Source organism: Triturus cristatus, chromosome 2_1 (genome assembly GCF_964204655.1).
Source record: "Triturus cristatus chromosome 2_1, aTriCri1.1, whole genome shotgun sequence".
Classification (NCBI taxonomy): Eukaryota; Metazoa; Chordata; class Amphibia; order Caudata; family Salamandridae; genus Triturus; species Triturus cristatus.
Genome location: NC_140581.1, coordinates 525,750,907 through 525,822,995, shown reverse-complemented (window position 1 = coordinate 525,822,995; position 72,089 = coordinate 525,750,907).

Below are 72,089 nucleotides of genomic sequence, written 5' to 3'. Positions count from 1 at the left end.
CCCTATGGCCATTAATGGTCACCCACTGCCTATATTTCTTAGTGTTACTAGGCAGAGGGGTTGGAGGGACCATTTCCACGTCTCCTAAAGAGACCAGGGACATTTCTGCGGGACCCCACCCACCGGGGGCACCCATCTCATCCCCTCCCAGGGCTACACTCGCTACCTGACGAGGGGGTGCACGCGGCGGTGCATTCGAATCCTTCATGGGACACTGGGGATCATAATAACGGTGTCCCACCTGCTTACAGGCATAGCAGGTCATGGGGCCCCTGTGAACAGGTTTACCTGTCGGGGCCTCTGGCTTCTTTACAGGGGGAGGCTGGGAACCCTTCCCTTGGTTCCCTTGGGGACTACTTTGGGGCCCTTTCTGAAACTCCCTCTGTTTACCCCTGTCCCCCCCACTCTTCTGCTGGGGACCCTGCCCACCCTTGGCTGAGTCTCCCACTGGACCCTTGTGGACCCTGGTACTGACCCAGCGGTCCGCCTCCTCAGCAAGTTTTCTAGGGTTAGATAGCTTGCTATCAACAAGGTGCTGGCGTAGCTCTGGAAAACAGTTATTAGACAAGTGCTCCCAAGCAAACAAATCATAAAGAGCATCATAACTATCAACCTTGCTACCCTTTATCCAACCATCCATGGTTCTGCAGAAAAAAGACACATATTCAACCCACGTAGTACCAGGCAACTTCTTACATTCTCTAAAGGTTTGTCTGTACTTTTCTGGAGTTAAGCCATATCTCAGCATTAAAGCATCTTTCATATGAGTATAAGACATCCTATCCTCAGCAGGAAGGCTCAACAAGGTATCTCTCCCCTCGTTTGTAAAGCGGCTCCACAACCCCGTTCCCCAATCCTTCTCAGGGACCCGGTGGGCCAACAATGCTAACTCATATGCTTTAAACCATTGGCTAATATCTTCATTCTTACTGTAATCCTTGATCACATCTTTAGGAAAATAAAACCTACTTTCTGCAGGCACAGATGGAGTGCTGCCACCAGAGGGATTCAACTCTAAACTCTTAGTTTTAAGCTCCATCTCCCTCACCATCTTCTCACGTTCAAACGCTAATTTCTCTCTCTCAAAATCTAATCTTTTGCTCTCCATTTCAGCTTCTCTCTTGCTTCTTGCATTCTCTAATTCCAACTGCCCTCCTAATTTGAGTTTTGCCATTTCCAACTTGTACCCCCTCTCCTTCTCCCTGTCTTCTAATTCTTCGGGGGAAAGGCTCCTAGAGGACGCACTACTGCCTGGAGATGACACTGGCCCACCGGTGGGCTCTTCCTCTTCCTCTTCTTCTTCCTCTTCCGGTACCACCACCGGATCAGAGGGATTTCTGGCCTCTAACCAGGCCTTCAGCGCTTTGAGGAAGCCCTCTTTCTTTGAGACACCTGTGGTAGGAACTTTAAACTGCTTGCAAAATCCTTTTAGATCTTTTAGCGTGTAGGAATCTATCTTCTCCTTATCAAATTCCCCCACAACATTCTCCACAGGTGTAGCAGCTCCGGCATTCTCCATGGTCAAAACTGGCAGTGTTTAAGAAAATAAGCTCCAGGAAAGCGGAGAACAAAAATAGGATATCCTACCAAACGGACTGTGGCTGCGTTATGGTCTGCTTTCACTATGTAGCGTACACTAATCACTGCACATGAGTCATAAATGCAAAGTTCAAATCCTCACCGCTGACCACCAATGTTAGAACCGGCGGTCTCTAGTTGGCAGAGGTATACACTTCTGACAAATAGGGACCAACCAACTCTAGTCAGGGCAAGGGGATTACACACTCAGATAACCCCTGCTACCCCCTTGGTAGCTTGGCAGAGCAGACAGGCTTATCTCAGAGGCAGTGTGTTAAGCATTTATGACCACATACAGTAATAAAGTGAATACACTACAGATGGACACGACACAGAAGTTATTATAAAAATAGTATTTTTATATAAGGCTTAGCACAAGACCAAATAACGACAAAAATATACCACAGTCTTAATAAATACTCTTTGGAAGGAAAAATAATAGTTCAAGTAAGGTTTCTTTTTGGCAAATAGTTCTTTAGCAAAGTATTCTTCTGAGCACAGTTCTTTGGCAACAATGTAACCCCCACAGGAGTCACACGACGTCGAGTCTACAGGATTCCCAAGGTTCGGCGTCGACCGCGAGGAGCGCTACGTCGAGCCTGGAGTCGCAACAGACCCCACAAGTACAGTACCTTGAGAAACGAAGAAAACGATGATCCACGGCGTCGAGATGTCGGCGTCGAGGTCGGCGTCGATCGTGCCTCGGAGTCGGGTCAATCCGCAGTGGTGTCGAGGGATGTCGGGCCGGAGCAGCGCTCACGGCGTCGAGAAGGGCGTCGAGTCGATGCGATCAGCAGCGGCGTCGGGACGGGGTCGCTTGGAGGTAGAGCCGATACTCACTCCTCACTGGCGTCGATACCGGCGTCGAGACGGGGTCACTTGGAGCCGGGGCCGATACCCACTGCTCACTGGCGTTGCTGCTGGCGTCGAGACTGCAGATTTTCCCTCGTGTACTGGAAACAACACTTCCCAGCAATTCAGCAAATGGTGAAGTCCTTTGGCCCTGTGACTTCAGCAGGAGACTGGCACTCTTCCAGCCCTTGGAGATTTCCTAGCAAGTGTTCAGAGAGTACACACCAAGTTCCTCTCTCCTTGTTCCTTGGCAAAAATAAAGAAGCAGCTTTCAGGTTCCTCCACAGCAAAACAGCACTCTGGCAGAAAGGGGAGGCAAGTCCTTAGATCAGCAGGCTTCTTGTCCTTGGTACAGGTTTCCTTGTCAGAAGTGATCTGAGTTCTTGGTTCAGGGGTCCTTCTCTTATACCCCTTTTTCCCTTTGTTCCCTTTGTCCAAGCAGGGCGATTCCCACCATCTCAGGTTTGTTGTGGGTGTTGCCAGGCAGAGGCACCTGGCCTATTCACTGAGCAGGGCAGAGTCCTCAGCCGCCCAGCAGGAGGCGGAGCCAGTATTGTCACTGGCAGGAGCAGGGCTATCAGTCGCCCAGCAGGAGGCGGAGCCTGTATTGTGTCAGGCAGGGCAGGCTACTCTTCCCTCACTCTATGTGTAAACGCCCCATTCACCCCACACTGACTCACTCAGACCTCTGGGGCCACCCAGCCCCTGACACACACACCAAACCAGCAGAGACCGGTAGATAGTTGGACAAGAAAATAGCCACTTTCTAAAAGTGCTATTTTCAAACATAGAATTTAAAAACCATCCATCCTAAAGGGTGTGTTATTAAATTCTGAGTTCAGGGATACTAAACTTGACTTGCTACCATGCTCCCTGAGTCAGATAGATTATAATGGAGTTAATAATCAGTCTGCCCAGTCTGGCCTATTGGAGGCAGGTAGCCCTTCAATAGTGAAAAACGAAAATGGCTGTGATTCACTATTAGGTCATGCCACACACATCAGGGCATGACCTACCTTTTACCAACAATGCACCCTGCCCTAGGGCCTACCATAGAGGTGTCCGAAATGTGGCAAAGTGAAGGTTTAGAGACTGGTAAGTAGGTTTCCTTACCAAGTCGACATGGCAGTCAGGGACTGCACGCAGGCGCTGCGGTGGCAGGCCTGAGTCACATTTTACACGCTGCTTCTGTGGGTGGCACAACCAGTGCTGCAAGCCCACCAGCAGCAGTTAACTTACACGCCCTTGGCACACTCAGTGCACTAGACTAGGGACTGAACAGTAAGTCAACCAAGCCAATCATGGTAACACCAATCAATGTAACAATTTAACATAGGGAGCACTTGCACTGTGGCACTGATCAGCAGTGGCACAGTGCCCAAAGCAATAATCCAGCAAAAACATCGTAAACGGAGGAGGCAAACAGAAAAAAATGGAGGAGAGACTCATGCCAATGATGCCAGGTCTAACACGCCTCATCCGGTTCATCTCCCCATAGGGGATATTATTTACAACATGATTTGGATGAGCGCTTAGGAAGTGTAATGTGCTGTTACATGCAGTCTCTTTCCTGTGAGTACGGCTCTGGATTTGATTGTCATGGACATAAAAGGTGACATCAAGGAAGTCAATAGCTTCCTTGCTGTAATCAATCGTGAACCTGACATTAAATGGGTTGTCATTTAGGTAGGCATGGTATTCCAAAAGTTCCGGGGCAGACCCATCCCATAACATGATAACATCATCGATGTACCTGCCCCAGAAAATGACATGCTCCATCCACTTCGCAGCATGGCGCCCCCAGGCATGCCCCCGTTCAAACCAGCCCATAAAGAGCCCAGCAAAAGCGGGAGCAAACCTGGAGCCCATTGCCGTTCCCTGAATCTGATGAAACCACTCTGAATCGTGCAAAAATAAATTTTTTGATAGGATGATGTCCGTCATCTCCAAGAGAACCTCGTTATGCAATAAATGATCTAAAAAACATTGTAGTGCCTGGATCCCAAACTCTTTTTTAATACACGTATACAGACTAGTCACGTCAAGGGTAACAAACATGAGGCTTTCTGACCAAGTTAGACCCTCAAATTTGCCCAATATGTCCTTCGTGTCCTTGATGTATGCAGGAAGATTTTGGACCAATGGTTGGATATAAGGATCCACATACTCAGAGAGTCTTTCAGTGCGTTTTTCACCACGGAACCCTGCCTGATCTGGCACTTACTCGCCTTGATCGTGAGGCCTGCTCTCCGCAGCACCATCAACACTTCCCAGAAGTGGCGCAGGTGTTCTTCCCAACTGTCGCTGAACACTGCAATGTCATCCAGGTAGGCGGCACTGAGCTCTTCCAGTCCAGCCAAAACTTGGTTGACCAACCTCTAAAAGGTGGCAAGGGCATTCTTCATTCCAAGGGGCATAACCCTGAACTGGTAGTGCCCATCTGGTGTGGAGAATGCTGACCTCTCTCTTGCCCCATCAGTCAAGGCGATCTGCCAGTACCCAGACGTTAAGTCAAACGTGCTGAGGTACCGGGCAGCCCCTAACCGATCGATGAGCTCATCAGCTCTGAGGATGGGGTGCGCGTCAGTCCTCGTGACTGAATTGAGCACTCGATAGTCCACACAGAACCGGAGTTCTGGCGTGGCACCCGGCGCAGCAGCCTTTGGGATCAAGACCACTGGGCTGGCCCAAGAACTGTTAGAGGACTCAATCACCCCTAACGCAAGCATCTTGGGGACCTCCTCCTTGATGCAAGCTCTCACCCTGTCAGTCACCCTGTAAGTTTTGTGCTTAACAGGAGGCTGTCTCCAGTGTCCACATCATAGACGCACCAATCAGTGACGCTGGGAATCAGGGAGAACAGATCAGAAAACTGTCCCAGCAACTGGTGACAGTCATTCTGTTGCTCAGGGGTCAGTATGGAAGAGAGGTTTACACCATCCACTGACCCATCTTGCTCTGTTGCAGACAGGAGGTCAGGAAGAGGCTCAGTCTCCTCCTCCATTCCAGCATCTGTCGCTAAGAGCATGCCCACTTCGGACCTCTCTAAGTGGGGCTTCAGGCAGTTGACATGCAGGACCCGCAAGGGGTTCCTGTTAGACCGCAAGTCCACCAAGAATGTAACAGGACTTTTGCACTCCACCACCTCGAATGGTCCGGTCCACTTACCTTTGAGTGCACAGAGATCCACGGGGGCCATGACCCACACTTTCTGACCAGTCTGAAGCTCAACCAGAGTGGTATTCTGTTTGTACCACCGCTTCATCGCCTCCTGGCTGGCTTCCAGATTCGTCTCAGCGAGTTGTCTGAATCGCCTAGTCTGGTTCCTGAAGGCCAGCATGTAGCTATTTACATCCTGGGGTGGTTTCCTGGGAGATTGCTCCCAGCCTTCCTTGCCAAAACTCAGAGGTCCTCTCACTGGGTGACTATAGAGAAGCTCAAAGGGGCTGAACCCTAGAGACTTCTGTGGCACCTCACGGTAAGCAAAGAGAAGGCATGGTAAGAGGACGTCCCACTTACCCCTCATGGGTTCTTCCAGATCCATAATCATGCCCCTGAGGGTCCAGTTGAACCTTTCAACCTTCCCATTACCTTGGGGGTGGTAAGGAGTGGTGAACTTGTATGTCACACCGCACTCCTGCCACAGGGACTTCATATACTTGGAAATGAAGTTTGTACCTCAGTCAGACACCCACTCACTAGGGAACCCCACACAGGAGAAAATTCCCATCAGTGCCCGCCACACCACGGGGGCCGTCACTGTCCTGAGACGTATGGCTTCCGGGTACTGGGTGGCATGGTCTACCAAGACCAGGATGAACCTGTTGCCCATGGCTGTCTTGGGGTCCAGTGGCCCCACAATGTCAATACCCATCCGTTCAAAGGGGGTGCTGACCACAGGGAATGGCAGGAGAGGAGCCTTTTGCTTCCTCCCACTCTTTCCACTTGCCTGGCAAGTCTGACAGGTCCTGCAATGAGTGTCTGAACTCTTGCGCATTTGGGGCCAATACAAGTGGGTGACTAGCCTCTCAAAGGGCTTGTCCTGCCCCAAATGTCCTGCTAAACGCGCATCAAGAGCCAGCCCCAGTAGGAAGGCTCTGAAGCGCTGGGGTACCACTAGCACAGGGGCTGACCCAGGCTCAGCAACCTTAGGCTCACTATTCAGGAGACCATTCTCCCAGTAGATTCAATGTGATCCAGACTGATCTATTGCTGCCTGGTGTGCAGCCTGCTGCCGCAAACCTACAAGAGAAGGGCACTTCTTCTGCTCATCGCAGAACTCTTCCCTGGAGGGTCCTCCTTCCAGCTGCCAATGGGTCATCTCAGGCAGGTCCCCCAGTTCAGGTACCTGTTCCCCTGTAGACTCCAGGGCATCCCCCTCAAGGTCTGCCTCCTCCTGGACCATGGGAACTTCGGGCCGGTTTCCTGCACCCCCTGCTTCTCCTCTTTAAGGTAGGTACCTGGGCCTCCCTCTCAGGCTCCAGCTCCTCTTGAATACCCTTACTGGCTGCCATGGACCGTGTGGTCACACACGCTCACTCAGGCAAGCCCAATATCTGCAAATGAGCACTTCACTCTACCTTAGCCCAAGGGGAGCTCTCCAAATCATTCACCAACAAACAGTCAACAGGCATGGCATGGCCGGCCTCACAGCTACTTGAAGAGTACCAGAGACACCCCCCACTCAAAGGGAACCAGAGCCACCTTGCAGTGGCTCTCTGTGTTGTCTGCGGCAACAACTGGGTAAAATGCATTAGGGATCACCTGCTCTTCAGACACCAGGTGACACTTGACAGCTGTCACACTGGATTCGGTGTCTCTCAGAGCCTCCACTCTATGGCCATGGATGGTCACCCACTGCTTGTACTTTTTAGTGTTATCAGGCAGTTGGGTCCTGGGGACCATCTCATAGTCTCCTAAAGAGACAAGGGACATCTCTGTGGGCCCCCACTCACCTTGGGCACCCATCTCCTACCCCAGGGCTACACACGCCATCTGCCGGGGTGGTGCACCAGTGGGTGCTGTCTTTCCAAACTGTGGGCCCCGGGGATCAATAGACTTATGGCTCACTTCACCACACTTGAAGCACCTCAGGGGTACCCTAGAAACAGGATTACCTGTCGGGGCCCCAGGCTTCTTCTCAGGGGGAGGCTGGGAACCTTTCCCTTGGTTCCCTTGGGGATTAATTTGGGGCCCTTTCAGGAACTCCCATTGTTTACCCTTCTCCCCCCACTCTTCTGCTGGGGACCCTGCCCACTCTTGGCGGAGTCTCCCACATGACCCTTGTGGACCCGGGTGCTCACCCAGCGGTCCGCCCGCTCAGCAAGTTTCCTAGGGTTAGTCAGCCTGCTATCAATCAGGTGCTGGCGTAGCTCTGGAAAACAATTACTTGACAAGTGCTCCCATGCAATTAAATCAAAGAGCGCCTCAAAATCATTCACTTTGCTACCCTTCACCCAACTATCCAATGCTCGGCAAAAGAAAGTTACATACTCTGTCCATGTGCTTGACTCCATCTTTTTGCAATTCCTAAATCCCTGGCTATGCAGTTCAGGAGTCAACCCATACCTGGACATCAATGCTTCTTTCATGTGGCTATAAGAATTGTGGACCTTAGAAGGCAAGTCCAACAGTGTATCATGCCCCTCACTAAGGAACCGACCCCACAACCCCGCTCGCCAATCCTTCACAGGGATCCGGTGGGAGGACATGGCTACCTCATAGGCCTTGAACCACTGCCTAATGTCATCATTCTTATAAAACTCTTTAACCACATCCTTAGGTCTATACACCCTTGTTTCAACAGGCATGGACGGTGTGCTGCCACCAGATGGAGTAATCTCTAAGCTCCTAGATTTCAACTCTAACGCCTTCAAACTTCTCTTATGCTCCATTTGCATCCTCCTTTCCTCTAGGGCCAATTTCTTATTTTCCAATTCCAACTGCCCATTCAACTTGAGCTTGGTCAGCTCCATCTCATGCGTCCTACTCTTCTACCTGTCCTCCAGTTCCTCTGGGGACAGACCCTTGGCAGAAACCATGCTACTTGTTGGGGAATGTGCTCTCCTCCACCTGGACCCAATGGCCCTTCCATCGGCCCTTCTGCTTCTTCAACCCCCCTCCTCATTCTCAGCGGTATTCCTTGCTTCCACCCAGGCCATCAGCGCCTTTTGGAACTCATCCTTCTTGGAGAGACCGGTCATAGCAAATTTAAATCTCCTGCAGAAGTGCTTCAGCTGTTTCACATTGTAGCCTTCTAGTTTCTCCTCTTCCCAATCAAAATCAACAGATGCGATGGATGCTGCTTTACTCATGGTGACTAAACTGGGCAGTTCTTGGCAAAAATAGAAAATCCCAGAAAAAACAATCTACCAAAAGTATGTGGTCGCGTTTTGGTCTGCACTTACTAGTAGTGTTCACTAATCACTGTATATGAGTCACAAATGCAAGTCCAGAATCCTCACCGCTGCTACCAGTGTTAGATTTGGGGGTCCCTAGTTGGCAGAAGTAGGTACCTTGGACCAAATAGGGACCCTTGAGTCTAGTCAGGGTGAGGGAGTACACTCCTAAAATAACCCCTGCTCAACCCCTTGGTAGCTTGGCACGAGCAGGCAGGCTTATCTCAAAGGCAGTGTTCAAAGCATTTGTGAACACATACAGTAACCCAGTGACAACACTACAGATGGACACCACACAAGTTGTAGTATAAAAATAAGTATTTTTATATAGACATAACACAAGACCACAAACAACAAAAATCCACAATACTGTACTTTAAAAATGGCAGAATGCGACACTTTAACTTCAATGTACCTTTGGATGCGTAACGCTATACAACGAAAGTGTTGCAGGGAAGGTGATGCATCAGTTCCTTACACGCAAGAACGGTGATGCGTCGGTTCCCTGCTGCTGCGTAGGGGATGCTGATGCGTCGGTTCTTCAAAGCCATGATGCGATGAAGATCCAGTGCAATGAAACAAAATGGCGTCTTCTTCTTGATGTGACAACGATGCGTGCACACCCGATGGCCTTGCGGCAACTCAACAGATCTTCTGAGCTGCAACAGGCCCTGCGACACGCTTCTCCGGTGATGCGACAGCGTCTGCTGCGACGGCGACACTCTTCTCCAGTGATGCGAGGCGCTTCTGCGATGTGATGCGACAGCGGCGACACCCTTCTTCAGTGATGCGATGATAGCGGCTGCGGCGGCATCACGCTTCTTCTTCGTGCGTCGCGCTTCCAGCTCCTTGCGACGTGCAGTCCCTCAGAAGGCCAAGGCACTTCAAAATAACTCAGGGGAGCTGGGTGGTGAAGTCCGTTATCCCTGAGACTTCAACAGGAGGCAAGCTCAATTTCCAAGCCCTTGGAGATCCTTCACAAGTTGATGAAAGTAGCACAAAGTTCCTTTCTCCTTTCATTGGCAGTCAGGCAACCACTGCAGGCCAATCCCCCAAACAGCACTCAGCTTAGGGATAGTCTCCTCCTTCAGTTTCTCTCTGGTTCCTCTCCTCAGCAAAGGTTCTTCTTGTTTCCCAAAAGGGATCTAAAGTCTTGGGGTCTGGGCCCCAGTATTTATACTCTTATTCTCTTTGTTCTCTGAAGGCAGAGAGGCTTTTGCCCAGTCCAAACCAGTTCTGGCCAGTCTTGGAACACTTTGTTTACAGGACTCCTTCTTTCCTTTGACAGTGTGGGCCAGGGACATCAGACGCACCACAGGAGGTGAAACCAGCATTGTGGAAGGCAGGCACAGCCCTATTCAGGTCCAAGGTGCAACCCCTCCCACCACTCTACATGCTGATCTCTCTATTCAGCCTTGTGCTGACTCACCCTGTCTCCTGGAATCCCCCAGCCCCTGTCACTCAAACTCCAGACAAGGATACTTAGGCAAGAAAATACCTACTTTCTAAAAGTGGTATTTTCAAACAGAGAATGTTAAAATCAACTTCACTGAAAGATGTATTTTATCATTCTGAGTTCAGGCATACTAAACTCGAATTTCTTCCATGTTCCCTGGGTCAGTTAGGATTATAAGATGTTATAATCAAACTGCCCATTCATTCTGGCCTATGGGGAACAGGTAGCCTTGCAATAGTGAAAAACGAAAATTGCTGTAATTTACTATTAGGACATGCCACACACACCAGGGCATGTCCTACCTTTTACTTACAATACACCCTGACCTTGGGTCTACCATAGGGGTGACTAATATGCAAAAAAGGGAAGCTTTAGGGACTGGCAAGTGGGTGCACTTGGCCAGTCAACATGGCAGTACCAGACTGCACAGAGGCTCTGCAATGGCAGACCTGAGACATACTTTACAGGCTGCTTCTGTGGGTGGCACAACCAGTGCTGCAAGCCCACTAGCAGCATTTGATCTACAAGCCCTGGGCACCCTTGGTGCACTGTACTAAGATCTGACCAGTAAATGAAATAAACCAATCATGGAGTCACTAATCCATACATCAAGTCAAGTCAAAACCACTTTATTCGATTAATTAAAATCATAAAAGTAAGCTATACAAGTACAAAGCATTAAAAATCTTAATAATAGTAAATATACAGATAAAAACTATTCCAATAACATTAAAAAATTTATAGTCGACCATGACCAATTTAATCAGTTAATGAAAATTCATTTGTCAATAACTAGGGGGGGTCAGTATCTTGAACAGTTTTTAGTCTGACCCTCCTCTCTCTAACAGACGCTGCTAAAAAGCTGGCAACACAGAACATGGTTAATGGACATTCTAATAGAGCTAAAAACATTAAGGCTGGCTTACACTGAACAAAATTCATATTTTTCATCAATGGAATAATAAACTTTTTCCTAGCCTGTTTAAAAAATGAACAAAAAAATACAAAATGCAGGGTGTCTTGAAGGGAGAAATCATCACACTTGCAAGGTGCAACATCTTCCGGTCTACTCCAGCCCTCCACATCCCAGAGGACCATATGTATTTGGTTAAACCGCAGTTTGGTCAATAACCATCTGTGGAAGGGATTGGAGACTGTTGACAGGTATAGGGACATCCCTGAAGACGGAGTTAACAAAACGTGCCCCCTAACCGAAGATTTACATAGCTCAACTCCCTCCCGCTCGGCCTCCTTTAATTTAATAAAGTTAGATTTTACCCACTCTAAGTCAGCCTTACATAGGGATTCTGGGTTGGAGAAAATATCTGGTCTCCCCAGGTATGCAGCTAACATCTCAATGTTAGCCAACCACTGAATTTTGTTCCTGTTGTCTAATCTCATACAGTCCAACAAGATTTTGTGGTTAAGGGTGAGATTCAGGTTTAACCATATTTTGATCCAAAGCAGTAAAGGTGCTAATGTAATTATGTCTGCTATGTATCCAATCCCAAGTTCCATATGGACTGAATAGGAAGCAGTTGAGTGTGGAAGGCCAAGAAGAGAGCGCAAGAATTTATTTTCCTCCGTCTGGATCACATCATGTTTGATGTAGCCCCAAATAGGGGCCCCATACCTTACAATAGAGATGGTTTTTGCTTTGTAAATGGTTAATATAGCCTCGACCGGTTTTCCACCCAGTCTTTTTGCAAAAACAAGAACTGCCGCAGAAGAATTTCTTGCGGAGTTAACCTTTAGTGACAGCTGAGGGGACCACGAGCTTTTGTCATCGAAGACTACTCCCAAATAGGTGAATGCCTTCACTCTCGAAATGTCTTCTCCCCCACAAAAAAGGGGCTTAACATTATTCTTTGTAGGGCCCAGCGACATTACATGGGATTTGCTGTTGTTAACTACCAGGTCCAGGCTTTTCATGAAGTCTCCAAACGCGACCAACAATCTTTGCAGGGCCAAAGGGGTCCTGGCCAGGAGAATGGCGTCGTCCGCGTACAGGAGGACCGGGATCGGGGTACCTCCCATGCGCGGAATGTCCGGCGTTGCTGCCAACAAATTTTGTTCCAGGGCATTTATATATAATGTGAACAACATGGGGGCTAATATGCATCCCTGTCGTACCCCTCTACTAGACTTAAAGCTGGACGTGCATTTCCCCTCGGTCGTCATCCTAATACAAGCGTTCAGGTCTTTGTGGAGCTCGGCGAGGAAGTGCACGAGGGATACATCAAGTCCCATTTCCAGGAGCATTGTCCACAGCTTACACCTATTGACAAGGTCAAAAGCTGTGGACAAATCCATAAAACCCAGATAAATGGAGCCCCTGGTCGCCTTGGTGTATTTAGCTGTTATTAAAAGAAGATTCAAACATTGGTCCTCTGTACTCCGCCCAGCTCGAAAACCATATTGGGCATCTGACAGAATATTATTGTCAGAGGCCCACCGGGTTATCCTAGCTAGGATGACTTTCCCCAAGATTTTTATAGAGGAATCCAGCAGGGATATGGGCCTGTAATATCTGGGGTCTGCCCTTTGACCCTTCTTAAAAATCGGTATTATGACCGACCGGGACCACGATTTAGGGAAACCAATGCAGGCTGAGTGGTTAAATACATTTGTCAGTATATTGGCCCAGAACAGAGGGTTGGCTTTATACATATCAGTAGGGACTCCATCTGGTCCAGGGGCCTTTCTTCCTGCAGAGTCTTCGATCGCTTTTGTGACCTCTCCTATGTGAAACCTAACTGGCGCAGGGATAGATTCAAGGGCTAGTCCCGTGAAGGTTTCTAATTCAAGGTGACTACCATATATAATTTCAAAATGGCTCAGCCAGTCCGCCTCTGCGATATTGGTTTCCAGCACACTATTTTTAGCATTAGTAAAGAGTGGTGTATTTATTATTGACCAAAATTTTGCACTATCTTTTAGGGTAGCTTTATCCATAAGTTCGACCCAGGCATTATGTTTAATTTCTTCTTTCCTGTCTTGTAACGTTTTTTTGTAAACTCTTCTGAGCTGTGACACCAAGCCTTTATTCCTCGGACATGCCTGAAGAGCTTTTTTGAGATCACTGTGAGATTTAGTACATTTATGATTAAACCAGCCCAAGACTGAACTGTCAGTGGCTGGTCTACTTTTACATGTTAGCTCTTTTGCCACTATAGAACAAATAGCTTCATACGAGGATATTACTTGTTTCCCCGTGGAGCGGTCATCTCCACAAATATCCAGATCCGAAGCCCCAGCTGAGGTAATAGTATTAAAAAACTCCTCTGGAATTACCTTGCTCCAGTTTAACCTCCTCCCCTGATCCTTTGCCTTCAAATCAACCACCGTCAGGTGAGGGGAGCAAGAATTTAAAAAAGAGAAACCATCAATCAGTTCAATTGTCACTGGGTTATGGTCACTAAAAATTGACTGTATAGCATTATATGAAACAACAAATTTTAAAAGACTAAGAGAAAGAAATATGTAGTCGATTATTGTATCATTATCCCTTCCTTTAAAAGTAGGAACCCGTGTCCTTTGATCGGGGAAACCTGGTTCGTACAATGCGTTTTCAGATAAGAGTTTTTCCAGTGCTTCCCCCTTGCTTGAGTGCTCAAAGTGTTGCGGGGATATAAAATCAGACTCATCATTGTCAGTTATCAGACAGTTGTGACTACATAAATGCACGTTAAAATCGCCTAACAAAATATAATGACAAAAAGTGGTTTGCTTTAAAGTATAAGTGTTTAAAAAATTCAATAACCAAACCAAATGAACATTCGGCGAGTCCCCTTGCTGGGAATTATAACAATTCACTAGTAATAATTTCGTATTATTGGTGAATTTAAATTCCAGGATAAGAAAATTATTGGAAAGACAAGTTATCCTACTAACTGTCCCTCTTAGTTTCACCGATACCAAGACCACTAAGCCCCCTATAGCCCTTCCAGACACAGGTTTTAATGCTGGGACAAAAAAGGATGTGTAACCGTTCAACCAGAAATCACAGTCAATTTCCCAGGTCTCTTGGAGTGCCATAATGTCGTAATCTTCCAAGAAACTTAACCAAGAGGAGTTATCTCTCTTTGAACGTAAACCCGCCACGTTCCAGGTTAACAACTTAATAGTTGTCCCCTTGGAGTTTCCACGTGACGTTTCACTACAATTATTGTCAACAGGGATCGTAGGTACTTGGTCTAATTCCTGCGGAACCAAGAGGGGGCAGGACTCATCCCCTGTACCCTCAGCAGCCTTTTGTCAATCACACGTGTCCAAGGAAGAAAAAACCTCAAAACGATTTCGCGTGGGGATGTTAGACCCATACTTAAAGTAATTTTCTCCTCCAGGACACTGGATGACAGACGGAGGCAAGGCAGTCGGTGGAATGAAAGTACTCGTTTTTAAACTATGCAGGGGATGTCTAGGTGGATGATTATAAAAGAAGCCTAGGCGATGCACCTGGATGCTGTTTACGTCTTGTACCAAAGAAGCGGCCCTCAGTAAGACGGTAGCCACATGTTGTGGATGTCTAAAATTAACTATTACGCATTCACCTATGCAAGATTTTTTTGTGGACCCAATCCAACTCACTCGTCTGGTAGTTAAGATGTCGTTAGCAAAATTTAGTGGAAATCCACACTTCCTGTGCAACCAAGAAACAGTTTTACGTTTAAGGGAGTCATGTGAATCTAAGTCACTATCCTGGGACGGGACATTGGTTAATATCACAACATAAGGGGAACATGCCGGGGGTAAATTTATGACTCTACTTTTCGTTTCTTCCTGTCTAGTAGAAGCCGCAACCAACCCCCTTGATACTGGTATAACAATTCTTTGTGCGGAGATGGACGCCGGTAAAGAAGGTATGACTGGGAGTGTAGTAATGGGGGGCTGAGATATCTGCTGTTGATTTCCTACTGTAAGCTCATGCCCAGCTACACCCGTCACCTTTTTATTTTTGCTATCTATTGATTTTAGATGTTTAGTTAGCAGCCCTCCTAACTTATTGACCTCTTCGACCACCAAATCAAGTTTCCGGACTAGGGGTTGCACCAGCTCTTCTAATTTGGATTCTAATATGACCTCTAGGGAACTAAGTAGTTGGGCAAATTGGTCAGGGCGTAGAGGGCTGTTTGTACCATCACTATCAGCTCGAGAATTTGAGGGCACATCTATATTAACCTGTTCTAGTTCGGTGATGTCAACCCTTTTAGTGGATTTAGCCCCCCCCCACTTGCTTTTTTGCTTCCTACAGTTCCTAACTGGTCTACCAACATGGGTGACATCATCATTAGTATCACTCAGTATATATGAATCTAGGGGTATAGAATCCGAGTGAACCTGGGCTGTAACCGTAGAAGCGGCTGTAGGGGCCTGGACGCAAATGCCATGTACCAACGGGGTCTCTACTGTTGTCAATGGAATTTGGATATTTCCTGGGGGACTAACCATTCCCAAAGAGGCCCTTCTTTCATTAATTATTTTATTTACCTTTTTCACCAGGTAATTATCAAGAGGACCTATCCCTGGCGTCGGTGTGTCCCTTGGCCCTATAGGCATTGTGTACCCGAACAAATATAAGAATTGTCCAGCACGGCAAAATGAGCAAAGGCAGAATAACACTACAAAAGTTCAAAACCAAATCAACACTTTACCGAAGAAAAGTCCTCTCGATCCAGGAAGTCAACGATCAATGGGTATGGCTCAGCCCAGCCCGGACCAGTCCCAGACTGTCACAGACTGTCCCGCCCTTGTCCCGGGCTTCTCCCGGCGCCACCCGCGCGCGTCCCGCGACGCGGAGGGAGCCTCGTTGATTTAAGCGCCTCCGGGCGCGACGGCGGCCGGAAGTGCCCCAGCGCCGCTAAGCAGGCTGGGGGATGTAGTGCAGCCCCTCCGCCGCGGATGTGAGGTCGCTGGTAGGGCGCCAAACAGCGTCGGTGATCCTGGCGTGGCAGCGGGACTCCAGGTGCCCCAGGTACATGCTGGTGTGTGCTCCCCCGCTCCACCGAGGGAGCCTCGATGATTTAAGCGCCTCCGGGCGCGACGGCGGACGGAAGTGCCCAGCGCCGCTAAGCAGGCTGGGGGATGTAGTGCAGCCCCTCCGCCGCGGATGTGAGGTCGCTGGTAGGGCGCCAAACAGCGTCGGTGATCCTGGCGTGGCAGCGGGACTCCAGGTGCCCCAGGTACGTGCTGGTGTGTGCTCCCCCATACATCAATTTACAATAGGGAGCACTGGCACTGTGGCACTGATTAGCAGTGGCACAGTGCCTAAAGCATCTAAAACCAGCAAAAACATATGAGGCAACAGCAAAAAATGGAAGGGAGACCCACGCCAATGGTGCTAGGTCTAACAGGAAGTCATCATCTTTAGGAACAATACCTCACTGTGTTATGATTCATGGTGACCTGCAGAGCTCATTACTCCCCTTGACCCAACAGACCATACCCGATGCCTTGGCATCATCCTCGACAACAAGATATCCATGCAGAAACAAGTCAACGCAGTCTTTTCTGCCTGCTTCCACACCCTTTGCATTCTCCGCAAGATCTTCAGGTGCCTACCAGTCAACACCAGACCCTCATCACCAGCAGAATGGAAACACGCTCTATGAAGGAATCACTATATGCCCCTGAAGAGAATCCAAACAATACAGAAGTCAGTGGCGAGACTCATCCTCAACCTCCTCCTCCACATCTCAAGAAACTACAAAGGCTTCTGATTTGGAAGATATGTCAGATCAAGATGCTGACCCATGCCTACGAGGCCCTGTGCAACGAAAAACCAGCATATATCAACAAAAGGGTAACCTTCCATCAACCACCCAGACACCTCTGTCCAGCCCGTCTCTCCATCACAGACACTCCACAGATCTGGCAAGTCAACAGCAGGGAACGCTCCTTCTTGCACCTAGGAGCCAAGGCTTGGAACAATCTCCCTCTGCACCGTCACTCCAGCAATTCAGAAGAGAGCTAAAGACTGGGTTGTTTGATTAACCACCTACACACAGCAGCGAACAGCTCTAGCACCTCGAGACCTTCCAGGGTGATTTGCCACGTTCTACAAATGATTGTTTGATTAACAGTGTTTCTCTAAATGTAGAGCTGCTAACAGAGTTCCTGGTTTTGGAGAACTGTCTTTAACTCTGATGTTTTACTCCTCTTAAGGTTACTGTATGGGTCAGCATCCTGTGCTGACACAACTGCAGGCGTGTAGCTTGGTTAGTGAGATTAGGGGGGTGTAACCTTCAGATTTCCCAACCATTATGCTAGCATATAATGTTAAAATATATTATGAGAAGCAGGACACAAGGGGGGCTAAAGAGGCAGTGGAAAGAGAGAGGAGTGTGGATTCGCAGGGGTACTTAAAACAGAATAGTTTTCAAACTTAAGGTAGAGACATGAGAGAAAAAGTGTGGGCGTGTTAAAATCTAGAGTGAAATCCAACAAATATCTCAACATACCCAACTGAAACAACCTGTACCCAAATATTTCCTACACATTACATTTTTTAGGGCATGGTATTACACCCCAAGACCCCCTCTTGAAGCTATTTCCCTGCTTGATAGCTGCAGTGATTGTTTCTTCTGTGTCATATTAATGCCTGATGTTGAGTGTGACTGGTTCTGAAACTTTAGAAGTGTTGCAATATAAGAAAACCAATGTAAAGTTATGTCTGTGGTGAAAGTCAAGTCAAGTCAAAAGATACTTTATTTGGCCACTAAAAGCCATGAAAGCAACATTTAATAAGGGTGCAATAGCTTAAAAAGATTCTGCATGTACATTTAAAAAATCTAAATCGCACGGGTAGAAATAGATAAAACTAACAATACAGACAAAAAGGGATAAAAAAAACAGTATTAAAAACCAACACTAAGTGCTTTAATAAAAATAAAATACGACAGATAAAGTGCAGAGATAGTGAAACATTGGCTTAATAGACAGGCTAGATGGTTACCATGACAGGTACAAAACAGCACATAGAATTCCCAGTGCACATTAGACGATGCAGCCTGACTACAGCATAGGCAACCGCTTCCTATGTCTCAGAGCCCCTATTTAAAAACTCACTACCCCAGAGCAAACCATGGGGAGGAGACCATTTGTAGGTATAGTAATGTGGGCCTTACTTGAATGAATTGGGCCAATTCTGAGCAGCGGGGGGTATAAACGTTTTGCACAGGGGGTCGTAAAAGGATAAAATGTAGTGCATACTGCTTTGGAAAAGGCTAATAGCCAAGGTACCAGGTTCAATCGGAATCGGGTTAACACAAATCGATGGTGGACATTAGTAACCTGTGATAAGTAAAGCTGTACCTGGGGGCTCAGACTCAGTGTAATGAACCTTCTCACAGTGGGCTTGGCTAATTCCTTGCCTTCCCTTATCCCCTGCCGCTTGGCCAGAAACTGATGTTTGATGTCCCTGATGGCTACTGGACCTAAGGGCCTGGAGTTGGAATACAGACCGGGGCAGCCTAACAATGTCATTTGCTCCATTATGTACGTTAGCCAAGGAATGGTTAAGGACCCTTCATGTGCAGGGAAATCTGCTACAACAAGTTGGTTTAAAGTAGGGGTGAGATAGGACCAGATTCTCATCCAGCGCAGCAAGGGCGCAACGGCAATAAGGTCAGAGATGTACCCCAAACCAAGCTCCTTGTGTTAAATCACCTCGTGTGGTGGGGGACAGCAAGAAGTTTGCCCCCTGAATATCCCTTACATCTTTATAACCTCAGACATCGCTCCCGTACGAGGCCATAGGGATACATTTTTCTCTGTACACCTTGAGCAGGGCAGGAACGTGCTTTGACCCCAGCCTTTTTGCAAAATCCATAGTAGCCCCTGCTGCTCTTGTCAAAACATTATTTTTGTGTAATCTTTGCGCAGGCAATGTCCCTCAGTCCTCAAACAACACCCTCAAATAAGAGAAGGTTGACACTTTTGTTAATTCTGCCCCCTTACAAAAGAACTTGCACCTAGCAGTGTTTCGGGTACCTATAGTCATGGTATGGGATTTCAGAAAATTAGTGGCTAGATCAAGTGAATAAAATAAAATATATAAAAAGATTTAAATGTTTTTGAAGACCTGCAGAAGTTCTGTAGAACAGCACTGCACCGTACGCGTACAGGAGTGCAGGGATCATCTTAGAACCAGCTCTCGGGATGTCTTTACAGCAGGATGACAGGAGGTCCCCTAGGTTATTGATATAAAACATAAACAGCAGGGGGGCCAAAATGCACCCCTGCCGGACCCCTCTCCTGACCTCCCAGGAGTCCTTCACACCACCGTTCCCATTAAATCTCACCACCGCAGTGTTGTTATTGTGGGCGGCATGTAGGAAGGCCACCAGATAAGAGTCCAGACCCAGATCCCGGAGAGTCAGCCACAGCTTGGATCTATTTACACGGTCAAATGCTGACATTAGGTCCATGAAAGCCATATGCAAGGTACCCTTCTAAGCAATTGTATATTTACCGATCACCAGGTGCAGGTTAATAGATTGATCAAGCGTCCCTTTACCTTGCCTAAAACCATACTGTAAATCAGAAATAACATTAAAATTATCTAGCCACAGTGATAAACGATCCAAGATCACTTTCCGCATGATTTTGGCAGCCGAGTCTAAAAGCAAGATAGGTTAGTAACATTTGTGGTCATCCCTTGTGCCCTTTTTTAAAATAGGAATGATAATAGTCTTGGCCCAGGAGGAAGGGAACCCACACATACAGGCTGCATTGAAGACCCGAGCCAAAATCCTAGCGCAGCTAGGCTATGGTCAGCCTTATACAGGTCCGAAGGGACCTAATCCGCACCCGGAGCTTTCCCCCAGATGTAGACTGAATAGCTTTATAAAACTTGTCTGTGCTAAAATGAAGTGGTGCGCTAGCTGAGCCAGTATCCCAATGTACCTCAGGGCCTTCTAGTCCATCAGCACTGTACATTCCTGTACAGAGAAGAGGGGCTATTAACTATGGCCCAAAACTTTGAGCTATCAGACAGTACACTTACTTGACCTCAGCCTCCCAAACCTGTTTCCTAATGAGCTTTTTCCTCTGCTGGACTGCAGACTTATAGGCCCTCCTACAAGTCCTGACCTCAGCCTCATCTCTTGGGACTAGTTTGAGTGCCTACAATAACATACTATGAGCCTTAGTACAGGTGCCATCAAACCACCTCTTGCCCTTGGACCCTTTAGCCCTGCTCTTAGTAGTTAAACTGTTGGCTTTCTGTTTGGTCAGCCTGTCAAAAGCATCTAAAACAGCTCTATCCTGCGTGTTAGCATCCATACATAGTGAAATCTCTGCGGCACACTCAGCATACAAGTTATCCATAAAGCGTTCCGGTATCACCTTCTCCCACTTCAGCCTACGTGCTTGATCTTTAGTGCTAATGTCTGAGTTTGGGACGCTCCTGCCCTCTGCCCCATGTACGGTGGTTGAGTATACCAGTTCCAATGTAAGGAGATTAAATTACTGTGGGTGCTCCAAGAAACGCTCAGTTTATCAACTGCCAGGACTAAAGGTGCAGGAGAGCATTATAAAATCAATAGTGCTGGTGCAGCCCCTACCTGAGTAAGTGGGGACAGGAGTGTTCACCTCTGTTTGCTCTAAGCAACACAGATTATTACCTAAGAGGAGCCCTTCTTTGTGAGTGCCTGAGGCCGAGTGTTCAAAATGTGTGGCCAGTGGTAAGAAATCTCCCTGGTCCTTTGTGACAATACAATTGAGGTGACATTGGTGAATATTAAAGTCAGATAAAATTATAATCTCATAATAACAGTGTTCCCTCTCCCCATATTGTTCGAAAAACCCCTCTAGAGCTGCTAAATTCAGTCTTAGAACTTCTAGAGAAATAATTGTAGAAATTGACTACTAACAGGAAAGGGTGATTCATAAATAACAGTTCTACTGCTAACAGATGGGGAGACTGGCACTCTATTAATCTAGTTTTACAGTCTAAGTCAAGTGAGACCAATAAAAGGAGACCCCCCTTGCTGTGCCCACAGTTGAAGAGATTGTGTGCTTAAAAAACGAAGTAATTTGATATTTAAAAGTGACAGGATAAGAGGGAAGTCTGCCGTAGCACATCATCACTTTTTTATCCTAAGCCTGCATTACGCCAAGACAGTATCTTTATACAAGAGGGACCAGGATTGTTAGGTGTTGACTTAGGTGTGGGGGCGGGCATTAACTTGGGGGGTGAAACAGATATATTAATGATTGACACCATAGACCTAATGCCCTGTGGCTCCATCTGGACTGATGATAGTCAGTCGTTCTCGTCAAGCCCTTGTATGCTTGAAAATGGTTCGACTCTATTAACCAGGGAGAGAACAGGTCCAGTGTTACTACCCTGGGCAGACTTAACTGGTCTAGGAGCAGGCTGCCGGAGATGATTTGGAAAAAGCTGGTTAGGAGGGTAAAAATACTGAAGGGGGACGATTTAGAGCTACTCCTAAACTGACATTCAATGAGTGCTTTAGTTTGTACAGGTTGTCTAACATTAACAATGACGCAGACCCCCTCCATGTTTTTCTCAATCCTAAGACCTACCCATCCCACTCTTCTGGCCATAATAATATCGGGAGATAGATTTTGGCCATTAATCATATTTGTGTTACACTAGTGAGTGACCTTATGCATGAGCTCCAAGGTGGATTCCTTTGAGCTTTGCGAAAGTGGAGGGACTCCCAATAAGACTACAACCAAAGGGGCTGATTCTGGGTGCAGGTCTAGTATACCCTGGCTACCGACTTGTGTCATGGCAGGTCTGTCTGAGGTAGACATATGAGTTGAGCCCCTCCTGGATGGTCAAGCCCCTCTGTATCCATGTAAGCTCCCTATTATGGTGAGGCTCATAATATGATAGCGTGGCATAATATGATAGTTTCAGTTTGCATGGTATGATGCTGCAGTATATTGCTGATCTTGGTGGTGTATTTTGGTATAGATATACTGATGCAAAGCCATTTGTCTTACAGTATAGATAAAACTAAGTGAGAATCCAAGAATACAGGTACGCATTTTTATGGGCCTACCATACATAATATGTAGCTTATATGGATCCACTGTAGAGATGTAATCAATCACCTTTTAATAACATCAGTGATAGGATTTCACTGCACCACGTCCCTCTTCACCTCCTGTGACACACTTGACTATAAAATTATCATTATATGGTCACGACATGGTCATATATATAGGTTTATGATATAATATTAGTAATATTGTAACAATGATTTGCATTAAAGTTGAATTTTACAATGCACCATTTTAGGAATAGCTATAAGGAAGGTTTCCACACATGTTGTAATTGTGTGGTGTTGCAACACTACACTACAACTATATTTATGTTATTTTCCAGCCCTGATGAAGTCGTAGGGAACCCCTTAAATGACAAAACATATGTTGCGTGGGCAAAGAAAGAAAAAGACAATTAATGACCAAGAAGAATACATGAATTTTGTCTTATAACGTGAATTGTCTGATTGCATTAGGTGTGTGCTCAGGCAGTGCATTCTGTTATGGAGAGATCACTCGTAGAACACCTGCAATTTTTTAGATGAGTCCAGCCGCAGTGGGAGTGTGCTCCCGCCCCAATGGGCGTATGCTGCAATGCATTCTGGTATTAGCAGTCTTTACAGAACAATAAGATCCTTAAGTGGCTGTATCATGAAATATAAAATCCCCAGTGGGTAGATGAAAGCTGGAAGTGCTAAGTATGCTGCCAATACTTAGTTATAGTTAGGACCTAGTTTCCGTAGGAAAAGCATTTATTGATTCGACAATATCTTTGGTGCTGTTTGACGAATCTTTGTGAAATTTTCAAAACTAATGGGGCGCGTCGGTCAGCTCCTGTCTTGAATGTTTCGGGGTAATTTGTCAAGCAGGGGCCGAGAAAAAAGGAGGGTCCCAAAACTCATTTTCTCCACGTTCATTTCCATAGAAAACTTTGGAAAAAGTTACAGCCCGAACTGCTGAACAGAATTACATCAAATTTGGCAAAAAGGTTGCCTATTGTTCGGAAAGCAACCTTTCTTTTAAATTGTGTAAATCTGTTCAGTAGTTTCTGAGAAATTAAAAAATAAAACAAATTATATATCTGGCTGCCATGGTAGATCCGCGAACTGTCCCGAGCACGAGCTTTAGTCTGATTGGCTGCCAACACTTCAAACCAGAAAGTGTTGGCAGCCATCTTGTGACTCGGTTGAACTGAGTCACTAGACAAAAGGTTAGAAATGATGAAAAGGGGACAGGGTACAAACACCCTTACCCTCTCGGCCTGCTCAGTGGGTCCCACAAGGACCCGAGGGGAATAAAAAAACATATTTTTGCCCCCCCCCCCACACTGCCCGGGGACCACCATCTCCCCAGGGCACGTTTAAATTAAGGGTGGGGGTCCATTGCGGACCACCTCCCCAGGGCTATGTTTATGTTGGGAGGGGGTCCGCACTCCTGGAGCCCATCATGGACCTAAGGACTGCCACCTCCAGCAATGTCCAGGGGTGCCCACCCCCAGGACATTGCAGTTTGCTATGGCAGGGTGGGAGAACGGCTCCCGCTCTGTCATAGCAAACTCCTGCTTTGCTTCATATAAGTGATGCAGGAAAACCTTTTCAAATGCTAATTACTAACTATAACGTTTCTGAAGCCTGTGTTTTTTTCAGTGAAGGAGTGCAGGAGTGCAGCTCGTGTCTTTCTGTTGCGGAGAGGGATTGGAGATGACCCAGCATGCTTGAGTTCTGCCTATCGAGGCGCCCACCAGGGGGAAAATACTTTTTAAGAAACTTTAAGAAGCTGAAATTGTAATATGGGTGTGTTGTTCAGGCTCGTGATGCCTTGGCCCCTCCTCTGAAGAAGGTCAATGTGACCGAAATATATTAGGAAACGCCAGCATCAAAATAAAATCTTTACTCACCGTAAGGAGTGCAGCTTGTGCCTTTCTGTTGTGGAGAGGGATTGGAGATGTAAAACGTCTTGGTCCTGCCTTGAGCCATGCACCACCAATAAAAAGAGCGCCAATGTACTGCCCAAAATCAGACCTTTTTCTTTTTGCTTGCGGAAGCACAAGGGCAGTTGGCAGCCACCAAGGATTGGACTTTGGTTTGGACCCCAGCAGTAAGAAAACCTGACTGCATGGGGATTACGGTGATTAGAATGTAAAAGGCATCGCCCACTGAAGGGTTATAATTGTGAGACTGTCAGCGCACTACATGACCCAGCATGCTTGAGTTCTGCCTATATATATATTATCTACTGGCGGTCGCCAGTAGATAGTTATAGTTACAACCTAGTTTCCATAGGAAATCTCAAAATTCTATTTTGAATACCTTTGGCGCCGGTTGACGAATCCTCGCGAAATTTTCAAATCTAATGGGGCGCTCCGTTCAGCTCCTACCCTGAAAGTCTCGAGGGGATTCGTCAAGCGGGGGCCGAGAAAAAGGGGGGGTCCCAAAACACATTTTCCCCATGCATTTTTCCATAGGACCTTTAGTCGCAGCTACAGCCCGAATGGCTGAACAGAATTACGTGAAATACGAGAGGTAGCCATAAGGTCAAGGAAGTGCCTTTTACAGGTCTGGTGTAAATCTGTTCAGTATTTCCTGATAAAATAGCATTTAAAAGCATATCAATATCTATACGCGCGCGAGCTCAATTCTGATTGGTTGTTAGATGTCGGTAAAAATTCGAATCGGTCGAAACCAGGACGTGTCGGCCGCCATTTTGTCTCTCGCAGTCTGAGGGGGAGAAAAAAAAAGGTGGAGAACGTGAAAAGGGGGCAGAGTGGACAGTTCCTGACCCCCTAGCCTTGGTCAGGGGGTCACAGAAGGACCCCCAAGCGAGAAAAAATATTATTATTTTTTTTTTAAATCGCGAGGTGCGTGCACCGTGCGCGCTCGGCACGCACTGCGAACCGTAGGCGCTTGGTGTGCGAAGTGCACCGAGTGCCCACAGCGCGCGCACTGCGCGCGAAGTGCACCGTGTGCGCACGGTGAAAAACCTGAAAAAAATATTTAATAAATAGATAACTTAGCATTTAAAAAAACTTACAAATTCACTGAAAAAACCATAGGTTTCACACATGTTATAGTTACAAATTAGCATTTAAAAACCCTTGCAAATTCACGTAAAAAACCATAGGTTTCACACATGTTATAGTTAGCTGGACATTTCACTCGTAAAAAACCAATGAACTTCCCCCATCATAGTTAGTGCAGGCAACTATAACTCACGCGACCGCAATCCTCTGCTGATGACGTCAGATATTACATCACTGATGACATATGGGTCTTTATGAAAAATAAGTATTTGTAATATATGTATAGCTAAAGATTAATGGAAGAAGACATGGGTAAATAAGTGTCTAAATACAGTGATGTAATATCTGATGTCATCAGCAGAGGATTGCGGTCGCGTGAGTTATAGTTGCCTGCACTAACTATAACGGGGGAATTTCAATGGTTTTTTACGAGTGAAATGTCCAGCTAACTATAACATGTGTGAAACCTATGGTTGAAAGTAAGTGTTGCCGCCATACGGAACAACGGAACAATGTGTCTTCTGTCAGGATATTTCCAGCTCTCCAGCAACCTTCACTCGTTGCAGTAACCTACTGAGGTAACATTTTGATGGGGACTATGGCGGCAACACTTACTTTCAACCTGAATTGTCAATAATTTTAACTCAATATACCAGCATGCATTGTGCATTGATACGCCCACTATTTGGAACTAAGGATGCTGGGTATATTAGAGGTGTAACTGCAGCCTGTCCTCACTGCCAGCACCTGTGAGCAAGGGCGCGAGGACGCCTGAAACGCGTAAGGATCTGCTGGTGATTTAAACTCTGGGCGCATGGAGGCTGTTTTGCTGAGCTGCCTTATGGAATAAAGCATGACACTTTGTACGTGGCTCTTCAAGTTGGGTGCTTTTTGTGAGATATTAATTTGCGGCCTACCCGGGTCGCGGAGAGCCCTCCCGCGGATGTGCGGGTCCGGGCGCATGCATTTGTCTGCGCACAACGGAACAATGTGTCTTCTGTCAGGATATTTCCAGCTCTCCAGCAACCTTCACTCGTTGCAGTAACCTACTGAGGTAACATTTTGATGGGGACTATGGCGGCAACACTTACTTTCAACCTGAATTGTCAATAATTTTAACTCAATATACCAGCATGCATTGTGCATTGATACGCCCACTATTTGGAACTAAGGATGCTGGGTATATTAGAGGTGTAACTGCAGCCTGTCCTCACTGCCAGCACCTGTGAGCAAGGGCGCGAGGACGCCTGAAACGCGTAAGGATCTGCTGGTGATTTAAACTCTGGGCGCATGGAGGCTGTTTTGCTGAGCTGCCTTATGGAATAAAGCATGACACTTTGTACGTGGCTCTTCAAGTTGGGTGCTTTTTGTGAGATATTAATTTGCGGCCTACCCGGGTCGCGGAGAGCCCTCCCGCGGATGTGCGGGTCCGGGCGCATGCATTTGTCTGCGCACAACGGAACAATGTGTCTTCTGTCAGGATATTTCCAGCTCTCCAGCAACCTTCACTCGTTGCAGTAACCTACTGAGGTAACATTTTGATGGGGACTATGGCGGCAACACTTACTTTCAACCTGAATTGTCAATAATTTTAACTCAATATACCAGCATGCATTGTGCATTGATACGCCCACTATTTGGAACTAAGGATGCTGGGTATATTAGAGGTGTAACTGCAGCCTGTCCTCACTGCCAGCACCTGTGAGCAAGGGCGCGAGGACGCCTGAAACGCGTAAGGATCTGCTGGTGATTTAAACTCTGGGCGCATGGAGGCTGTTTTGCTGAGCTGCCTTATGGAATAAAGCATGACACTTTGTACGTGGCTCTTCAAGTTGGGTGCTTTTTGTGAGATATTAATTTGCGGCCTACCCGGGTCGCGGAGAGCCCTCCCGCGGATGTGCGGGTCCGGGCGCATGCATTTGTCTGCGCACAACGGAACAATGTGTCTTCTGTCAGGATATTTCCAGCTCTCCAGCAACCTTCACTCGTTGCAGTAACCTACTGAGGTAACATTTTGATGGGGACTATGGCGGCAACACTTACTTTCAACCTGAATTGTCAATAATTTTAACTCAATATACCAGCATGCATTGTGCATTGATACGCCCACTATTTGGAACTAAGGATGCTGGGTATATTAGAGGTGTAACTGCAGCCTGTCCTCACTGCCAGCACCTGTGAGCAAGGGCGCGAGGACGCCTGAAACGCGTAAGGATCTGCTGGTGATTTAAACTCTGGGCGCATGGAGGCTGTTTTGCTGAGCTGCCTTATGGAATAAAGCATGACACTTTGTACGTGGCTCTTCAAGTTGGGTGCTTTTTGTGATATATATATATATATATATATATATATATATATATATATATATATATATATATATATATATTCACTGAAAAAAACGGTTTCAGGAGCATTATAGTTAGGAATTGGTATTTAAAAAACCTTAGAAATTCACTGAGAAAACCATAGGTTTCAGGGGCGTTATAGTTAGCTGGACATTTCCCTCGTACAAAACCCTAGAAATTCCCCCGTTATTGTTAGTTCAGCTAACTATAACTCGCGCCCCCGCAATGCACTGCTGATGACATCACATATTACATCACTCATGACATGGTCAGTGACATCACTAAAAACTAACATTTCCTGGCTTAAAAAAGAGCTATATTTGTTTGTGTGTGAAAGTTTAGATGAATGTATGTGTAGTACATAATTGACTGAATGAATGAATTAGTAGCGTATGGTGAATGTATAAGTGCAGAACTATGAGGAAGTGCTGCAGCATCACACAGTAACCTCTTTCACTGCAGTGTGCTGTAGTACTTCCGAAGCACAGGGATGCAACATATGTCCATAAATGTGTTGCAAATCTATGCTTCTCTCGGCATGGCTGCTTAAACTGCAGCCATGTGGTGACACAGGCACCCTTGCACCATAGTGCAAGGATATCTGTGTCATGTGCTGTTTGTTTTTGTGCAGGAAGACACACCTTCCTGCACAAAAACAATCAGTAAAGGCATTTTTCTCCTTCAATGTATGCTGAGCATTGTAGCATGCATTGAAGATATAAAAATGTGGAGAAATGAAAACAATTCTCCTTGTTGTGCTTTCCTACACCAATTTTAGAATGGTGCAGCATTCACACACATATCGAGATTTATGATTTCTGATAAATCTAGAGATGTGTCTTGTTCTATGAGTATTTAGTGCAATCATGCACAACAACACTTATAGAAAACCCTTTCAACGCAAAGTGTATGATGAGATTGTATTTACATGGAGTAGAAAAAGTGCACAGAGTGCCTTTTCCTCTCTTTGTAAATATGAAAGAGTGTCTAGCGCAATAACTATGTTACAAAAAGTGACATATTTCTGTTTTTAAAATTGCTTGCGAATGATAGAAGGTACGCACAGAGTTTTGTCTGCAAAGATGTTCAAAGAAGAATGATTGAAATGATTACGGTCCTTCAATAGGTACAATGGGAAATATTATGAACCCATCAAATCTCTTTTTTTGCAGGTCACATGATATCCGATTACGGTCAGATTTCAAAACTACATAGGTATAAACAGAGTGTTTTTAAAAACGTGTTTAAACTTTGTAACTTCTTGCAGATCTCGCCAGTCTGCATATTGATACTTAGTTGAACTTACCTTCACAGCAATAGAAATAAAAAATGGTATACATTCTTTTCAGATTTTCTTTGCAATCTAAATTGATGTAAATTGCTTATTTTAAAATTAGGATCTGTGAAAGAAAAGAAAAAATAGTTATAACATGTAATAATACACTTTTTACAACACAGCATAATTTCCACAAAGTAATTTGTTTGCCTTTTTTGCTGTTCTCAGAATATATTGAATTTCACTAGAAATAGTGATTTCAATCGTACTCATCACTTAACAGCGGGCAAAAAAAAACAATCAGAAAGATTGTTAAAAAAAACCAACATGCTATTCTCAGTAAAATACCAGAAAATACAAATCACACATATATGAAATGCTTACGGCTAACAATATTATATAAGTTTAACTTATAAAAACTGTAAATGTTGCCGCTTTAAAATATTCACCGAATCAATGACCACCAAAAAGTCCATAATTCAAACATATACCTTTCCTTTAGGCCAAATGGTATTTTTGCACTCCTTTTTTATCTAAATTGTCCAATGGTAGTCCTAATAAATTATAATAATAAATTTCTCAGAGAGTGAATTATCTTCCTAAAACTTTGGCTTTAAAAATATTAGGTAGGAATTTGGCAATTCACTAGGCAAACGTTGTTTGAAAACCAACTGGGCATCATTACAAAGTGTCTAGCCTTTGTCACATTTTAGATAGGCAGTGTAATGTCCAGATGTGGTGGAAGGACCATCATGGAAAATTATAGCAATTGCTACAAAAGTCCTTCCTGATATTGATAGTTGTGCTGCTACAAATTGCTACACTCCATGTTTTGATTTGCACCTTTAACTAATTTATTGAAAGACACTGATTTACAGTCTGGTAATGTTAAATACAGAAATCTCTCAGTGTCTACATTGGAGCTACATGTATACATGCAATTTTCACAATAATGTTCCCATTTGTAAAAAAGGCCAAAAATATTTTCTATTTCTACACCTTCATTTTAAAAAATGGTAATCATATACATTAAAAATTCCTGAGCATCTTGTTGGATATTTTGTGAAAATTGTGTAGAACCAGAACACACATCCAAAAGATTACGAACATCTGAAACAGATTGTATTTTACTTGTGTCTGTTGTCAATTTTTCAAAAACAGAATGCAACAGAGAACAAAATCTTTGTGGCCGATTCTGCATAATTTGTTCTTGCAAACCTTCAAGATAAAAAACAACATTGACCACTACATTAGCATAGCAGTTGACACCTGAACTATTTTCAAACTGATAACCAACAACCTCTTCAAAAGTGTCCAATTTCTTTTTACTTGCAATCACAACATTATCTTGTGCTATTCCCTTCTCAACACCTTCAGAACAGATACTGTCAAACCTTCTTTTTCTCGGGTGGGGGTACGACTCGAACGTACACGGGTGTACATACACGGGGGGTACGACACGTAAACGGGTGTACATACATGGGGGGTACGACACGTACACGGGTGTACATACATGGGGGTATGACACGTACACGGGTGTACATACACGGGGGTACGACACGTACACGGGTGTGCATACACGGGTGGGGGTACGACTCGAACATACACGGGTGTATACATACACGGGGGGGTTCAACACGTACGTACGGGGGCTGGGGGGGGTCGGCGCGTACGTACGGGGGCTGGGGGGGGGTCGACACGTACGTACGGGGGCTGGGGGAGGTCGGCGCGTACATACGGGGGCTGGGGGGGGTCAGCGCGTATGTACAGGGGCTGGGGGGGGTCGGCGCATATGTACTGGGGCTGGGGGGGTCGGCACGTACATACGGGGGCTGGGGGGGGTCGGCGTGTACGTACGGGGGCTGGGGGGGGTACGGCGCGTATGTACGGGCGCAGGGGGGGTACGGCGCGTACCGGGCCACCTACTCTGGTTGTTTCGCGCCGTACTTCGCTTTTCCGGCACTTTTTGGGTGCCGTGAAAATATCGCCGTCCGGACTGCTGTCAGTTCGAATCGTACTTCCTGGGTCGTGAAACGCTGCCTGAAAGCGTCCCGACGTCACGTCGCAGCATTCCCGGATCACATTCGTACGTATATTTTCGTCGGTCGGTGTTTTTTACGATTCGTACGGAAATGGTGTTTCCGTGCGAATCGTAATTCCATGTTTGTAAAGTTTTCCGACCGGGTACAAGTCGGACGGAGAAAACTCTCCGACCGACGGTTCGTACCCGGTTTTTACCGGATCGTAATCGGCACCATTGTCTCCTTTGACTGAATATTTGTTTTTTTTGCTTTTCCTCTTATTTTGAATATTTTTTTCTAGTTGAAACATTCACAGTGGATTCAGCTTTCTGTACATTCTGTTTCCTCCTACAAACATTTTTAATAAATTGCTTTGTGATCTTACCAGAAGATTTTTTTCTTTTTAGCCACATTATCTTGTACATTCAATACTTGTGGTTGACTTTTCTTCAAGTAATTCTCCTGTCTCTGTTCTTTTCTTTTTCTTTTTATTCAGGCATGATTTCTCTATTTTAACGTCGAAAAACAGTATCTGTAAAAAAGAATCACAAATAAAAGTATATTAATAACTTTCAAATTCATACTATTCTATTACTGTAAAAACACATTTTATATAAAAACTGACTAAGAAACTATAGCCATGAAGCACAAGTGTGACGATGGTTAAAACACTACAAGCATAGTGCATACTACTTTGAAACAGTTTATGCCCTAAAGCCTACCTCACTAAAAGAGTACATGCTAACTGACTGAATGATTACAATACTATTAGGGAACAAACTGGGTGTGTGACAGGGTATTTCCTAGAAGTGTATGAATACTGACATGATTATTGATGGTGTGAAAGACAAGTGTGGAGGTGATTAGAGACCTACATGCATACTGGACACATGTTTCAATCCATTCATACGTTAAGGCCTGTCTCAATCCAATACTATTCGGATACTGATTAAATGATTACAGTACTGCAAGAAGAATGCCTGGGTGAGTTTATAATTGTTCGGGTTTTGGCACAGTGAATGGATTACTCCATGGTGCTGAATGGGTCACTAGAGGACTCCAAGAGGAGTGACAGAGTATTTGCTAGAAGTGTATGAATACTCACTAGGGTATTGAAGGTGTAAAACACAAGTGTGTAGGTGGTTAGAGGACTGCATGCATAGTGGATAGGCATTTGAAGTGCCTGGTGAATTTATAAGTGTTTGGGTTTTGGCGCACTGAATGGATTAGTACAAGGTACTGAATGGGTCACTGGAGGAGTACAAGGGGAGTGATAGGATGTTTGCTGCACTATATGTATACTGAGTGGGGAATTAAAGATGTGAAAGACAAGTGTGTAGGTGGTTAGAAGACTGCATGCATACTGGATAGACGTTTGAAGCAATTCATGTGCTAAGGGCTGGCTCACTGCATGAGTACTTGGATACTGACTGAATGATTAAAGCACTGCAAGGAGACAACCTGGGTACATTTATAAGTGGTTGCCTTTCACTGCAGGTAATGGATTAGTACATGGTGCTGAATGGGTCACTGGAGTAGTATAAGGAGAGTAAGAGAGTATTTGCAGGAACTGTATGAATACTGTCTGGGATATTGAAGGTGTGAAAGACAAGTATGTAGGTGGCTAGAGACCTACATCCATAATGGATAGACGTTTGAAACAGTCCATAGAGTAACACTTGGATCACTGCAAAACTACCTGACTACTGACTGAATCATTAGAGTACTACAAAAATGAGTGACTCGGTGAATCTTTTTAAGATTTTGTATTCTAGTGTATTGAATAGGTTAGTACTTACTGCCAAATGAGTCAGTGGAGGTGTGCAATTAAAGTGACAGAGTGTTTATTGCAGTTTATAGATACTGACAGAGAAATTGAACATCTCAAAGGCAATTGTGTTGGTACTTACAGGCCTCCATGCATACTGGAAACACATTTGAATCAATTCATGTGCTAAGGCCTGCTTCACTCCATTAGTACTTAGGTACTGACTGAATGATTAGACTATTGCAAGAAGCGTACCTGGGTGAATTTACAAGTGTTTCTGTTTTGGCACAGTGAATGCTTTACAACATGGTGCTGAATAAGTCACTGGAACACTGCAAGGGGAGTGACAGGATGTTTGCTGAAAGTACATGGATACTGACTGGGGAATTGAAGCTGTTAAGGACAAGTGTATAGTGTGTTACAAGACTGCATGCATACCTTTATAGACATTTTTAGTCCTCTATTTGGTAATGCATGGTTCACTACATGAGTACTTGGAAAATGACTGAATCATTAGACTACTGCTAGAAGAGTGCCTGGGTAAAACTGTTAAGTTTTTCAGTTTTGGCACAGTAAAAAGATTAGTACATGGTACTGGATCAATCACTGGATGAGTGCAAGATGAGTGGCAAGATGTTTATTGAAGTATATAGAAACTGACTAGTTAATTAAAGTAGTGAAAGACAAATGTGTAGGTGACTAGAGGCCTGTATGCATACTGCATAGGGGTTTCAAGCAGTCCATGTTGTAAGGCCTGGCTCGCTGCATGAGCACTTGGATACTGACTGAATGATAAGAGTACTAAAAAGAGAGTGCCTGAGTGAATTTATAAGTGTTTGGGTTTTGGCAAAGTGAATGGTTTAGTATATGCTACTGAATGGGTCACTAGAGGAGTACATCGGGAGTAACAGAGTGTTTGCTTGAAGTGTATGAATACTGACTATGAAATTAAAGGTGTGAAAGAGAACTGTGTAGATGGTTAGAGGACTGCATGCATAGTGGATAAGCATTTGAATCAAAGCATATGCTAATGCCTGCCTCACTTAGTTAGTATTTGAATATTAACTGAATGTTTACAGTATTGCAAGGACACTTCCTGGGTGATTACAGAAGCAATAACTGCCTTCTTATTCTAACAAAACTTGAGAACAGGAAATGTTTTGAGCAGTTATGCATATTCAAACATATGAAGTACCCAAATGCTTCTCTCACAGTGGTTCCCAAATACACACAGACTCAGAGTGTCAGCATTCCGTCCATCATTTGTTTGTTGTAACGGTCTAAAAGATGCAGCACTGGGTTCTCTCCTGATAACAGGTGAGTAATTCGGAATTCGTAGTTCGGCTGATTTTAGAGGAATATTTGTACGTTTAAAAAATGGACACTTAGAAACTTTTCTGCTGAAAACCACACAAAGGATTCCTATGGAAAGATATACAAGTTACTGGTAAGTACACTTAGAATTACTTTTCAGGGTCAGTGCTGGGCTAAAAGAGGCAGCCCTGAGTTCTCTCCTGAGAACAGGTGAGTAAATCAGAATTTGTAGTTCTGCTGATTTTAGAGGAATATTTGTACGTTTCAAAAATGGACACTTAGAAACTTGTCTGCTGAAAACCACACAATGGATTCCTATGGAAAGAAATACAAGTTACTGGTAAGTACGCTTAGAATTACTTTTCAGGGTCAGTGCTGGTCTAAAAGATGCAGCACTGGGTTCTCTCCTGATAACAGGTGAGTAATTCGGAATTCGTAGTTCGGCTGATTTTAGAGGAATATTTGTACGTTTCAAAAATGGACACTTAGAAACTTTTCTGCTGAAAACCACACAATGGTTTCCTATGGAAGGAAATACAAGTTACTGGTAAGTACGCTTAGAATTACTCTTTAGGGTCAGTGCTGGTCTAAAAGATGCAGCCCTGGGTTCTCTCCTGATAACAGGTGAGTAAATCGCAATTCGTAGTTTGGCTGAGTTTAGAGGAATATTTGTACAATGCTAAAGGAAGGGGGCGGGGCCTGAGGTGACGTTTGCAAACACGCCCTGTGGCGCGTTTTAAGTTGGGGAATTCATTCTTCTTCAATCCTGCGGTCCCCTGGGGGCCAACTAGCCCACCAGGTACCTCCAGAATGAGTCAGGGAGCTGCGTTGCAGAGAGGTGTTCAGAGGCCACGCCCCTTGTTTCAACACTCTGCAACGCAGCTCCGTGGCGCATTCTGGAGGTACCTGGTGGGCTAGTTGGCCCCTACGGGACCCCTGGATTGAAGAGGAATTAATTTCCCAACTTAAAGCGCGCCACAGGGCATGTTTGCACACATATCACCTATGGCCCCGCCCCCTACCTTCACCACTGTGCAAACGCACCCCGTGGCGTGTTTTAAGTTGGGGTATTAAGTCCCCTTGAATCCTGAGGTCCCCTGGCGGCCATCTTGCCCACCAGGTACCTCCGGTAAGCACCACGGAGCTGCATTGTGGAGAGGTGTAAAATGGGCGTGGCCTCATTACACCTCTCTGCAACGCAGCCCCCTGGCGCATACCAGAGGTTCCTGGTGGGCTAGTTGGCCCCCAGGGACCCCCAGTATTCAAGGGGAATTAGTTCCCCCTCTGCAAACGCGCCAGGGGGCGCGTTTGCAGAGTGGTGTAAGGAGGGGGCGTGGCCTCCGGCCTGATCCCGTTTTTTTTTCCTTCTTTAGCCCCCTTCTTTTTCTATTTTTTTGGCCCTGGGGACCCCATCTCCCAGGGCCTGACCCCAATTTTTATATTTGAAAAAAAAAAATCGGAAAGGGGTCCACGTGGCCCCCCTCCCGAGGCCATAATTTGCCCCGGGGACCCCATCCCCCGGGGCATGGGCCTTTTTTTTAACAATATTTATGGAGGGGGGCTGCGTAGCCCCTCTCCTCTGGCCACTTTAAGGCCCCGGGGCCGTCCATTGTTTTTTTTTTACATTTATTTTTTATTTAATGGGGGAGGGGGGCCGCGTGGCCCCCCTCCCGGCCCGCTTCTGGCCCTGGGGACCCCATCCCCTGGGGTCTGGCCTCTCATTGGAGACTGTGGGGGGGTCCCCAATCCCCCCACGGTCCCAGCCGGCTCCCCGCCTCCTGCAGGAGCCGGCATTGCTTTTCCACATGGAGAGCAGCTAACATGCTGCTCCCCATGTGGAAAAGCAATCTGCTTTGCTTCATTGAAGCGAGAGCAGGTTTCCCTGCTCTCGCTTCAATGAATCAAAGCAGTTTGCAATGGCAGGGTGGGAGCCGCGAGGCTCCCGCCCTGCCATTGCAAACAGCAGTTTCTCGGGGGTGGGCACCACGGGACACTGCAGGAGCCGGCCCTGGGGGGTGGCGGTCCCTAGGGCCAATACAAGGCTCCAGGAGGGGGGCTGCATGGCCCCCCTCCAACATGTACAAGTTGCCCTGGGGGTTGGCGGTCCCCGGGGCTGGGAGGGCCTGAGAGCCCCCCACATCAAATCATTTTAAGACCTGGGGTGGCTGTCCCCAGGGCTGCGGGGGGGCCGTGAGCCCCCCGCATATACAATCTTGGAGCCCCAGGGGGTGGCGGTCCCCGGGGCAGTGTGGGAGGGATTGGGACCCCCCCACACTTTTTTTCTAAATTATGCCCCCGGAATTTGGCCCCAGGTGCAAATTAGAATATTCAGCGCGGGAGACCTCACAGAATTTTTTTTAAATTTTCGGCCGAAATGCGCGCTGGGTGCGCGAATCTCGCCTATTGTTTTTTTTTTTTAATTCTTTTTTTTGGCCCTGGGGGTCCTTGTGGGACCGCCTGAGCAGGCTTAGGGGGTCAGGGTGTTTCTACCCTGCCCCCTTGTCGCGTTTTTCGTGTTTGTTTTTTAGGTTTCTTGTGCCTTGGTTCTACCGAGGCACAAGATGGCTGCCAACACTTCCTTATCTGGAGTGTTGACAGTTAATTAGAATACAGCTCGTACTCGGCAGGGTGCGCGCTGGGTGCGGGGAGGGTGCGCGGATCCTCCGAGGCCATAGATATATGTATCTTTTTAACTCTAATTTTCTCAGGAACTACTGAATGGATTCACACCATTTAAGCAAAAGGCACGAGTCTGAACTGAGGACTACCTCTTTGCCAAATTTGGTAGAATTCCATTCGGGAGTTCGGGCTGTAGCTGCATCAACAGGTCCTCTGGGAAAATGCATGGGAAAAACGCGTTTTGGGTCCCCCCTTTTTTCTCGGCCCCCGCTTGACGAATCACTGTGAAATTTCCAGGATAGGAGCGGACCGAAGCTGGACAAAAGTTTGAAAAATTTCGCGAAGATTCGTCAATCGGCGCCAACGTTATTCCAAATAGAATGTTGCGGATTTCCTATGGAAAATAGGTCCAAAGTATATCTACCTACTGGCGACCGCCAGTAGGTGATATATATATATATATATATATATATACGTATATAGGTATATATATATATATATATCCACAGTAACACCTCCGAGAAAGGAGCCCCCGACCCTTCAGGGCGGCCTCTCAAAGGCGGGCACGGAGAAGCCCGTCACTTCAACAACATGAGAAAACAACAGAGGCCCATTTCTGAGGACAAAGCGCTTTATTCCAGGCAAATGCAGCACAAATTCTTCCAAACGTCCAACTAGTTTCGGCATTTGCCTTGATCACGGACTGGCAAGCGGGAAACCAAGTGCGTACGTGCCTGCATTTTATAGGTGTATTTAAGGTCACATGACTGTAAAGCATACAACTTCCAGAATGCCACGGGGAATACAGGTAAGTGCTGACATTAGAAGAATAGTTCTCATAATTCTGGCAATCGTTAATCCTTTGCTCATGGCAGCCATCCCGTGCATATATATATATTCACTGGAAAAAACATAGGTTTCAGAGACATTATATTTAGTAATTAGCATATAAAAAAACATAGACTTCACTGAAAAAAACATAGGTTTCAGGGATGTTATAGTTAGAAATTAGCATTTAAAAAACCATAGAAATTCACAGAAGAAACCATAGGTTTCAGGGACATTATAGTTAGTTGGACATTTCACTCCTGCAAAATCAGAGAAATTCGGCCGTGAGCTAACTATAACTCGTGCCCCCTCAATGCTCTGCTGATGATGTCAGATATTACATCATTCATTACATGGTCAGTGACATCACTGATGACATCTCAAATGACATCACTGATGATATCATCCACGTGATAATCTGATGCACCTCCTCACACCCTGATATAACCTTTGATACTACCACTCTAAAATACAGACTACCATTTTCGAAACCATAGACACACCAATACCATTTACTACATACCCACTCACTGATTTCTAGGTGTACGCACACGTCCACTCATTCACACATTCGGTCACTCATACATGCAGTCACTTATCCAGCACTATCATTTGCACTCATACACCAATACGGATACTCACACATCGCCACTCATCCATAGAGTTACTCACACACCTAGTCAATCATGCAAAGAATCATTCACACTCCCATTTACTCACCTATACTGTTATACACACACTGCCTCACTTATTCATACAGATACTAACACATACTTACTCTCTTATACAATCACTGATACAAGCACACAATCATCCAGACAGCCACTCACTCTCACATATAGTGATTTATAATCTCCAACACTCACATATACTTTTACATATGTGGTTTCTCACACATGTACCACTGAGATATCAATTCACTAACAAACACACCCATATATACACACACTCACCCACATATACATCCCCTCACAGATGCACTCTTGAACCCATACACCCAGTGAATTACCCACGTACACATCTATGCACAGAGTCACATACCCCAAACCCACCCACACAGAGACTCAGGCACCCATACAGATACTCAGACAACCAATCAATAACCCATATAGACACTCAAGTAGCTACTCACCAATCCATGCAGCCATTTACACACCAACTGACAGACTGATACAGACATTTTCAGTTTACTCACTAACCCATGCATTCAGTAACACACCTTTAATCGCTCACTTATACAGTCAGTCATGCACCTACTAAATGATCTACTCAGACCCTCATACACCCACTCATACTTCACTACACCTTGGCATATATAATCGCCGGCACTTAGCCGCCATTTACAATAAAGGGAAGGATTCCAGTTACCAAACAAGAACCTGCGATGACACCATGAAATTAAGTGGAGTACGGCAGGGCGAGGAATCCTCTTCAGTCAGCCCCCAAGTGGTGAGAGAGATCAACATGATGTATTAATGATGTATTAATAAGAACTGCATGTCTGTTTCTACTATAGAGACTTTCATTACTTAATGGATGTAGCAAATGTGCAGTCACGCTCACGAAGAGGGTAATGAACTTTGTCCATGCTGACATGGCGGATGCAATGGATTCGTGAAACTGTGGCTTTTCATTGCCCGTCATCGCTCACATTGACTTCCATAATTAACGAGGAAGTGCACAGAGACATTTAAATGGGGGTATTGTGACTTCACACGCATTAGGCATTGATGAAGGCGTGTTGCCGAAACCGGTCTGCCAGCATTTATAATAAATGACTGAAATGTATGAAATCCGTGGAGTGCATTGAATTCCTGAGGGAAATTGGTGAATAATGGCATACATGATTGCCACTATCACGAAAACGACACCCACCCGTGAGTTGTTCGGAAGCGAGTGGCAGGTGTTGGAGAATATTGTGTGAGCTTCCAGAACCGCCGCCACTTACCAACAAGGTGATAATCGCTGGCACTTAGCCGCCATTTACTATAAAGGGAAGGATTCCAGTTACCAAACAGGAACCTGCGATGACACCATGAAATTAAGTGGAGTACGGCAGGGCGAGGAATCCAGGGAAATTGGTGAATAATATATATATATAATTATATATATATATATATATATATTCAGTGAAAAAACCATAGGTTTCACACACGTTATAGTTAGGAATTAGCATTTAAAAAACCTTAGAAATTCAGTGAAAAAACCATAGGTTTCACACATGTTATAGTTAGCTGGACATTTTACTCGTAAAAAACCAATGAAATTGCCCCGTTATAGTTAGTTCAGCTAACTATAACTCGTGCGCCCGCAATGCACTGCTGATGACGTCACATATTACTCATGACATGGTCAGTGACATCACTCATGACATCACTGATGACATCTCAAATGACATCACTGATGACATCACTGATGACATCATCCAGTGAATGTGGGTTTTTCTGAAAATTAAATATGTTTTATATATGTATATCTCAAGGTCGATGGAAGAATAAATGGGTATATAAGTGTCTAAATGGATGATTTGTTTTTGAAAAATTGATTGTTTAACTAACTGATTAAGTGTATCATAGTGAATACATGTTTTAGTGAGTAATGTTTAAATATGTATATATCTGTATCAGTCTCTCACTTTGTGTATAAGTGGCTGCATGGGTTGGTGAGTAGCTACATGGGTGTCTATATAGGTTATTAGTTGGTTTTTTGAGTATCAGTCTGAGTGTCTGCATGGTTCGGTGGGGGGTATTACGTAGTGCATAGGTGCATGAATGAGTGACTCACTGTTTGTATGTGTTGAACAGACCATGTGTGCAGGACTGCATGGGTGGATGAGTGTGTGTATGGGTGTGTTAGTGAGTGAATGACTGTCTCAATAGTGTCTTTATGAGTAACTACATATGTTTAAAACTAGTATATGTGACTATTGGTGTATATATGTGAGTATATGCAAGTGTGAGAGATTGGAAGAGTTCCTGTATGAATAAGTATGTGTTTCTATAAGTGATTGTTTAAAAGACTAAGTATGTGTAAGTTTCCGTAGAAGTAAGTATGGTGGTGTGTGTATAACTGTATATGCAAGTAAATGTATGTTTGATTCTTTATTAGTACGAGTGACTATGTGTGTGAGTAACTCTATGGATGAGTGGCATTGTGTAACAGGATGTATAGGTGTATGAGTACATATGATGAGTGAGTACATGTATGAGTGACTGTATTGGACTGTTGGTGAATGAGTGGATGTGTATGTGGATCTTAGAATTACTGAAGAGGTTGTTGTAACTGGTATTGGTATGTCCATTGTTTTGAAAATTTTAGTCTCTATTTTTGAATGTGTGTGTCAAAGGTTATATTAGGGTGAGAGGAGGTCTGCCACTCTATCACAAGGATGATGTCATCAGTGATGTCATCAGTGATGTCATTTGAGATGTCATCAGTGATGTCATGAGTGATGTCACTGACCATGTCATGAGTGATGTAATATGTGACGTCATCAGCAGTGCATTGCGGGCGCGCGAGTTATAGTTAGCTGAACTAACTATAACGGGGCAATTTCATTGGTTTTTTACGAGTAAAATGTCCAGCTAACTATAACATGTGTGAAACCTATGGTTTTTTCACTGAATTTCTAAGGTTTTTTAAATGCTAATTCCTAACTATAACGTGTGTGAAACCTATGGTTTTTTCACTGAATTTCTAAGGTTTTTTAAATGCTAATTCCTAACTATAACGTGTGTGAAACCCATGGTTTTTTCAGTGAATTTGCAAGGTTTTTTAAATGCTAATGTTTTTTTTTTTTTTTTTTTTCTAACATATTTTTAATTTAATTATCTTACCTTTTATAAAGACTATGATTAAATTTTTAAAAATTCTTTAATATGTTTTTTTAAATATATTTTTTAAAATAAACATGTAAAATTTTTTTGCAGTACTTTTTTTAAAAAAAATAAATATTTTTTTAGTACGCGTACCGTAAGCTCACGGTAAGCGTACGGTTTACGCAACGTCCGTAATCTATCTACGCTGCTTGCGTATAGTTACGCACTTTGCGTAGCCGCGCGTACTGCGCGTGGGACGCGTGCGCGCTTACGCTACACGCGCACGTTACGCGGAAGTGTCGGGTAGTGACTGTTATGCGCATGCGCGCAAGCGCGTGTCTTTTTTACGCGCATGCGTACTTTTTGCAGTAAGCGTACCGTAAGCGTACCGTAAGCGTACGGTAGGTCATGTGATCATGAAACACAACTTTTGATTGGTTGAAACTACTTTCAGTTCTAGAACTCTCCTACACCACACCCATTCCCCTCATTTCTGCTTGTGATCCCTTGGGAGAAGGAGCTGGTTTGTCTTTGGGATACGATGGCAGAACAGCAGAGCTCTTCTGAGAGTGAGGCTAGCACTAGCAGCACTGTCTTGAGGCAGATATCGAGGAAACAAAAGCCCTCTTATGTATGGGAATATTTTACTTTTCCTGAAGGCCAGCAAAAGGTAAATGCACCCTTAGTGACTTGTAAGCTGTGTAAGCGTGTACTTTCTAGAGGTAATCCTAACAGGAAGTATTCCTTTGGGAATCACACCATGAAGAGACACCTCCAGGATGTACACAGAAGGACACATGGTCATCTTTTTGGAGGTAACTCTTCAGAAAGACGAGCCAGTACATCCACAGTAGCTCAGCCTGGACCATCATCTGCAGGGCTGACTCCTTCTTCTGCAGGTCAGGTGAGCCCTTCATCTGTGGGGGGAGAATCTCCTTTTGCTGGCCCTCTGGAAATGAACCCTCGATTTCGGAAGGTTGATATTCATTGCACATTTTGTAAAGATCTAATTTGCCATAGGGAGACCAGTGTTTCCCTAGTGAACAACAAAATAGATCAGCACATTTGTCGCTTTGAATAATTTTCCCATGCTTCCTTTCCTCTGTCCCTGCATGAACACAACGGTTCTTTTAAGAGCCAACCTTATCTTTCATCTTTTTTTTACATATGTTTTTAAAAACTTTTTTTTATTTTTTTTTTACCGTACGCGTACGGTGCGCGTACTTTTTTTTTTTTTTTTTTTAAAAACACTAAAAATCATTTATCACATTACATTGTCCTTGAGAGACTACAATTATTATTATTGACTTACCATACTCACTGAAAAAATATTTATTCATTTGTTTTTTTTAAAAATAGTTTTAAAAATGTTTGTAGTTTTCGAAAATTTTCTATATCTATCTGGAAAAAAAGAAAAAAGTATTAATATTTTTAAAACATTTTATAATACAGTACACATATTTACATTTTTTTCCCAAAAATATTTTTGCCTTATTTTTGCTGTTTTCAGAATATATTGCATTTCACTATAAATTGTGAAAGCAATTGCATTCATCATTTTACAGCGGGCAAAAAAAAATACCAATCACAAAGATTGTATTAAAAATGCCCTGATTCTTTTTTTACTTAAACTTAACATTATAGAAATGCATAATATTGTAAAAAAATATCATCTAATACCAATAGTTATTTCTTTAAAATACCGTCTGATATGTTTGTTTCAGAAGTATAATCACAATATTATATCTCAAATAACTCCAAAATACATCTGATTTCATTTCCTTTAGACCAAATAGTAATTTTAAATTTTTTTTGGGAATAAATTTCCAACGGTAATCCAATAAAATTCTAAAGTTTAATTTGTCCAGATCTCACCGATTCTCTGTAACATTTTGGTTCACGAAAATTTTTTGAATAATTTATTAAGTCCACAATAGAATTGGTTACTTTTCCACATGGCCAAATAGTAATTTTTTAAAACATTTTTGAAAAAATTTCCAATGGCAGTCCAATAACATTCCAAAATTTAAAATGTGCAGAAGTTACCGATAATCTCTAAATTATTGGTTTTTCAAAGTTTCATTAAAAATTAAAAAAGTCCACATTACAATTGGTTATCTTTCCATTAGGCCAAATGATAATTTAAAAAATCTTTTTTTTACAAAATTGCAATGGTAATCCAGTAAAATGGTAAAATTGTTTTGTCCAGATCTTGCCAAGTCTCTCTAAAATTTAGGTTTTAGGAAGATTAGATAGGAATTTGCTAAATCAAAAGGCAAACGTTGTTTGAAAATCAATTGGGAATCATTACACAGTGTCCAGCCTTTTTCACATTTAAGATAAACTGTGTAATGTCCAGAAGTAACAGTAGGTCCATCATGGAAAATTATTGCAACAGTTACAAAAGTTTTTCCTGAAATTGATAATTGCTGTCCTGTAAACTTCTTTATTAAAGTATCCAATTTTGAACCATCAGCTCTACATCGTTGCATCATTAAAATTACATACTGTCCGTATTCCTTTAAAATTAATGTTGAAAACATGTCAGAATTACACTCACCACATTTCATGCTATGATTAGCATCTTTAACTAATTTTGCAAAAGTGACTGTTTTACTCTCTGGCAATGTCAAATAAATAAACCTTTCATTATCAACAATAGAGCCACATATATTATAACAATTATCACAACTATGTTCCCATTTATAAGAGAGACCAAAAAAAATGTCAATGGGAACTCCTTCTTCTTCCACTACCTGAAGAAAATACATCAAAAATTCATGTGCATCTTGCTGTTCATTTTGAGAAAACTGTGTTCGTCCTGAACATACATCTAAAAGTTTTCTAATGTCAGTAGCACTTTCTATTTGAGTTTTATCTTTACTCAGCTTTTGAAAAAGGAGACTCAGCTCTGAACAGAATCTTTTTCCCTGATTTACTATTATCTGCTCTTGCAAACTTTCCAGATAAAATGCAACATTCAGCACTACATTTGCGTAGCAGTTGACACCAGAGCTATTTTCAAAATGACATCCTACAACCTGTTCTTCATTTTCCTTTTTCTTTTTGCTTGCAATTACATCACTCCTCTTTTTTTTCCTCTTCTCTACATCTTCACTACAGATATTCTCATTTTTTCTTTTACGAGAAACTACACGTTTCTCCAACACAGGATACTGACCTAAATGAGGAGCATAGCTTCTTCTTAATCTATTATACTCCTTTACACAGTTTGTATCAGCACTAACTTTTGACTCATCAAAGTCTATCATGAATAAACCTGATAATGTTTTGACTCGTGACAAAGCAACATATGCCATACCTTCTTTGAACACAGTTGAACCAATGTTCACAAATGCACAATCTACAGTCAATCCTTGAGACTTGTGAATAGTTACAGCATATGCTAGAGAAAACGGAAACTGCTTCCTACGTACATATAAGTCTTTCACAAGCATAAAACGAACTGTACAACGACAAATATCTTTAACTTCATCTATCTGATCAAATTTTATTTTTAAACATTCAACTCCTTCTTTTTTCTGGTAATTAATAAAACCCACAACTCTTCCCATCGCTCCATTAACTAAACCTTTCTCAACATCCAAATTTCTCCTTAAAAACACTCTACAGTTCATGCAAACATATAGATTTTTTTCTAATCCAGCTGTTTTGGAGATGTTCTTCTCTAGTGAGTCCAATTTATTTTTCAGTTTGCCTGTTACTGTGACAGTAATTCTTCCATCCTCAATTTTGTCCACTGCTTCCAATTTCCTGATCTCTTCCTTTTCCAATTTCAAAAGCTCCTCATTGAATATTGAGCATTCACGTAGAGTTGGCATTAAGCAGATGACACTTTTGTTTTCTGCAATGTTCTTGTATATCTTCTCTGCAACTATTTCTTCCTTTGGAAATAAATTATGTAGCAGCCGACTCTGTAATGCTTTTTTGCCAACTTCTGTCAGTAGTCCAATCCTGATATCTTTCAGAATACTTCCATATTCTTCATCGTTTGCTTGCCTCATATTAGTAGTAAGTTCCTTGTACTCAAAGAAGGACCAAATATTTGTATTTCCGATGCTTCCCAATGACTTCTTCGTGTCTTCATGTGTCACAGTATTAAACACTGGTTGTCCTTTAACTGGAGTAAGTTGCAAAAGATCTCCAAAAACTATGACGTGTTTTCCACCAAATAACATGTCATAGTCTGTCTTCAAAATTTGCTGCATTCTTAAATGCACAAAGGCAAGCATTAGGTTTGATACCATGCTCACCTCATCAATAATGAGAACTTGCATCTTCTTCAATACTCTTGAAACTTCCAAGGATGCTTCTCCAGTTAGCTTGTTGAATTGTATTTTGTTCTCATGCTCCACTGGTAACATTAGCAAACGATGTAAGGTGATTCCTTTTATGTTATATGCTGCTAACCCAGTTGGAGCAGTAACCACACAAGACAAAGTAGAATCCGTTTTTTGCTGTAGGTAGCTTCTGATGACTTTTATTAGGAAACTTTTTCCAGTTCCAGCTTGTCCGCTTACATACATCCTGATTGGATGAAATGATGTGCATGAGCACTCTTTTTTTACATGTAGAAATCCGTGATCAATTTTGTTTTTGATCTCTTCATAAATTTGTTGCTGCTCTTGATTCAGTTGTCTTTCCAAATTTTCTAAGTCTATAAATTCTTCTTGAGCTTGATTCATAGCCGTTTCCACTTCATTCATGGCTATTGATGCTTCATTTTCAATGATTGGTTGTCCTAGGGGATCTTGACTGTGTGTTCCTGAACTTTGGCTGTCCTGAGAACTGTCTCTAGCTATTTCTGCTGCAATTGTAGTTTCCTGTTCAATTTCTTCATTTAACATTTGCAGATAAGTTGTGAATGTATTGCATTGTATGCTGTCTTTGCAAGCATTAAATGAATCTTCATAGCTTTGAAATTCTCCCAGTAGTTCATCCTCTGTACGCCATGGTTTAAACAACTGTAAAAGAGCCAAGTAGTAAAATTCTTTCTTGTCAGTAGTGTCGCAACTCAGCTTCCGGTGATTTATCAAACTTCCTTTTGTTTGCTTCACCAAACATCCTTCTTCACCAACGACTTTATATTTTCCATTATTGATGTCTTCTGTGGCTTTCCTTGAATAAATGTAGTTCTGCAGCACTTCATAGAGACACATGTTCTCCAGATGTTGACTTCTCTTGGGATAATATGTGTCCAACATGTTTGTTTTCAATATATCTGTACTTTCTGGGTCATTCTCGACCAAATATTCAATTTCTCCTACAGATTTCAGTACCCGATTTCTCATTGCTGCAAGGCCTAAACTTGCCCAAATTATTCTTCTTGACTTCGAGTAGAGACTTGCAGAAGATAACCTATCTGAACATTCGTAGGATCCAATTTCTCGATGCGATAACATCTTCAAACTGAAACTGTACAGCTTCTTACTGACAGTCTTCTCGTGAGAAATCTCTTCCCACATTTCCTTCAATTCTGTTTTTTCTGATTTCGTAATGTAAGACGTTACATATCGTGCAACAGCAATGGAATTGTCAGCTACATACTGTATATCCATGTTAGCGTTCCACATGGATAAAATGACTGGGTTGTAGTCATTTATATTTTTTGATTCTTCTTTTCTTTTAAGGTTGTAGGTATTCTTAGGTGATTTTCTTGTGATAGTATGTCTCACAGCTGACATAAAACTGTTTACTCTTCCATTTGAAAGAACAGGTCTAGGAAATCCAAATCGACATTTAGTGTAGTATTTTTCTTTGCTCTTGTATTTCCGTCGACAGTATTTTCCACACCGATGACTTTGGAAACGTAAAACTTGCTCCTTTAACTTGTTCTCTTCTGTGCTTTTTGGTATAGCACATGTTGCATATTCTTGAATGTAAGATAACACTGCTTCATCAGCATCTGTTCCAAACTTTGGGGCATCCTTGATCCACAACAGCATATGAATATGAGGAGCACCTCTTGCCTGGTACTCTTTTCTCTAAAAGAAATCCACTACTTCTCCAAGGGGTGGATTTTTTTTATTGCAGATGAAGGACATCATAGCCTCAAATCTATGATTGAAATATCTGCAAACATTAACCGGATCCAATGAGCACAGTTCTCCTGCTGTCTTGTATTCGATGTTTTTAATGTTTGAATTGGCCTCTCGTAGAAAATCCAGTAAATCATCCCAAGCGTACTCGGCACAGCTTAGGGTAAGGAACCATGTTGGTGTTCCTAAATTCCGTAACATGCATTTTAGTTCACCATGGCGTCGGTACCAATATTCATTTGTCCCACGCTGACAAGCCATCAGATTGATCAGTTGTGTTTCCAAATGATCATCTCGGTGCTGCACTTTCTCCATAAAATCCTTAGCAGACACATTTTGTAAATGTACTCCACTTTTTAAAATGTGATTTACTGCATAAGACAGTGCAGACAAGTCGCTTTCAAATAAAAGATGGAACAAATAAGGAATACTTTGTCGAAATCTGGGATCTTCAGCATATAGTCTTGTAGTCCGATACTCTGAAGCTGGAATCTGTTCTGGACGTTCATCGTATCGTCCTCCTTTTCCTTTAGGAAACAGCTGAGGAAAACATCGAGCTTCCAAGCTCTCCTCCCATACACTCACAGGAGTTCCTTTTGCTTTCTTCATCTGAAAGAGATCAATATTGTCTCCCATAACTTCTTTCGAATGAAGAGGATGTATGCTAAAATGTTCATAAATTTCTTCTTCCTTTGACTTGTCCACTTTTTCAATTTGTCCAGTTGGTGTTTCTGTGTCTTCTTGAAAATCTTCTTCTTCTTCTTCTTCTTCTATATAAATTGATTCATACCATTTGTTATTTTTTTTCAAATACAAATTTGCTCTTTGTACTTTCCGCACATCTACCAGCTCCTGCCAAATCTTCTTATTCTTTGTAGGTACACCATTAACCAGAATAATTAATGGTTCAGTTTCCAAAGTATCCGCATCAATAGTTTCCATATTTTTTTTCAAATCCAAGGGCAAATACACCACTCTACCTTTTAAACCTCTCAGTAAATCTGAAGGAGGTAATTTACCAGTTTTGGGCTCCATACGTACTATGGTCTGGAACGGATGAACACATTGAATGAGTATAGACTCATATGTATTTAATTCAGAAAGTTCAGCAGGAATAGCATCCAATTCTAAATTATTATGTACAGCTCTGGTCGGCATTCTATTTTCCTCTAACTTGTTGTAACAGTATTTACAAATACGCTGATCTTCACCCAATTCAAAACAATTTTCTAGAAATATATATGTGGCAAAATCCTTCCACTTATAATTATCTTCATTTTCACTCTTTCTGTAGAGATCAACATTCCTAGTTTGTTTTCTATAATGAGTTCTGCGGCAACAAATACAAGTAACATTTGGTCTTTCATTAGAGACTATTGCAAATTTTGTTATGTGATCATTAAATGTCTTACTTACAGAAGGTTCTACATTCTCTTCCACTTCTTCCTCATTTACTGTGTCCTTCTCTGCACTGTTTTGTTCAGGACCAAAGTAACAAAACTGAATTTCATCAACAACCTTCTCTACATCTGATACCGTTCCTCGGAACAGAGCCCTATTCAATTCATTTAACTTTATTGCTGGACTTTTGGCAAAATACAACCGTCTCACAAACTTTCTCATTTCAGTATGATGAACAGCCAGCATCCTAAAATGATGGAAAACACTATTGCACACTTTTCTAGATAGACAAGCCAGAGAATGACCCTGCAAACCAGTATTCTCTCTCACTCTGCATGGATCCAGACTTTGAAGCACCTTAATCTTCTGTTTTACACTTTTTTTTACTATATTCTCTAAGAAACTCTCGAAATTTGTCAATAGAATCCTGACGCACAGTGCAAATACTACTACAATTCCAAGTGTACACTGGGGCTTTAGGACGTCTTCCCATTGCCTCATCTGCCATCACTTGTACCTCATCTCTTGGAACCATTATCTCCTTCTCCATTATGCAACCATTTTTCACTTCGTAAGCACGACCTCTGGTGTCAACTGCATGCAGCAAACTATTACTTTGAAAATAGCTCTCTTCATTAAAAAAAGGTTCACTACTTGAACTATGCATCCACTTTCCTAAAAACACTTTACAAAAGTTTGTTCTGTTCACTACTCTTTTGCTTTTGCTTTGTGATTTCAGTACATTAACCATTTTATCTAATGTACGCATCCTATTCAAAATTAATATGAATAGTTTCCTTTTTAATTCTAATGCCTTTGCTGCAATGGCTTCAATTTCTTTTTTTCTCTTTTAATATTTTGCCTTTTGCTTATATTTCTTCACATCCTTTATCAAATTGGACATAACTCTTCTCTGAAACATTTTTCTACGTATCTCTTTAAACGCTGTTTTTCTGTTTATGTAAATCTTTTCAGTTGCAGAAGGTATATTTGCATTAACTAAATTCTCAATTTTTTCCTGTTCTCTTCCTTTTGTAACATTCTTTCCAGTACAGACATTTTGTACATTTTTCTTTGTTTTGAATATATTTTTAAGAAATTGTTTTTTCTGCTTACCAGAAGATTTTTTCTTTTTCCCAACATGAGCATCTTCTACTAACTTTGGTCCTCCAGTTGTCTTCAAATATAGTTTTTTTTTTAGCGTTTTTTGAACTCTGGATTTTGTAGGCATCTTAAATTTTGTTCACTGCTCTTCAGCAATACCTGAAAAAAACTAAAAAAAAAATCCTTTATTGTATTTAAATATATTACTACGTTTCTTTTCACAATAGTCACAAAACGAAATTTCTTTGCCAATTTGAATGCACACAAACTGCTCTTTTTTTTGGGCAAGTGAAAATCACTTTTACAAACTGTCACATTATGAAACCACTTTTCAGATTTTTTAAAAAGCCCATGTCCAGAGTGCTACACTCCAGCAAGGGCAACCAGCCTTAGTGATGCTGAATGTATTTGCATTACAGACTGAAACCTGAAAACCCCACTCGCTTGTAAATACTGTGCATGACTATACATGGCAAGCACATGGGTGTGTGCTAAGACTCTGCTTCTTCCCCCAAAAATTCGCTCCCCCTTTCCATCTAATGCAACTGTGAAATCACCAGAGCAAGACGCAATAAATCTCTGCCTATAATTCCTCTCTGCACACAGAGTCATGTTTTCACATTAGTCCCAAAACGAAATTTCTTTGCCAATTTGAAAGCACACTTACTGCTCTTTTTTTTTTCGGCGCAAGTGAAAATCACTTTTACAGACTGACACATTATGAAACCACTTTTTTTGATTTATTTAAATGCACATGTCCAAACTGTTTTTTCAGACCACCACCATGTGTATTCTCGGTGACTGCCTACACTCCAGCAAGGGCAACCAGCCTTAGTGATGCTGAATGTATTTGCATTACAGACTGAAACCTGAAAACCCCACTCGCTTGTAAATACTGTGCATGACTATACATGGCAAGCACATGGGTGTGTGCTAAGACTCTACTTCTTCCCCCAAAAATTCGCTCCCCCTTTCCATCTAATGCAACTGTGAAATCACCAGAGCAATACGCAATAAATCTCTGCCTATAATTCCTCTCTGCACACAGAGTCATGTTTTCACATTAGTCCCAAAACTAAATTTCTTTGCCAATTTGAAAGCACACTTACTGCTCTTTTTTTTTCGGGGCAAGTGAAAATCACTTTTTACAAGTGAAAATCACTTTTACAGACTGACACATTATGAAACCACTTTTTTTGATTTATTTAAATGCACATGTCCAAACTGTTTTTTCAGACCACCACCATGTGTATTCTCGGTGACTGCCTACACTCCAGCAAGGGCAACCAGCCTTAGTGATGCTGAATGTATTTGCATTACAGACTGAAACCTGAAAACCCCACTCGCTTGTAAATACTGTGCATGACTATACATGGCAAGCACATGGGTGTGTGCTAAGACTCTGCTTCTTCCTCCAAAAATTCGCTCCCCCTTTCCATCTAATGCAACTGTGAAATCACCAGAGCAATACGCAATAAATCTCTGCCTATAATTCCTCTCTGCACACAGAGTCATGTTTTCACATTAGTCCCAAAACTAAATTTCTTTGCCAATTTGAAAGCACACTTACTGCTCTTTTTTTTTTCGGGGCAAGTGAAAATCACTTTTACAGACTGACACATTATGAAACCACCATGTGTAACTACAACAAAAACAATTTCCATTTCTATTATTCATTTCTTAAGTTACCACATACATCCCCTCTCAAACTGTAAACTCACCTTTAAAATTAGTTAGTTGTGAAAGAAATGTGACACTCAAACAGCAGATTATCAGAGCCAGGATCTCTGTTGTGTTCACCTCGCTCCTCTCAGCAGAACCAGATAATGGCAAACTTTCCCTCTATTTTTCCACACATATACTTGTAAGTTTCAAATCTCAGTGCTTCCCCCTTTTTTTCAAATGTAATCACACATTTCTATTGGTTGAAAACCAACCCTTTTCCAAAAGTACCCTTCCCCCAACTTGACTTCTGCCTAGTACCCTTCCCCCAACTTGACTTCTGCCTGCTACCATAGCAACAGCTCATGGAACACTGCTGTGTTGAGTTAGGTCAGAAGTTCGCCAAACAATGTTTCAATTCCACAGAGCAAGAGTGCTTGACTTTTCAAACCTAACAGCAAATCCATAGTACTGTTCTTTGGTTACACATTTTTTTTTACCAATACAAAACATGCTTCTATTAATTTACACATACAGCCTAGTTTTTATTCTAGAATGGTATGAAACAGCCAATCAGTTCTTTTTGTTTTGAAAAAAATATGTATGCCTCCATTTCCAAACTGTCTTTCTTTTCATATTGCCATTCTACTGAAAGACACCTCCTGAGTGCATCCAGTTCTCCTTTGAAGATGTTCACAGTGTGGATTGTAGGGCACAGCTATGTCTTCTGGAGTGAAAAGTTTGCAGAGAAAACAGTATGGTGAGAGACCTTGCTTTGCCAAATGTAGACATTAAATGGATTGGTCAGAGAGGGTTAAAGTGGCACCAATTGATGCCATTGGTGAAATCCTTCATTCAAATCCAACACCCTGACCTCATAATAGTGCACTGTGGTGGCAATGACCTAGGCACTTTGACTGGGGTAGGTCTGGAAATGCTTATGAAGGACACCTTTGCACAACTGTTTACACTTTTCCCTAAAACTGCCTTTGTGTTTTCCAACATATGCCAAAGGCAAAAATGGAACTGGTCCAATCATTTCTGTCCACAGATTGACAAAGCAAGAAAGCACGTCAACAAATCTGTTTCTGCTTTCCTCCGTGACTATGGTATGGGTGCCATTTACCACAACAACTTGCGTTATGACATGCAAGACATTTATAGAGGAGATGGTGTGCACTTCAATGATGAAGGGAACAGAGTCTTCCTCTTGAACCTTAGACTCTGCATCGGTACTTACTTGTAGGTACCACTAAAAAAATGACTTCATAAACACAACAGCTCTTTTTAGAGCTCCCTAATATCTAAACTCTTAAATCTGCTTTTCATTTATTTTTTTTTATTTTTTTTACCGTACGCTTACCGTAAGCTTACCGTACGCGTACCCCGTGATTTTTTTTAAAATCAATAAATGTTTTTTTTGTACTTTTCTGTCCTTCTTTGACCCCCTTACAAATGTTAGGGGGTCTGTAACTCTCCTCATTGCCCCCTTTCCTTGTTTTCACTCTTTTTTTTCAGAGTGAAATACACAAAATGGCGGCCGCCGCTTCCTGGTTTCGACCGATTCGAATGTTTACTAAGATCTAAGAGCCAATCAGAATCGCGCTCGCGCACGCCACCGTACGCTTACCGTAAGCGTACGGTAAGCGTACCGTAAGCGGGCTCAGATATATATATTGATTTAAAGGCTATTTTCTCAGAATCTACTGAACAGATTTACACCAAACCTACAAAAGGCACTTCCTTGACCTAGGGACTACCTCTCTGCCAAATTTTGAGTAATTCTGTTCAGCCGTTCGGGCTGTAGCTCGTTCTAAAGGTCCTATGGAAAAATGCATGGGAAAAACGCGTTTTGGGACCCCCCTTTTATCTCAGCCCCCGCTTGACGGATCCCCCCGAGACTTTCAGGGTAGGAGCGGAGCGTAGCGCCCCACCTATTTTGAAAAATTCGCGAGGATTCGTCGACCGGCGCCAAAGTTATTCAAAATAGAATGTTGAGGTTTTCCTATGGAAACGTGGTCCTAACTATAACTACCTACTGGCGACCGCCAGTAGGTAATAAGCTCCTTCGTTGTCCCAGCGTGTGAGCAGCACTCCACAGCGGCATGCCAAAATCAGCCTTATTCAGGTATGGAGGTGCCTTGCCTGCCGATTCCAATGACAGCTGGTCCATCTCTAAAAGTCGACGCGTTTCGAAGTATTTCACTTCTTCTTCAAAGGCTGATGAACTCAGTTTAGTGCATGCTGGTCTCAATTAGTTTAAGTAATGCAATGACACGCCCCTTATGGGCTGCTCCTATGAGTCTGTGTGGCATTTTGGGTCATGTAGTTCCAGCAATAATTATTTCCTTTATGGAAGCACGTAGATTTTCTGATGGTGATATTTAAAGCCCTTGGATGAGCCTCAGCAACCGCACCCTTCCTCCATCCTTTGCCACTGTTCCCATCACAAGACTTGGCAGTTGCCAAGCCTCAGGGCCCCTTGACATCGAGGGGTGGTGCGCGCTCAGCGGCAGGACGGCTGCCCTAAATACAAGCTCCTTCGTTGTCCCAACGTGTGAGCAGCACTCCACAGCGGCATGCCAAAATCAGCCTTATTCAGGTATGGAAGGTGCCTCGCCTGCCGATTCCAATGACAGCTGGTCCATCTCTAAAAGCCGACGCGTTTCGAAGTATTGCACTTCTTCTTCAAAGGCTGATGAACTCAGTTTAGTGCATGCTGGTCTCAATTAGTTTAAGTATTGCACTGAAAAAACCGTAGGTTTGAGGGAAAGTTATGGTTAGTTGGACATTTTACTTGTACAAAAACAAAACCATAGGGGGGCGTGGCTAGGCGCCCGAAGGAGATGGCGGCGCTGGCGTAGGGGCTCCGTCCGCGCCAGGGCTCCTCGGCGTTTCGCGTTCACCACACGAGCCATGAAAGGTAGTGTGTACCTTATGAAGGTATCAGGCATGCTTTAAACCCCTTTTTCACGCCATGGCAGACCTCCTCTGACTTTGCTGCCTATTTTCCTTCCCGGTCGCGGCCCTGAATCGGCCGCGACCGCCATTTTGGATTTCCTCCTTCTGAACTCCCTCAGCAGCGCGTTTTATCGTGCTTTGCTTCTCTGGCTGTTACATGGCTCCTACGTTACTCCCAGCATTCTCAACGCCAGGGATGTTGTAAAACTACTCTTTTTCACCATCCACGCAGCTGTTCCATGGATTTAATTCACATTTTCTGCTCTCCTCAACTTTGGCAGCCATTTTGATTATTCATTTCTGTTTCCTGGCAGTGCTTTTTTCTATTCTCTATGCCCAGCGGAACCTGCATAATACTTGTTTTTGTCTTTAAATTTGCACTTTTTGGATGCTTTGATGGCTGAAAGTTCTGGCAAGTTTCAAAAGCGCAACTATATTAAAAATTCTAAGCTCTTCACGGAATTGGCTCATTTAGAAGCATCTCAGTCTTCTTCTACCAGTGAGACGACGTCGAATATGGAATCCTCTTCACAGTCCTCAGTAAAAATGACGCCTAAAAGGTTAAAAAAGGATCCGCCTTCGCCTCCTAAATCTTCTTCGACCATTTCAATGGAGCTACTCCTTGAAGAGATACAGGCCTTGCGTCCTTTTATGGAGGAAACCAATGCTAAGCTGCAGGTTCTTACTGACAATTGGGCTGTGATGGATGAAAGAATGTCTTCGGTGGAACGTGATGTCTCCTCTCTTCAAGATTCTGCAGCCAAGGTCACCCACATGCATATGCAGTTATCCTCTCTCCAGAAGCAGGTGGAGGACTTGGAAAACCGAAAAAAACGCAATAATCTTCGCCTTTACGGCCTGGTGGAGGGCTGTGAGGGGAGTGATCCCATCACTTTCTTCAAGTCTTTTCTTCCCAAGCTCTTGCACTTGCCTGAGGATACCCCACTCAATATCCAGCATGCCCACAGGCTTGGTCGAGCATCCACATCTCTCTCCACACCAGCGAAGCCTAGAGGTGTAATAATGTATTTCTTGGAATACACAGATCTACTGAAAGTTCTCTCGGCGGCCAGAGCTTCTCCTCGCCTCACATGGTCGGGTTCCACCCTGTTCTTTGCGCAAGATTATGCCAGAGCTACGGCGAATCGTCGTAAGGCCTTTTTAGACATGAGACCTGAGTTTCGTTCCATCGGTGCTCGATATGGCCTTTTCCATCCTTGTTTATTCAAAGTCACTTATAATAATAAGACTACGACATATGAGGAGCCCACACGCCTTCGAAGTTTCCTGAATTCTTGTGGCCAGTCTGAGATGGAGCTTTCTGGTCCTTCTTCCTCTTCTCGTCCACCATGACTCTTTCCGAAGCTCTATTATGTTGCTTCTGTTTTTTTTGTTTGCAGATTCTTCTAATCCAATTGTTCTTACGCATGCATGTTCTTATGATGATTGTATCTTTTTTACTGCAGTATTTGTTACTGAAGTTGAGATTTCTTGGTTTGTTCTATTTATTGCATGTTTTATGCCCTTGTCGTCCGCCGTTGCCTAACTATGTTACCTTTCTTCCTCCCCTACAGATCACTGCGTTTCGTCCTGTTTCCCTGGTTGGACGTCCCACTGACCCCGAGTGCCCTGCCTTCTTCAGTTGGCCCTACCTCCCTCCCCTTACCTCCACGTACGTCCTTGCTTATCCCTGCTCCTGATCGTATCTTCCTTGAGTTACCCCTTGTAAGTACCCCTTACTCCTTTATTGATATGTCTGTTCTTGTTCTGTCTCTCCCTATTCTGTTTTTTTTCTTCATCTTCTCAGGTTTATTGGTGTCAATACCTCTTATGTGCTTATTCTCTGCTTCCCTCTTTTTCTCCTTCCTTATCCTTGTAGTTTACTGGCTTTTTCGGTCATTCCTCTCTCTCTTTATATATCTCATTGTTGTTTCACTGATCTCAGTCACACCTTGGTTTTCCTCTATCTTTATGGTATCTCTAGATCTTCTCTTCCTCTTCCTGCTCTTGTCCATTCCACTTCTTTTCTATTCTTCTTCTTTCTTTCTTTTTCTTACGTCTTTTATTTTTTACGAGGCTTTCTCTCAATGTTTTACTCCCTCCTTGCTTTACTCTTTTAATTATCTTTAATGTCAGTACGTATTGTATCCTGGAATGTTAAAGGTCTTCACTCTCCCATTAAGAGGCAAAAAATTATTTTGCATTTAGCCAAATTGAATGTAGACATTGCCTTCTTGCAAGAAACACATTTGTCTGATGTTGAAGCAGCTAAGCTCAAGAGGGGTTGCGTTGGTGATGTTTTCTCTGCCCCTGGAGATGGTAAACGAAATGGTGTGGCGGTGTTAGTTCGCAAATCTCTCTCTCACTCTCTCTTGTCTTCTGAGTCAGATCCCGAGGGCAGATGGTTGCATGTCAAACTTTCCTCGAAGGGTATTCCCATCTCCCTCTTCAACATTTACGCACCTACTGGTGGTGACCCCGCCTTTTGGCGTACAATGGCTTCTCCTATTTCTGAATACGTTGATGATAATTTTATTATGGCTGGAGACTGCAACTTACCTCATGACCCCTTTTTGGATAGGCATTCCAAAGCATCCTATGTCCCTAATAAATCTCATAAATTGTTTGTTCAGGCAGTGGCCCAGCACAAACTCGTTGCTGCCTGGCGTTTATGCAATCCTACTACTAAAGAGTTTACCTTTTACTCCCCATCCCACCAATCCCAGTCCCGCATTGATTATATTTTTCTTTCCCATCATATCTCTCAGTCCCTCACTCACGCCGATATTGGCCCCATTTTGTTCTCTGATCATGCCCCTGTTTTGGTTAATATTGATGTTTTACCCAAGTCCACTGGGCCAAAGCGTTGGCGCTTTAATAACACTCTCCTCCTTGATCCCAAATTCACAACCTCCTTTGTTGAATTTACCACAGAATTTTTTGTCATCAATGATACGCCCGATATGCCCAAGCATGTTATTTGGGACGCTTACAAAGCTGCAGCCAGAGGTTTCATCATTGATTTTGTAGCTAAATAAGCGTAAAATCGCTCGTAAGCGTACCAGTGATCTCCTCCTTGCGATCAAAAAACTGGAGCACTCCTTTTATACCTCCCATTCGCAGGAAAGTTTGACTACTCTTATTGAAGCTAAGATGCAATTTAACAAACAATCCACTGATGATGCTTCGTTATTTCTGTTCAAATCTAGTTAAAAATTTTATGGGGGTAAGAACAGAGCGGGGAAGGGTTTAGCCAACTATTTAAAAGTTAAGCAACACAAACTGAATATTGAGTCTGTTTTTGATGCTAATTCTGTTTTAAAACATACGGATGCTGATATTTTAGAGGAATTTTCCCGCTTTTATGCTACGCTCTACTCTTCTGAGACTCACCCTACTCCCCAATCCCTTGCTACCTACTTTTCCAGCATTCAGGCTCCCCCCAATTTTTCTGTTGACTTATCAACTCTTGAAACGCCCATTTCCAGCTCCGAACTACACACTGCACTTCAGTCGCCTAAGAAGGATAAGGCTCCGGGTCCGGATGGATTTACAGTTGAATTTTATTTGCACTTCTCTAAATTATTACTACCCAGGTTACATTCTCTTATCGATTCTTTTGTCCTTAGTGGTACTTCCTCTGGCACTTTCTCAGACGCCCACATATGCATAATACCCAAAGAAGGAAAAGATGCCCAGTATTGCAAGAATTATAGACCAATCTCTTTAGTCAACATTGATTACAAGATATACGCTAAATCCCTTGCTATAAGACTAGACCCCTTTCTTCCTGAATTACTGGGCCCAGAGCAGTCTGGATTTGTTAAAGGTCGTTTCATCACAGACAATACTAGACTTCTGTTTAATGTCCTGTCCAAATCATCACGATTCCAGGACTCGTTAGCAGCAATCGCTTTGGATGCAGAAAAAGCGTTTGATAGAGTAGAGTGGACTTTTCTTTTTTCCGCCCTCAGATGGTTTGGGTTTGGCCCTAATTTTATTTCCTTTGTTTCTTTTCTTTATTCCAATCCCAGAGCGGCGGTCTGTGCTAATGGCCTAATCTCTTCTTTCTTCAACTTAGGCAGAGGAGTTTGTCAGGGATGTCCCCTTTCCCCTTTCCTTTTTAATTTGGCCTTAGAACCTTTCCTCTCAAAACTCCGTCAAAATCCTAACCTGCACGGTTTCCAATGTTCCCAAACAAACATTAAACTTGCTGCCTATGCGGATGATGTCCTTCTCTTTATTTCCAACCCTGCCATCTCCATTCCTGCATTTTTAACTGAAGTCCATGAGTACTCCCAAATTTCCGGTTATAAGTTGAACAATGACAAATGTGAAATCTTACCCCTCACAAAATTCACCTTCAAACCTGATTTCGTTGCGTCCAATTTCACTTGGAGTACCTCACATATCAAATATCTTGGGTTACATGTTACCCCCTCCCTTTCAGACACTGTCTCATTATGCCTTAGCAAGTGTACCCAGAGACTGTCTTACCTTACTTCCAGGTGGCACCCGCTTTACCTTTCCTGGTGGGGTCGCCTCGACACGATTAAAATGATGCTCTCCCCAATAGTTCTTTACACTATTTCCAATATTCCAATTCCTATTTCCGCTAATTTTTTTAAGAAAATCAACACTATTCTTTCTTCCTTCCTCTGGTCAGGCAAAAAACCGCATATGTCCCTGCATAGACTACAACTCCCCAAATCAGAGGGTGGGGTTAATTTTCCAGATTTTCCCACTTACCACAAAGCTTTCCTTCTACGACAAGCTTCCCTTTGGTTGCGAGAGCCTGCTGATTCTCCCCCTTTATGGCTTGTTATTGAGCGCCTTTCTCTATCCCCCTTCACTTTCGCTGAATATCTCTCATTTTCTCGCAAACCCCAGTTCATCTCCACTCCCATCCACAAATTCACCACCAAGCTTCTTCTTTCCACTTCCCCAAACCCTCCCTCCTCTGTAGCCGATTTTCTTAATACCACCATTTGGTATAACAATAGCATTCTCATTAATCACAAGCCTTTTTATTGGAAATCTTGGAGACAAAAAGGACTGATCTGGGTATCCCACCTCTTTTCTGGCTCTGATTTCTTACCCTTCTCCGTTCTTTGCCATAATTTCAATCTCCCCTCCTCCTTTGCCCGTAAATACCTTACGCTGAAGAATGCAGTTATGTCCACCTATACCCAACTTTCCATTTCTCCTGCCCAACCCGATCCTTCCAACCCCACTCTACGCCTCCACTCCTTGCTTCGCATTCATAATACTGCCTCGTTAATTTATCACTCATTTCACAAGACTCTCACCCCTAGGCCAAAATCCACGGTTGAGGAACAATGGGAATCTGATCTTGATATCTCTTGGCCCACCTCTCTTTGGGATAAAATATGGACCAAACTTCGCAAATCATCCAGAGCTGCCTCCCTTACGCAAACCCTTTTTTTTTATTTACAACAGACTTCTTTTCTCCCCTCATATGTTGAATAAGAGATTTCCTTTAGTCCCTGATCACTGTTGGTCCTGCTTGACACCCAAGGCTACTCTTTTTCACATGCTTTTTTCGTGCACTGTTGTGAACAATTTTTGGAAACAAGTTTGGGCTCAGATTAATGCCATATTTCACAGTACATTTCCCTTCTCCTTTGTCAATGTTTTTTTAGGAAGCCTCTCTTCCTGCTGGGCAGATGCTGAGTTTAATGTGCAGATTGTTGACCTGTTGCTAGCTGTTGCTTTCCATCAGATTACTGTAAATTGGAAAAATGTTGCTAATATATCTTTTAGAGCATGGTGGTACAATGTATGTCATAATCACAGGCTAGATACCGTTCTTATCTATCCCCTTAATCTGGCTAAAAAACGACATGACCTTTGGCTACCTGTGACTTTGTACCTTGATATTTGCGCTAAGCGCTCTTCTCATTTGCCTCCCTTTCAGCAGGAGGTCCCCAAGCCTCCCTGAGTGACCTTTTTTTGTTCCTTTGCATTTTCCATAATTCATTTTATTGCATATTATTTCCAGTACTGATTTGTGTTATATAGCCTCATTTAATTGTTATCTCTTAATTTCATGTTTATTTTCACGGACATGTTTATTCTACTTATTATATTGCTGTCATGTTTTAGCCTTTTCTTATGTATTGATACCTTTACTAAAGACCTTTTGAACTTAAAAACCAAAACCATAGAAATTCCACCATTATAGTTAGTTCAGCTAACTATAACTCGCGCCCCCGCAATACACTGCTGATGATGTCACATATTACATCACTCATGACATGGTCAGTGACATCACTGATGACATCACTGATGACATCTCAAATGACATCACTCATGACATCACTGATGACATCATCCAGTGACTGTGTGGTTCTGTACAGTTTAAATATGTTTAATATATATACGGAAAGGCTTATTGAAGAATGAGTGGGTGTATAAGTGCCTGAATGGATGATTTAGTAGGTGCGAGACTGACTCTATAAGTGAGTGATTAAACTTATCTTACTGAATGCATGGGTTAGTGAGTAAACTGTGTGCATGTCTGTATCCAACATGTCTGTTGGTGTGTAAGCGGCTGCATGAGTTTGCGAATAGCTACATGAGTGTCTATATGGGTTACTGATTGGTTGTCTGAGTATCTGTATGGGTGCCTGAGTGTTTGTGTGGGTGGGGTGTGTATAACTCTGTACATAGATGTGTGAGTGGGTGATTCACTGGGTGCATGGTTTCAAGAGTGCATCTGTGAAGTACTTTATGGGTGGGTGAGTGTGTGTATGGGTGTGTTAGTGTCATGATTCTGCGTAATCACTCTTAAAAACTTGGCTCGTGAGCCTGTGTAAAGCTGGTTTTAAGAAAAATCCCACCCCTTTCCCGTGCTTCAGCACTTCCTCTGTCAGTATGTTTTACATGTTGGGTAATGTATGTCAAATACTCTGAGGTATTGTGTTATTTACAGTATGGTTTGATTAGCACTTTTGATGATGTATGATTTGACGAGCACTTTTGATGATTGATGCGCTTTGTGTTTTATCGTTCTTATAGTGTGACTCATTTGCACTATGGGACTCATGTCACCATTTACTGCGTGACTAAATTGCACTCTGAGACTCTTTACACCTTTTGCTGCTTTTCCGCTTTTCCGCACTCGGCGGAAAACATGCAACTGCATACTCAAATTACAATGAATACAGTGCTTCAACGTGCACCTCCATACGACGTGACGGTGCGCGCTAACACTGGGAGCGGCTGACTATAAAAGCCACACCCGGTGTTCTGGAAGGCTCTTTGCCTTCCGCTTGTTTCCCGAACAGCATCGCTGTTGAGATCCTCGCGTCTTACCTGCTATCCTTGGGATCTCTGGTGCAGCTCCAGATTCTTCTGATCTTCAGATGCTTCCTTCTACTCGACAGGACCCTGCGAAGAGAAAAACAAGAGAAGGAGTTAAGTACTTTGTGTAATAAGTCGCCCGTCGCAAGACAGTTATTTGTGCTTAAACAATTTTTGAAACTTCTGCAATTTAAAGAAGAACTCTGTTCTCAGCATTTTAAAACTTACCGCATGTGAAAATTTACATTGAAAAGGAAAACCACATTCAGAAGGAAAGAACAAAGCGTGAATATAATGTGTATTTAAATTACTTTGTAAGATATGTTTAGCTCCTAGGAAAGGAATACGTAGAATTTTGTGGCATATTTTCTGTTTTCTCTCTTGGTAATTAGTCGGGCAAATACAACTGAAGAGCAAGACCAGCTCAATGAACAACAAGTGAGTTGAAAGAAAATTATAAGAACCATATATTTAGGATTGTGAGAAATAGAAGGGTAATTTGTTGTTTTGCTTTACAGTTACAATCTATGAACGTCATTCAAGAGATTGCCTGACTTCCTCTTCCTCTAACAACCAAGACAAGACATACTGGACGTAGGCCATTCACACTCTGATCACAGGTAGGCCAAGAGACAGAATGTTAAGTAACTTTAGACAGTACAAAAGTTTGTGAAGGTAAAAAGTAAAAGGAAACTGAAAAGTCTGACACAACCTTGCTTGTTGTTTCGCAGGTCGACAGCAAGTTTCCCACCACGTCCAGTATCCGGCCCTCCTCTCTTATTTTTATCTTGTTGTAGTTTTAAATCACAAGTTTTAAGTTAGATTTCTGGGAAGTTGGTCACTTGCGTCCCTACGAAAAATCCACTGCGTCGCTACAAGAAACTTTAAGGTAAGAGACGACGTAGTACCTTGACAGAAGGCAAAGCCCAAGAAGAACTTTTCGCCTTGACGCAATGGATCCAACTGCACAAATCTCTTTACAAGACATAGCTGCCATGTTAAACGATATAAAAAATGAAAAGGCAGCCTTACGAAGAGATTTATCAGCTCTTCAAGGCGCAGTACAGCAAAAGCCAGTTCTTAAACCAGCCACTTTCCAAAACACATTTTCTAACCCTGCCTCATCTTCTTCTTCGAGCCCTCCAACACAGGTACAGGTTATTACTCCTGTGCCAGTCCCTCTAGCACAACCAGAGAGATTTTATGGTGATTGTAATACATTTTTATGAATCAATGTCATCTGCACTTTTTGGCCAAAACCACAGCCTTCCCAGACAATTCATCTAAAGTGGCCTTTATTTTGTCATACTTAGGAGGCGATGCTGCCCTTTGGTCAGTCCCTCTGGTTGAAAACAATGACCCAATTCTGTACAATTTCAAAAATTTTGAACGAGCCATGAAGAAGATTCTTGCAAAACATGTATTCGTACAATCTGCGCATAATTAATTGCTCAATTTAAAACAAGGATCTTCAGATTTACTGCATTATATTTCTGTTTTTAACCGTTTAGTATTAGAAGCTAATTGGCCTTATGATAAGCGAGTTTCCCTTTTTTTATAGGGGATTAAAGGAGGATTTAAAATACATGGTAATGCAAATCTTAGATCCTCCAGATGATATCAACGAATTTATAGATCTAGTCATTAAGTTAAATCAATTCAGAGAGAAAAGGAGAAAGAGGGAAGAGCGACCATAAATTAATATTATTCAAAGACAAAACTATTAACCAAAGAGAAGTAGTTAATAGATCTGATTCGATAGAACCTATGCAGATATGTACTATTCGGGGTCCTCTTTCTAAAGAAGAAAAAGAGAAGAGGCGAAAGTTAAATCAGTGCCTATTGTGTGGTAAAACAGGTAATTTTGTTAAAGAATGTCCTATGCGTCCGAATAAATCAAAACTAAAATCTGAGGAAGTAGCAGTAACACAACTTCAACCGGAAAACTAGAACGCTCTATAAAAGACGAGGTCACTTTGTCGAGTGCATATTCTAGCTTGGCCTCAACTGTGCCCCCTCAAGGTTGTCATCATCTTTGTATAAAGGTAAAACATAGAACCTTAACAAACCCAATACGTACCTGGGAAATCGATGCACTCATTGATTCTGGAGCCACAGGGAATTTTATCGACACAAAATTGTTAGGGACTTTAGAGTTTAAGACAGAGCAAAATGCACCCAGAGATTGTTCGGGCAGTTGATGAAAAGGAACTCACGTCAGGACCCATATCTCAGCAGACTGAAAGTTTGGAAATGGACAGTTCCTCTGTTCATAGAGAACAGATACGATTTGATATCATAGATGCACCACAGTTCAGGTTGATTTTAGGGATTCTGTGGTTAAAACTACAAACCCTGTGATAGATTGGGTCACTAAAACAGTTACTTTCCGTTCTCTTCATTGTCAGAGTCATTGTTTTCTAGAACACAACAAGGACATTATTGTACAAGGATTTGACTTCTCAAATGAGTTACAGAGTATATTAGTACTTGACGGAGTTCCTTCAGACTATTCTGATTTAACAGACGTTTTTGACAAAAAAGTGCTAATACCCTTCCGCCTCATAGGGATTTTGATTGCAGGATAGATTTAGTGCCAGGAGCCTCATTACCTTGTAGTAGGATATATGCACTTATGAAAAAAAGAGAATGAACATCTACGAAACTATCTGGATGAATATCTTGCGAACGGTTTTATCCTACATTCCAGATCACAAGTCTCATCTTCTCTTTTTTTAATACCGAAAAAGGGGGGCAGAATTAAGCCTGTGTATTGACTATAGAGCCTTAAACAATGTCACTATAAAGAACAGATATCCCTTGCCTCTCATTCCTACCTTGTTGGATCAGGGAAAACAGGCTACTATTTATACAAAATTGGATCTGCGCGGAGCATACCATCTTGTAAGAGTTCGTGAGGGCAATGAGTGGAAAACTGCGTTTCGCACTAAAGTCGGCCTTTTTGAATATCAAGTAATGCCCTTCGGACTCTGTAATGCTCCTGCTGCATTCCAATTTTTTATAAATGAGGTTTTACTTTAAATTATTGATGTTTGTTGTGTCGTTTACATTGATGACATACTCATATATTCCAGTTCAAGGGAAGACCATGTAAAACAAGTTTGTGCCATTCTCCAAAAATTGCTTACCAATTCTCTATATGTCAAATTGGAAAAAAGTTTGTTCCACGTTTCAAAAGTAGATTTCTTAGGATATGTGATAAGTCCCTCTGGGATTGAAATGGATCCTAAAAAGATCGAAGTTGTGAGTTCTTGGCCTAGTCCAACTTCTGTAAAACAGGTGCAGAGTTTCCTAGGCTTTGCTAACTTTTACCGTAGGTTTATTCAGAACTTTTCCCAAACCATTACTCCTAATACCAGACTTCTTCGGAAAGGAGTTAAGTTTGAATGGTCTGAGTCAGCTGAAAAGGCCTTTCAAGACTTAAAAACAAAATTTACCACAGCACCTATTTTGAGTCACCCTGATCCTACACAGCCTTTTGTAGTAGAAGTGGATGCTTCTCAGTTCGCTTTAGGTGGGATCTTATTACAACATAATAAGGATTCTGGACAGATGCATCCTATCGCTTACTATTCCAGAAAATTGTCTACCGCCGAACAAAACTACGCAATTGCAGACAAAGGGTTATTGGCTATTAAAGCAGTTTTCGAGGAATGGCACCATTACTTGTTAGGGGCTCGTCACCCTGTAACAGATCTACACAGATCATAGAAACTTACAATCCTTGAGACCTGTTAAAGCTGTATATGCCAGTCAATTGCGATGGTCTTTATTTTTCAACGATTATAATTTTGTAATCACCTTTAGGCCTGGGAAAGAAAATCTAAAGACAGATGCTCTGTCACAAATCGGGGAAAAAAACTTTGAGAATAATGTAATTGCAAAACCTGTACTACCTACAACATGTTTTCAGGCCACTCTTTCTGTATATGATGTAATTACAGATGTAAAAAAGAGTTTGAATCCAGAGGTTTTGAGGAATGGAAGAAAGAATACCCATTCCTACAAGAAAAAGATAAGCTTCTGTTTGTTCACGATCAACTTATGGTACCAACATCTGAGATCCGACAATCGGTAATGCGATTACATCATGATACACCTCTATCTGCTCATCCGGGAGTTGCTAAAACTTATGAGCTCATTAAAAGGAAGTTTTGGTGGCCTTCCATGTTTAAGGATATACAAGACTTTGTTGAGACTTGTAGTATCTGTGTTCAAAATAAATCATCACATCAGGCTCCAAGCGGTCTTTTAAAACCACTACCAATACCACCTCAACCATAGCATACCATTTCTTTGGACTTTATAGTTGAGCTGCCATCAATGAAGATGGGTTTCTCTACAATTTTAACGGTAGTAGATCAATTTTCGCGTATGACACACTTCATACCTTAAAGATGCCATCTGCCATGGAATTAGCACAAATCCTAATGAACAATATAATATGTGTTCATGGAATCCCGTCAGTAGTTATTTCCGATAGGGGTTCTCAGTTCGTATCACATGTCTTGCGAAGTTTGAGTACATTACTAAACATGGAAGTGCGTTTATCATCAAGTTACCACCCACAGACTGATGGTTTAACCGAATGCACCAATCAAACTATTGAACAATTTCTTTGATGTATGGTAACTAATCTAAAGGATAATGATTGGTCTGATAATTTAAGTGCCTTAGAATTTGCATATAACAACGTAGAACATTCTTTTATTAAAATGAATCAGTTTTTCTGTAACTATGGCTTTCACCCAAAGAATATTCCTGATCATGTAAATCCAACTTTTCCGGTGCCTTCAATACAGGATTACATCTCTAAGCTAAGTACCGTTCATTCAGAAGCTCAATTCCATTTGGTTAAAGCAAAAGATAATCAAAAAGAAACAGCAGATAAGCATAGAACAGTTCAACCCTTGTATTCTGTCAACGATAAGGTTTGGTTAAGTACTAAGAATTTACACATAAAAGGAAATAGGAAATTTAACCCTCGTTTTATTGGACCCTTTCCTATTGAAAAAGTGATAAACCCAGTTTGTGTAAAATTGACACTACCTCCACAGTATCAGTTTCATCCAGTGTTTCATGTCTCATTACTAAAGCCTTATCATCCACAGAAACGATTTATCAAACCTCCTTCTCCGATTGAAATTGAAGGCCATTCCGAATTTGAAATAAAAGCAATTCTAGATTCCAAAAGAATGCGTGAAAAGCTTTACTACTTAATTGATTGGAAAGGGTACGGTCCTGAAGAACGAACTTGGGAACCCGTAGCTCATCTAACACATGCACCTAGGTTACTAAAAGCCTTCCATACACAATATCCAACGAAACCTAAACCGATTCCAAAAGTTTTAGGGGGGATCTTGAGAGGGGAGTACTGTCATGATTCTGCGTAATCACTCTTAAACACAGCTGGTTTTAAGAAAAATCCCACCCCTTTCCCGTGCTCCAGCACTTCCTCTGTCAGTATGTTTTACAAGTTGGGTAATGAATGTCAAATACTCTGAGGTATTGTGCTATTTACAGTATGGTTTGATTAGCACTTTTGATGATGTATGATTTGACGAGCACTTTTGATGATTGATGCGGTTTGTGTTTTATCGTTCTTATAGTGTGACTCATTTGCACTCTGGGACTCATGTCACCTTTTACTGCGTGACTAAATAACACTCTGAGACTCTTTAAACCTTTTGCTGCTTTTCCGCCCTCGTCAGAAAACATGCAATCGGATGCTCAACCTACAATGAATACAGTGCTTCAACGCGCACCTCCGTACAACGTGATGGTGCATGTTAACACTGGGAGCGGCTGACTATAAAAGCCACACCCGGTGTTCTGGAAGGCTCTTTGCCTTCCGCTTGTTTCCCGAACAGCATCGCTGTTGAGATCCTCGCGTCTTACCTGTTATCCTTGGGATCTTCGGTGCAGCTCCGGATTCTTCTGATCTTCGGATGCTTCCTTCTACTCGACAGAACCCTGCGAAGAGAAAAACAAGAGAAGGAGTAAAGTACTTTGTGTAATAAGGCGCCCGTCGCAAGACAGTTATTTGTGCTTAAATAATTTTTGGAACTTCTGCAATTTAAAGAAGAACTCTGTTCTCAGCATTTTAAAACTTACCGCATGTGAAAATTTACATTGAAAAGGAAAACCACATTCAGAAAGAAAGAACAAAGCGTGAATATTATGTGTATTGAAATTACTTTGTAAGACATGTTTAGATCCTCGGAAAGGAATACATAGAATTTTGTGGCATATTTTCTGTTTTCTCTCTTGGTAATTAGTCGGGCAAATACAACTGAAGAGCAAGACCAGCTCAATGAGTGAAGTGAGTTGAAAGAAAATTATAACAACCATATATTTAGGATTGTGAGAAATAGAAGGGTAATTCGTTGTTTTGCTTTACAGTTCAACGATAATGCAATCTATGAACCTCATTCAAGAGATTTCCTGACTTCCTCTTCCTCTAACAACCAAGACAAGACATACTGGACGTAGGCCATTCACACTCTGATCGCAGGTAGGCCAAGAGACAGAATTTTAGAATGTTAAGTAACTTTAGACAGTACAAAGGTATGTGAAGGTAAAAAGTAAAAGGAAACTGAAAAGTCTGACACAACCTTGCTTGTTGTTTCGCAGGTCGACAGCAAGTTTCCCACCACGCCCAGTATCCGGCCCTCCTCCCTTATTTCTAATTTTTATCTTGTTGTAGTCTAAAATCACAAGTTTTAAGTTAGATTTTTGGGAAGTTGGTCCCCTCCACTGTGTCGCAACAAGAAACTTTAAGGTAAGAGACGACGTAGTACCTTGACAGTTAGTGAGTGAATGTATATCTCAGTTTCATATGTGTGAGTAACTACATATGTGAAAGGCAGTATATATGTGTGTTGGAGTATATAAATGGCTATAACTGAGAGTGTGTGATTGTGAGAGTGACTGTATGGATGAGTCTGTGCTTGTATCAGTGATTGTATAAGAGCATAAGTATGTGCCAGTATTTGTATGAGTAAGTGAGCTGGTGTGTGTATAACTGTATAGGTGAGTAAATGGCAGTGTGATTAATTATTTGCATGACTGATTAGGTGTGTGAGTACCTCTATGGATGAATGGTGGTGTGTGAGTGTCTATATAGGTATATGAGTGCATATGATAGTCCTGTACGGAGTGACCATAAGTATGAGTGACTGTACGGGTGAGTGAGTAGATGTGTATGTAAAACTAAGAATCAGTGAGTGGGTATGTAGTTATTGCTTTTGGAGTGTCTATGGTTTTGAGAATGGCAGTCTGTAATTCAGAGTGGGTGTATCAAAGGTTATATTAGGGTGTGAGAAAATGCATCAAATTATTACATGGATGATGTCATCAGTGATGTCATCAGTGATGTAATGTGAGATGTTATCATTGATGTCATCAGTGATGTCACTGACCATGTCATGAGTGATGTCATATGTGACATCATCAGCAGTGCATTGCGGGGGTGCAAGTTATAGTTAGCTGAACTAACTATAACGGGGGAATTTCTATGGTTTTGTACAAGTGAAATGTCCGGCTAACTATAACTTTCCCTAAAAACTATGGTTTTTTTCAGTGAATTTCAAAGGTTTTTTTAAATGCTAATTTCTAACTATAAGGTGCCTGAAACCTATGGTTTTTTCAGTGAATTTTAAAGGTTTTTCAAATGCTAGTTTCTAACTATGCCTTCAGAGGTAGAATATGTGAAAAAAAAAGAAAAAACGCACAGAAAGAAGCAAAAGAAATGTAGAAAGAAGCAAGACATGTGCAGAAAGAACCAACAGAGGAGCAGAAAGAGGCCTTGTTGCAAAATCATCCTTTGCCCACAACTTTTTCTGATGGGTTCTGGTTGTAACTGACTCTGACTAACCAGGCCTAGAGCCAGTGCTATGCTAAAAGACACTTAGAATACAGTGAAAACACCTACATACACTAGGGAACACTATGCGTTGGGGTATCCCTGTGATTAGCATGACCTCCTCTATAAGGCCCTACTACATAATAGGGCAGGGGGATTAAAGCTACCTCTTAAAACGTGCTACTAGGCGTGTTTGCACAGTGGTGAAGGGAGGAGGGCCTGAGGTGACATGTGTGTAAACACGCCCTGTGGCCGTTTTAAGTTGGGAGATGTCTTCAGTGATGTCACTGACCATGTCATGAGTGATGTAATATGTGAGGTCATCAGCAGTGCATTGGGAGGACGTGAGTTATAGTTAGCTGAACTAACTATAACGGGGGAATTTCTCTGGTTTTGTACGAGTGAAATGTCCAACTAACTATAACGTCCCTGAAATCTATGTTTTTTTCAGTGAATTTCAAATGTTTTTTAAATGCAAATTTCGAATTTTAATGTTCATTAAAGATATGGTTTTTACAGTAATTTATTTTGGGGTGATATTTTGTAACTTTAATATCCCAAAAATAGTTTTTGTATTTTTGTTTGTTTGTTATTAAAATAAAATAATTTCTTCTGTTTTCTTAAATATTAATATATATTAATTTTTTTGGAGAAAAAGTTGAGCCGCACACCCATCGTGTACCTATCTTGCTGTGTGTGCGGATTCAAACCGCCATATTGGTAAAGTCGTGAAGGATGCGAATTTCAGTTTGCCCACTCCGCTTATGCTTACAGGGAGGGAACTACAATGCTACATGTCCCAGGTCTTCCCTGTAGTGATCTGCTGATCACAGGTCTAGTTGTCAGCATGCCACAGCCACTCCCTCTCGGCTGCTTTACACACATACCACACCCATGCTGCACAGGTGTCACAGCACATGTGAGCCTGCCAATAAAAAGGCGCACGTGCTCGACGCCATTTCCACTCTCTATCTGGGTGTATCCGTGTGCTTATTATGTTGATGGCAGCCGAGGCACTTTGACCGAAAACGGCCTCCCGCAACATCGTGATGAGTTGAGGTGCACAGAGATGGTGGCAGCTGAAGCACTTTGCCGGACACTGGCCTCCTGCCAAGTGATGATGACTTGAGGTGCACAGAGTTGGTGGCAGCTGAGGCATTTTGGCCGACACGGGCCTCCCACCTCGTGGCGATGACTTGAGCTGCACTGAATTAGTGCCACCAGAGCTGAGCGGGTGTGCAGCCTGCGATGATGCATGGCCTCGATACGCTATCCTGGCAAACAAGATCCAATTTGAATTGTGAGCTCGGCTGGACCGTGTGTATGGCAAAGGCAGCTGGCTGTACAGACATGACTCCTCAGCGCGGTGCAGCAGGATGCGCAGGGGGCCTGTGCTGCGAAATCCAGCGATGGCTGAGGAGGTTACTACAGCACGTGGTGGACCCTCTTGGAGACATGCATGTGGCGGCAGGTAAACATTGAGGTCTGGGTGCGTAGGGTCGGGCAGTCATCGCTGGGCGGTGGACTCATCTGGGGACCAGGGCTGGGATGCCTGCGGAAGATGTAAGAATCATGCACACTGCCTGAGAAGTTTGCAACAACATTAGTGTACAGGCCCGGGTGGTCTAGTTTTGCCTGCACATTGTTGGAATGCGTGTGGTTTCTGTTGCGGTGATTGGGTGCAGTGTCGGCAGGGGGCACAAATAGTACATGTGTGCAATCAGTTGCCCCCAACACGTGCAGGAAGGCTGCTATGGCATGGTTCCCTTGCTTGGTATCTAGTTGTTTCTGCACAGTTTAGGTGAAGTGAACATCCATGTGTATCAAGCTGAAACGAGACCTGATGCTTACAGGTGTGATAAATCCTGCATAATGAGACCGTAACAGGAGTTTGTGTGGTTGCAATGTTCCTTTTCTTTCCTACGAAGGTTACGACCACACAAGCTTCTGTTACGGTCATTTTGTGGAGGATTGATCATACCTGGAAGCATTCCGGTTTGTCCAAGTGCAATACATTGTACCATATTACGTTTGTGACCATACTAACGCTTGACCCTTATCTTCATTTATCCAACAGGTTTCTAAATACGGACTTTTGGGATTTCCAGGATGATTTACCGGCCTAATCTTCCATCACTGAGTGCTCCATAGCCCCGGTCCGACTCGGCAAGTGCCGTTGAGCGGAGGGCTGCTCGGAAACACTCCCAGGGCGAGTCACTTCCGGTACAGGTAGCGCTCTAGCCTTCGCGCTGCCTGGCTACTTAACCGGATGCAGATTCCTTTGCGCAGCTGACGCGCGCAGCGGGCGTGCCGCCGGCGCGGGCAAGCCCATCTGCGCCCGTCCGCACCCTGCCGGGACCTAGGGCCACGACCCCTGGCAG